The sequence below is a fragment of the Chenopodium quinoa genome, unplaced genomic scaffold (genome assembly GCF_001683475.1).
Source record: "Chenopodium quinoa cultivar QQ74 unplaced genomic scaffold, ASM168347v1, whole genome shotgun sequence".
Classification (NCBI taxonomy): Eukaryota; Viridiplantae; Streptophyta; class Magnoliopsida; order Caryophyllales; family Amaranthaceae; genus Chenopodium; species Chenopodium quinoa.
In genome coordinates this window covers 92,880-164,968 of record NW_018744996.1, presented here as the reverse complement: position 1 = coordinate 164,968, position 72,089 = coordinate 92,880, and the positions used below count along the sequence as shown (strand labels likewise).

General features: G+C 33.9%; 6 protein-coding genes across 6 annotated transcripts; 3 read left to right on the top strand and 3 right to left on the bottom strand.

Moving 5' to 3' along the window:
- The first annotated feature begins 6,959 nt into the window (after window positions 1-6,959).
- Window positions 6,960-8,191, top strand: LOC110707200 (polygalacturonase inhibitor 1-like). Its single transcript, XM_021885205.1, has one exon. The coding sequence runs from the start codon at window positions 6,973-6,975 to the stop codon at window positions 7,990-7,992; it is 1,020 nt and encodes a 339-aa protein (XP_021740897.1). The 5' UTR covers window positions 6,960-6,972; the 3' UTR covers window positions 7,993-8,191.
- A 5,069-nt stretch (window positions 8,192-13,260) lies between these two features.
- Window positions 13,261-14,825, top strand: LOC110707199 (polygalacturonase inhibitor-like). The gene has a single exon (XM_021885204.1). It carries the CDS (start codon window positions 13,336-13,338, stop codon window positions 14,497-14,499), a length of 1,164 nt encoding a protein of 387 aa, XP_021740896.1. The 5' UTR covers window positions 13,261-13,335; the 3' UTR covers window positions 14,500-14,825.
- Window positions 14,826-44,542: 29,717 nt separating this feature from the next.
- LOC110707197 (polygalacturonase inhibitor 1-like) lies at window positions 44,543-45,528 on the top strand. The gene has a single exon (XM_021885202.1). The coding sequence runs from the start codon at window positions 44,611-44,613 to the stop codon at window positions 45,334-45,336; it is 726 nt and encodes a 241-aa protein (XP_021740894.1). The 5' UTR covers window positions 44,543-44,610; the 3' UTR covers window positions 45,337-45,528.
- Window positions 45,529-55,509: 9,981 nt separating this feature from the next.
- On the bottom strand, window positions 55,510-56,799 carry LOC110707196 (polygalacturonase inhibitor-like). The gene has a single exon (XM_021885201.1). The coding sequence runs from the start codon at window positions 56,741-56,743 to the stop codon at window positions 55,742-55,744; it is 1,002 nt and encodes a 333-aa protein (XP_021740893.1). The 5' UTR covers window positions 56,744-56,799; the 3' UTR covers window positions 55,510-55,741.
- Window positions 56,800-56,902: 103 nt separating this feature from the next.
- LOC110707195 (polygalacturonase inhibitor-like) lies at window positions 56,903-64,811 on the bottom strand. Its single transcript, XM_021885199.1, has 2 exons — window positions 64,063-64,811; window positions 56,903-57,512 (listed from the first exon to the last, which is right to left on the bottom strand). The coding sequence occupies exons 1-2, from the start codon at window positions 64,668-64,670 to the stop codon at window positions 57,011-57,013; spliced, it is 1,110 nt and encodes a 369-aa protein (XP_021740891.1). The 5' UTR covers window positions 64,671-64,811; the 3' UTR covers window positions 56,903-57,010.
- A 3,213-nt stretch (window positions 64,812-68,024) lies between these two features.
- On the bottom strand, window positions 68,025-68,949 carry LOC110707198. The gene is made up of 2 exons (XM_021885203.1): window positions 68,366-68,949; window positions 68,025-68,203 (listed from the first exon to the last, which is right to left on the bottom strand). The coding sequence occupies exons 1-2, from the start codon at window positions 68,624-68,626 to the stop codon at window positions 68,039-68,041; spliced, it is 426 nt and encodes a 141-aa protein (XP_021740895.1). The 5' UTR covers window positions 68,627-68,949; the 3' UTR covers window positions 68,025-68,038.
- Between the last annotated feature and the right edge of the window lie 3,140 nt (window positions 68,950-72,089).

Genomic DNA, 72,089 nt, shown 5'->3' with positions numbered 1-72,089 from the left:
TATTTCAGATCCCATATTCACTAGTCCACTCTATTATGCATATGCATATTATTCATCGGTTCCATTGTGTACCTGTATCATAAAATTCCTTTAACGTACATTTTGCATGCTATTTTACTATAATATCTTAATACATTTCTTATTGGTACCATCATAACTTTCTTACATCATAGACCATCTATTGTAATAATTCAGATATCTATACCACTTTTAGGGTATTTCATACACTATGGTATTTATATACTATTATGCTATTAGTGTTAACTGCACTATCTTGCCACATATCATATCTATTAGACATATCTTTAATTTGGAACCGATCATACAACCTACACTTCAGATGTAGTGATTCAAGTATAATTGGCAAGATTTTATCTCAATGTATACACATAATATGACCAAAATGAATCTTCAACGCTATGCAACATGAGTCATAGCTAAATACAAATCAAATCATAAATGTGCAACATATCTTGATAATATATAGACAAAAGTTGGCATATAACTTTTCAAACTACCTTTATAGGGATCATCAATTATATATTTTTTGATATTTTCCAACTTTTGCTAATTCTTCTCCCCCTAAATTGGTAAAATATCTCATTTATAAGGGCGTCTAATTCTATACCAACTTAGTATACAAATTTGCATTAAAATTATTTTCATCGGGAGGATCACAATCAAAATAATTATCTCAGATTATTTGTGTTAAACAAGTTTTATCTCTTCTAGAGAACAATTTCAAATGAAAAATCATTTCTTCATTAACTTTACATTGCATGTGTATTTATTGTTACACTTTCCATAATATGTTCTTTTCTGGAAATCAATGTCAATGGGGAAATATGTGTTGTGCAGCTGTACGTTTTTCCTTCTTTTCCAATTTCTTATGTGGTGACATATAATAGCCCCAATCAAAATAATTATTATACAAGCATAAATCACTTACTTGGAATTCTACTAGGTATTGATCTTCGAGATCTTTAAAGATTTAAATAGTGTATTTGGTGAGATTCTGGTCACCTAATAGTTGACAATAACATATTTGTTATTCTGGTGAACTTCTAGTCACCCATTACTCTTTCGTGAAAAAAATCAAAACCTATATTAACTCTTGACATTTTCATCAATACAAATTATTATAAATCACTATTCAATAATAGCTTAATCTCAATGTTATGTCTTGCCATTTAATTCATTTCATATATGTAACATTGAGAGAGCGTCAACACATTATCAAATGAAACTTTAAATTTTTATGACGGGTAATTATTAAACCCGGATGGCCTAATTTAATTATCACATCCAGTCACTACTTTAAATTTGAACTATAGTTAGTATTCTAACACTAGTGATCACTTTATTAAAAGTACTTTATGCATGGCCATGAATATGATGTGATATTAGAACACCAACATGTGTTTCTTTATATAATTGGCAAGACAATCAACTAATACTTGATCCAAAATTTTATACTCCACCGGAGCTTTGACTATAATCTTGACACATGCTAAGCTTGTTGGATATTCTATACTCTTCTAGAGTACTCTATATAATCATGGTACATATCCATTTTACTAAATATAATCTCTTATAAAGATCTATCAAAATGTATCACTTCCTCAAATTTGCTATTGTCAACAATTGCTCTTTTCCTGTTTGAAGATTCTTATCTTTGGAATCTATTGGGCTCGGCTACGGCTACGGCTATCACGCTTCAGGCATGCTTTAGGTTCATTAGCAACTAATGTTATCCTTTTGGGACATCAATTTTAATTAGAGCATTTACAATTGGTATATAGCTAATGACATCTGTTTATATCCATCTTCAGGATGGTATCATTTTGAAATATATTAATTAACATGTGGCCACTTTTATTAAATAAGGCGTTAATATTTAAGTTAATGTATGTACCAAACCAACCTTCAATATATTTTATTATTTATGTGCAAGGATTACAAAAAATAATGAAATAAATACAATCTCCCCCTAATCCTTGCATGTGGGGCATGAAATGAATTCAACAACCTTTAAATCTCTTTCACCTTTAAGGCATAAATTCTTTTAGCAATGCATGTATCAAGCATAATAAAATTATTCTCATAAACTCTTAAACGTAGCTCTTGCCCAATTATATAATCTCTATAAGTATGGGAACAATAAATATATTTTTACAAGTAAGTTTCCCACAATGTCATCTATCTCTTGCTCAAATAAATATTGTGCAATCATGTTTAATTTGCAAATCGTATACTTTTGCATGAATTATATTCATCACGAAAACATGGATATGCATGTATCATCTTATTCAAGAATCTAGTAATCTATGAATCATTAATACTCACCCAAAGTGTGGTATCTAAAATAACCACCAAATTAAAAGACATTATGTCAACTTTTCTAAACTTTTGTATTATTCTTAAGGGTTTTGGGCTTTATAAGTTCAAGAAACTTTAAGTCTATGTGTGTGATTACTCTTTATAAATTTAGGGAACTTCAGGTCCACACATCATGTTCTTGCAATTCTTATTTAATGAATCATAATTAAGAAAACATCATGCAAACATGTTGTTATCCTTTCAATCCCAATTTCTCATTTACTTCAGGAAGTGAGTAAATCTAGTAATTTATGATTTACCAACTCACATCCACCCAGGGTTCGGTGTCGTCTAGAATACTATTCAAAGTCTAGCCTTTTATATGTTCTTTCTAATGGCGTTAAGGAGATAATAAACTTATAATAGTAGTCTTGCTCATATGTAACAAATATTAGTTGTGCTCATATGTATATACTCTCATCTCATTTATAAAATCAAATCAAATGAATGTATGAGCATCAAACAAGTAATGGCGATAGCATTTAAATAACAAGTATTAGTCACTCCAAATATATCGGTCCAAACGAGAAGGTTAAACAGGTTTCATTCATGTCCTATATTTTGCAAAATTGCAACAAATATCTTTATCTATACTTGGATATAATTTGAATATTAAAAGGTGAAGAAAATATAGAAATGTTCCAATCCAAGACTATTATCACATGTCAGCTTGTATATGCTAGTATATAAAAGCATATATACATAGATCACAGGAATATATGAGAAGTAGTAAACGAAACTTTAACTACAATAACTATGGATCCCAACTCACAAAGAAGCATCATGTTGTATGGTGAAGGTTATAGTAGAGTACATACTATATATACTACCACACATAATACAAGAAGTAGATGTAGAATATCCTAGCTCTTCATATTACAATCATAATAATTATAATTCTGGCGGCTAATTAGAAACAAAACCTAATGCAAAAACAGTTCCAATATCTAAAATGTAATCAATGTTGGGATAACGATAATCTTCAAATAAACATTTATATTATTAATGTGATAAAATATTGTAATCCAAATAAGCATCAATAACCAAACAATTACCTTAATGGCGGATTGGGGAAACATAAGGTATAAGAGGGACTGAGGGAGACATAAGGTATACTTGTATCCTATATTAATTAGATATCATATTATTGTAGTTCACGTTCTAGGATTTATAAAAAGCTACATAGTAGATAAATCACAAAATGAATACAACTACCACTACTCAAACAAAACTAGAATATAAAGTTTCAACATTAAAATATAATTAGACCAAAGCATATAAAGTCCCCCTTGGTAGAGAGTACTCTGTATATTATATATATATATATATATATATATATATATATATATATATATATATATATATATATATATATACATATATATATATATATATATATATATATATATATATATATATATATATATATATATATATATATATATATTTTGCTCATCACAAGAAACACAATCACATAAAATTGAAGTAATAGATGCAGCAGTATATAATATCAAGTTAATAGCAAACTGTTGATGAATTATCGTGGAAACATAATAAACAAACAAAATAAACATCTTCATGCCTGGATGGAATATTAAAGGAGCTAGATAAAATTACCACAACATGAACATTGGCAGTACTAATACTAAAAGGGTGGACTAATTATTCTCTTTTCCAATTCAGAGCATGGAAATTTTAATGGCTTCAAAAGCAGAATCATGAACTCAATGCAACGAACAAAACTTGCCAAACGAGTTATAAAAGTACTCTATAATATGTTAGAAATTAAATCACATATCCATGAACGAGTTTACATAATTTAGCCGAAATAAGCATAAAATAATTTAGAGTATTCGAAGTCTAAACAACAAATCCTCTATCACAATCCCCTTGTATAACAAATCATACAATGCATCAAATTAAAGAAATCAAAATACATGTGCTCTTAAATGACCCAAAGAAATAAAGGCCTGTGAAAAGAAAAATCACCAACAATATCAATTAGAATTGGTGAGTATCGAAAGAGTACGAAAAAAAAAATATTGATTTCAAATATTTGATTCATGATATGTTGATTTAGTCTTTTTTTTTATTTGGAGCAAATTTATTTTGTTTACATGATCGATGTTGTTAAAATTGATGATGTAATTTATTTGTGTTGTCACGTAACTATAATGAGTTTTGAAAAGTTAGGTTCGTCTTAGATTGTTACTGAATAAGCAAATAAAATGATAAATACTTATCTCAATGTTGCGTAGACCAAACTTGTCGCGTCATGGTGAATCTGACCTAAAAGACGGTTCCTAGCTAGAGGTAGAGTTTGGTGCTGATAACGTGTTAAATATGGAAGAGAAATAAAGAGAAATAGAAGAGAAATTGGGGAGAGAATAAATTAGTCTATCTTGATCCATAGAGTGGGGGATATATATACATACAATATAACAAGAGTTTGCTTAAATCACAATAAACCCTATATCTAGAATATTCCGGAATGATAAAAGGAGGATAATGGATATCCATACAATATTCCATGACATATATAAATAAAAGATTTGATGTATCTTTCTTTTAACATATTGACAACTATATAAACATAAGTAAAAAATAAAAATAAATCAAATTTTTACTAGAATTTATGTCAAATATTACAACAAAGATTCCATATTTTTTTATATTTTATTTAATTATATATTAGAAAGTGGAAGAAAGTAATTCGAATATAAAATATTAAAAAAATTACTTAAAATAAAAGATTGCAATAAAAGATTTGATGTCCATAAAATATATAAACGACTATAAATTTAAGCAAAAAAAAAACAATAAATAGTGTAATATACTATGTTTTAGAAATTCATTTGATTAACTAAAAGAAATGATACCAATTTATTATTGAAATCAAATATATAAAAAAATATGCATATTGTCAAATGCGTATTTTAAAATATCTATCTGGACAAATAACACCTTTTATATATACTTAAGTGCACATAGAGATAGGTGTACAAAAAAGTACTCTTTTTTTTTTCTTTTTCTTTTTTCTTATTTGATATTTTTTTCTTTCTCATTTCAAGATTTTAAAATGAGCAAAAAAAATATTAAATGAGCAGAAAATACCCTGAGTGCGTGCACCCTAAACCCGGGTGTACATCAAATGAGCATAAGATTTTAGAAAAATTTATATTTGATAATTAAATTAAATGTAGTGTTAATACGAGAATACTTATTACAAATTAATGTGCATGGTACGAGTCCTAACCTAGTTAGCACAATAATGCAATAGTAGCAGCATCGTCCCACTTTATAGAAAACTAGGTTCAATTTGAATAATATAATTTTTTTAAATAGTAGTTATTACTCTTTATTTGAAAACTCTGTTCTTATAACTGCTTCGAGGTATTTTAAACCCCTATCATAGACAAAAAAAAAGGCCAACAAATGGCCCAATTATAAGCCGACATGTGGCATCCAACTCAGCTATAAACGGCCAATACGAGCATGACACGTGGCCTAAAGAGAGACATCAGATAATGAATGGCTCAAAGGCCATTAAAGGAAAAAAAACCTATCATAAAGCATAGCCTAAGACACGTGTCTACCACGTACAGGGCATGCGATCTTCCTAGGTTATGAAACCCTAAGAGCATGATCTCCCACTTCCCTATAAATATCCCATAAGCTTATGATGGGACACAAGACATCACAATTACCAAAGGCACTCTGCCCAAAATATGCTCTCACTTCTCTCTACTTTCTCTCTCTAAACTTCCGTTGCCGATCACTAACTTGATCGTCAGAGGCGGATTTTCGGTAAACCGGAGATTCGTTGTTTTTCAGGGTGTTCAGGCCGTATGAGTGCTGCATTCTGGATCTGTCTCTCGAGGAAATCCATACCCCCCTTCAGGTCATTCCAAAAATCCCTGAAACAACATCTTCAATCAATTTGGTAGTAACTGAGTGGGAAAAAACTTAAAAAGGATGACTTCATAACTAGTTTAGGTGGAAAGATCTTCATAATAAGTTGATAGGTGTAGTGCTAGTTACTGATGTCAGCAATAACTTGTTTTAGTAATAGTTAATACTTAATATATACGTACAATGTTTGGTGCAGAAATGCATTGCTTGATATCTCCTCCATAAACCTCCAATAAATAACAATAATTACGTAATGCAAAATTGCTGATTGCAAACATACTATATTACTATAATGGTTACGTGTTACATCTTATTGAATAGTTCAAATAATGACGAGCTTGTAAACTATTTTTGGCAGATTGATCATGACTGGATTCGAAACTAAGAATTGCCACCGAGAATGCATATATCTGACTATCTTTATTGTCTTTATTCTCTATGCACAATATCACATAATTGAGACATTGAGCCCACTTTGAATGACACATTATGACTCACTCGATCGGCCGCCTCTAGTCCACTTGATCATGCTTCAATTATCCCCTTGCAAATTATTAGTGTGCCTTAATTATAGTAAACACTATTTGCTACCTAATTCTACATCATTATATAGATTAAAATTTGATTTAATATTGCTTCAAATCTTTATGTTGTCTATCTATATATAGCAACTCTTTTTCCATGTATACATCTCATTATAAACACAAACTTTCCTTTTCAATCCCATATAGCCAATTAAGTAGCCAACAAAACACCATGCAAGCTCCTGCACTAAAATGTTCTCTCCTCTTCTTTAGCTACACTTTCTTGCTCTTCCTCTCATCCTTAAACCTAGCTTCCTCGGCCATTGTTTGTAACCCAAGTGACAAAAAAGCCCTCCTTGATATCAAATACCATTTCCACAATGTCTCTGCTTTCAAAACTTGGGATTCTAAAACTGATTGTTGTAACGACTGGTCTGGTGTCTTAGGCTGTGATAAACATGGCCATGTTACAACACTCGATTTCACTTCTTACAACCTTGCCGGCCCAATCCCCTCATCCCTTGGTAAATTACGTAAGCTTAAGACCGCTATTCTCCATACAAACAACCTCTCCGGTCACATTCCATCCTTTTTGGGACTTATGAGAAACTTAGAGTTCCTTTACCTCTACGACAATAAGCTTACTGGCCCAATCCCATCTTCACTCTCCCAACTCCCAAAAATATCCGCGATCAACCTAGGCTCAAACCAACTCACAGGCTCAATCCCAGAGTCCTTTGGCTCATTCATAAGCCCTTTAATAACCTCCCTATCCCTCTATTCCAACAAACTATCCGGTCCGGTCCCAAAGTCACTTGGAAAGGCTAACATTCAATTATTAGATCTCAACGACAACAAGTTCACGGGTGATGCATCATTTCTATTTTCAAAAGACAACACATCCTTATTCAGTATAGACATAAGTAACAATCTCTTTCACTTTGATTTTTCAAATGTTGATCTTCCTCAAAGTTTAGAGTATCTAAACATAAGCCATAACAAAATCTATGGTTCATTGCCTAAACGACTAGGGCAGTTGCCTTTGAAAAAGATTGACGTGAGCTTCAACCAGCTTTGTGGGAAGATACCAACTGGTAGGAGATTAAAGCAGTTTAGCCCCGTATTCTTTTCCCATAACAAGTGCTTGTGCGGTCCACCATTAGCACCTTGCCATTAGTAAACTTTATATAGTATAATGCATTAGCTTATTTACATTCAGTAATTTAAATAAGGAGATCGAGGAGGTGTACGTGAATTGAGAGTTGTACACTTCTACGTACCATTCCGTTGTTGCATCTACTTCTTCGGTCACAAATGTTTAAGTATTTTTTTTTTAAATGATTGTGTTTTATACTAATATACTTTTCATCTGTTTATTTTTAATTGTAACATTGGTATTTTAAGTTTTGTTATCCCTAAAATTTCAACCATTAATTCATTTACTTGCCAATAAGTAAAATTGTAAAATGTTAATAGTTTAATTAAAATTAAAATTAAAATGAATGACATTTTCCTACATTACTATGTATTGTTAAAATAAAGCACAAAGATGTTTGTTTGTGTGTGGCAGATCTAGAGGGATACATAAAGTTACAATTGAACTTCCATTCCACCCAAAAAAAAAATATAACAAAGAGATAATCTATATCATACAACCGGTCTCTGAGATATTGTAATATAGACAAATCGAGCCACTAGACGTGTAGACAAGTTGACTTATTATCCTTTGTTAAAATTTAAAAACCTAGTCTCTTCGATATATATATATATATATTTTTTTTTTATATTTTTTCCCCCTCTAAATCAATTACTTTTTCCACCAAAATAGGTCTCTTAAATAATTATTTCTTAACACGCAAATATATTTGGCTTCTTATTTATAGACCTCATTGTTAGAGGTGAATATATCGTACACATAAAGACTAATACAATATTGAAATGATCATAACTTAAATTTTAGTTAGCAAAACATGATAATGTTCCAAGGTGTTATGTATATGTGTTGGAATTTTTAGATTTCTTTGAAATTGTTTTATATGTCATTTGATTATTTTTTTTATTAATGAGATCATATTTTCTTAGCTTCCTGTCAAAAAAAAAAAAAAAAAAAAGTTACTATAGCAAGAAAAAGGAGTTGATGGAAGTGTGGTTGTTTTTTACCGAGTTAGTTTTTGACACCTCTACATTTATGTAGTTATAGGAAGGGAATCATAGAAATCTAATTATCTAGCCAAAAGAAAAAAAAAAAAAACAAAGATGATTAGTCAATTTTAAGTGAGAAATTAATCTTATTAGATCCTTCTTCCAAAAAATCTTATTTGATCCTTCATTAATAATCTTATTAGATTTTTGCTGATGTGTAGCAAGAGAATTGGATAAAAAAAATAATAATAAAAAAAAAAAACCTCTGGAGTATCATATAAATAGGTCAAAAGATTGACAATAGATCACATAACATCTTTAAATAAAACAAAGTAATTGATATTATATATTCAAATTCCTTTTTCACAATCACTAAGTTTAATCAGATGGCTGGAAAGATATCATTTGTGTCTCTCATACTAGTGGTACTAGTAATCTTAATTTGTGGTAAGAGTTAAAATTAATACGAAATATTATTATCTTTTACATTATTATTTTGGTTTGAAATCCTCATTTTGTAAGTATTGATAAATCAATTGAAATATTTATATATGTTTGAGAATAAACAATTTGTTTTCAAATTAAAAAATATAAAATGATAATAGACTATTCTTGAAATTGAGATTATAAAAACTGTACGTGTTGCTTTTCAATCTTATAAGGTACAAGAAATTCCGATTATATATTCGTAACATTTAGATGATATGGATTAGTTAGTTAAATGTATAATCTAAATCAATTTTATGGTGTACTATTTTTTTTTTCTTATAATTTTTATAGATGAATATAGTTTAATTAATATATATAATTTATAAACGCAGGTACTAGTGCTATGAGCTCAAGGTTAGAAAAAGTGATGGTTCCAAAGGACATTATTGGAGTAGAAGGAGTAGGTCCCCGTTGCAATATTCACATAGTTGGTTGTACAACCGAATTATGTAAGGCACAATGTCCACCACTGGCCGAGAATTCTTATTGCATTTACAACATTTGTTGTTGTGCTGCATAAATTAATTTATGTTAAAATAATGTATAAAAATATTTGAATGATCTAAAGCTTAATAATGAATGTAATAAACTTTTGTTATATGGTATAAGCATATCCATTCAAAAAAAATTATGTTATAAACATATGAATAAATGATTATACTCCTCCAAATGTATATATATTATTTTCATAGTGAACAATTTTGCAATCTTTGGCACAACAATATCGCAATTTCTTCACAACTTTCACCATAGTAATACAAGTTTCTAGTGATCTAGGGGCCACCATATATACCATCAAAGGTTAATGTATTCGTTTCGTTTAAACCGGTTTGATTAAATAATGAAATTTTAGAAAGCATTGAAATCATGAAAGTTCTTTGTAAAAAAAAAAAAAAATAAAAAAAAAAAAAATAAAATCATGAAAGTTGTTACTTTTCAAATCGGTTTTCTTTAATTCTCGTATGTTCTCTTAGACGTCAAATCCCTTTGACTACTTTTCTTTTGATATTATATTTTTTCATACTAGTATTTGAGTTATTCTAAATGCTAACCGCTATCTAAAACGCTACTGTCAAATACGGCTTATATTTAAAAATCGGGATTTTCTAGTATACCAAAATGATCAATGTAAATATTCAAACTCAACTATAACTCCTTATCTGTGGAATTTGTTATATACACCCGGGTGTACCGTAAATCCAAGGTTAGTTTTTGCTCTCATTTTGATGATTAAATGAAAAACAATCATTAAAATGATAACAAAATACTCATTATTATACGGTGCACCCGGGTGTATATAACAATCTCTCCCTTATTTGTTTCTTAAAGTATATTTATTTCGGACTTTTGTTCTCTTCGCTTATTTAAGGTGTTTTGATCTAAATTTGGTAATCTTTCATCTTCTCTTTAACATGGTCTTGGTTTGATCTACATATTTATAATTTGGGAGAGTCTAAGATGAATCTATATAATTTGATCTGATGTGGTCAGATTTAATTTGTTCTACTAAGATCTATTTGATATGTTATGCTCTAATTTTTCTGATTTAAATTTTCTAATATAATCTAATTTGATCTGAATTTTTCTAATCTATTCTACTCTAGCTTGATTTAATATGATTTTAACAATAATTTAATATTTAATAAGAATAAGGTGAATAGAATAAAGCCTAATTTTATAGACTATATGATGGCCTAAGAAGGGTTTAACAATTACTTAAGTATGATTAAGATCACACTAATCTATTTTCATTCATTTGAAATTCTATATCTTAATAATTAGTGTAGAAATGATGTCAATTTTTTGTTAAATATAATAACAAAATCTGATCAAAATTAATTGGATTAAAAAAACAAAACAAATCTCTTTTACTATTTTACCCTTCCTACCCACACTCTTTTCCCCACTTTCTTTTACTTTTTATCAATAAATATGCGACTCTCTCTGTTTCATAATATTAGTTCCATTTCGAATCTTAATACTATTAAAAATTAGAGGAAATCTTCTAAATTTCTCTCTCTATATAAGAACAAACGTAGTTATATAAAATCTAGTTTTATTCGTCTCGATACATACATTATTAATATCTAAATTTTATAATTTTTGTTAGTATGAAATTAAATAAAAATATTTGCGATCACAAATTTACATCGATGTATATAATTGTCACTAACATTATGAAACAAAGAGAGTAGTATATTGGGTTGGTGAGCATGTGTTACTTAGTTATGTAATAATGTAAACTCAATTAATTGCAAGTCAAATAAGAAAAACCATGACATGTGCAAGTCAAATAATAAATGCATTGATATTCACCTTGTTGGGCCACTTGTCGGTATTTGATCAATACGATCCGCGTCGCTAGGATATTTTTAATTTTTTACCTTAATAGTTTTGTATTGAATTTCTTTGGGTTTTTTTTTCCTTACAATACTTTTCATTTCATGTTTATCAATGTATTATTTTAATCACTAATATCTTTAATTATTAAGTATATAAAAATTATAAAAATTAATATTATGAAATGATAAATTATGACGAATTTAAAAAATCCCACATGACTAATGCATAACTTATCAAGTTATTCAAAGTGAAGTGTATGAATAATGCATAAGTGAATTAAAAGTGTTGTAAGTTGAAAAAAAAAGAAAAAAAATAAAAGGGAGAAAATACATAAAAAAAAAAAATTAAAGAAATTTATTACGTCGATATTTTGATCTCTATCAGCTTCATTTAGGGTGGGAGAAAGTGTGACCATAATGCTTTAATAGTGTGAACTAACGAGTGTCCCGAGTAATGTCTGAGTAACATTTTGTAATCTTTGCATAGAGAGAAATTTTTGATGCAACGACGTTATAAGTAATTGATTGTTTGATATTTTCAATAAACACCCTAAAAATGGAAAGGAATTTAAAAATTGCTTATATTAATATAAGTTTTACAATAAATTTGGATATGAGAAAAGGGTTTTAATATTCGTTTGTCATTACTATAAATGTGTTGATGAAAGTCTAACTAGTTATCTAAATCTTGTAAAGAAATGTTTAAATTAAGAATTTATTATCTTTTATTTTGAAACATTAGACATTGATGTTATATTTATTCAAACAGTAGTTAACTTCTCACATTTTATTTTAAAGGTCGCGTGTTCGATACCTTCAAACACCTTCAAACAATAATAACTAATTTTTTAATTTTGGAGGTTGACATAAAATAAAACATTTGCTCATGAGGAGGGTGCGACGTGGCGCATAAACATTTTTAGGAACCCTCGTTAAATTTAGTTTTAATTTGTTTTGTTTCCTTGTTAATATATTTCATTAAATGCTTCTTCCACTGCCTCTAGCTAGTTTTAGTTTATATTTTGGTAATAATGTGAGATAAAATTTATATATATATAAAAAAAAAAACCCCTTAATATAGTTATATTAGGATGGAAGTGAGGCCTCTCCAACAATATAATTGTTTCTTCTAGAATTTATATTACAAGAGATGTTGATATAGAGATATTATTGAGTGGGATGAAATTCTTTAATTTTGGTACATGCATCAATAATAATGCTCTTAAAGTTGTTATAGGGCCTATAGGCAGGATGTTCTTGACCAAAACACCAATATTATTATCATTATTATGCCTCGGGCCGCCGCCTGAAATCCCATTTATCTACATTCATCAACTTGCAAATTAGTGCATGTATTATTGTTATGCAACTATATGCTACATACCTCTCCATTATTGGATTAAATTTGATGCAATGCTTCATATTGACATATATAGTATCCGCTTATATATAGCGACTCTTTTTGCATTTATTCTTTACCTAACTTATATATTGCACCAATCACATTTTATTTTTTTTATCACATAAGAAAAGTAGCCAATTTAAACATGCATGCTCCTACACTAAGATGCTCTATTCTCTTCTTTACTTGCACTTTCTTGCTCTTCCTTTCATCCTTGAACCTAGCTTCCTCGGCCAAAGTGTGTAATTCACATGATAAAAATACCCTCCTTGAGATCAAGTACCATTTTAACAATGCCTCCGTGTTTGCAACCTGGGATCCTGACACAGATTGTTGTAGCAATTGGACTGAGATCCAATGCGATGCACACGGTCGTGTTACAATGCTTGAAGCTAGCATTGCTGATGATGTTATAGGTGAGATCCCACCTGCCATAGGAGAGCTCCCATACCTCCAATTCCTTTCTTTTGGGAGCTTTCCCCACCTCTCTGGTCCCATACCCCCAAGCATAGGGAAGTTAAAGACCCTTCAACACCTTGACCTTAACGGGAACAACCTCAGTGGCCCAATCCCGGATTTCCTTAGCCAACTTAAAGACCTAGAGTACCTTGACCTAGGATCCAACAATCTTATTGGCCAAATTCCTTCTTCGCTTAGCAAACTAAGCAAGCTTAAGCTAGTTTCCCTTGCCACGAACCACCTATCCGGTCACATCCCAGCCTTCTTTGGCTATATGAAAAACTTAAGTGAGCTTTACCTCCTCGACAATAAGCTCACTGGCCCAATCCCATCTTCCCTTTCTCAACTCCCCAACCTCTTCGCGATCAACCTTGGCCTAAACCAGCTCACCGGTTCCATCCCAGCCTCCTTCGGCTCCTTCAAAACCCCTGTAATAAATTTCTTTTCCATCTACTACAACAACTTATCCGGACCAATCCCAAGGTCATTTGGGAAGGCCAACATCACCGAGCTAAATCTCTATCACAACAAGTTTACAGGAGACGCCTCATTTTTGTTTTCTAGGGACAAGACATCGTTAACCACCCTAGACATTGATCATAATCTCTTTAGCTTCAACTTTTCTAAGGTTGATCTTCCACAAAATTTGGCCAATCTTGATATAAGCCATAATAATATTTATGGTTCTCTTCCTAATAGACTAGGCCAATTGCCGTTAAAGAGTATAGACGTGAGCTTCAACCAACTTTGTGGGCACATACCAACTGGTAGGCGGTTAAAACAATTCAAACCGGCCATGTTTTCAAATAACAAGTGCTTGTGCGGTCCTCCATTAGCGCCATGCAATTAGTACGCTTTTGATGGTTCATGCCCATCATGGCCTATGTATTTTCAATGACATCCACTATAGAGTATGAGCATAACTATAGTAAATGAATTGAAGTGTTGCATTTGTTTTTTTTTTTTTTTTTTTTAAATTTTTTTGAAAGAAAAGTGTTGCATATTTATGTTAAATTTTTGTACTCTTAGCATATTAATGATAAATTTGTCAATTATTACTCCTTTTTTTTTCCCTGTTCACTTACACCCTTTGTCCCAGAATAATTGATAGAGTCAAATTTGATACAAATGCAAATACATTAGTATTACTACATAATGCAACTAAGTAAAGCAAAAAAGAATGAAGAGAATACTAATTGCTCCATTTGTCTCTAAATAATTGTCATAGTCAAATATGACACACACATGCCAATGCACTATTAGTTTGACCTTCATTACGTGTATATAGAATTAATTATTTGTAAATAATATTAAAAGTTGATGTTATAAAACTTTATATTAATAACTATTTAAAAATATATTTCATGATAAAATTTATTTTTAATAAGTTCATTATTAAAAAAAAAAAAAAAATTATGTCAAAGTCACTATGTAAATAGTAAAAAAAAATTCCAAAGTTTCATTTATTATGTAGAAGAGGGAGTAGCAAGCTTTTCTCTTTCTAAATTATCACCTTTTACTTGTGCTTCTGCGAATTACTATCTAATGAACTAAATCTTGTTATTAATATTACTACCTAAAGCGTGTGCGGGTATGAAAATGCGTATGGACACAAATTGAAATCAATGAAAAATGAGTTAATTAGATCTGGTATATGTACTAATTTGAGATATAAAACAAAGCATATTTTCTTGCTTAGACTAAAATTATATTATTTTATTTGAAAAGATACACAATGGTTAATGTTAAACAAGTCTCCTTTGTAGTACAAGAAACTTCGATTTTACAAACCCTAGTTAGTACGTTATCTGGGGGTAAATTTTATTTTATTTAATTAATTTTTTTTTTGACGGGAATCTGGGGGTAAATTAACCACAGTATAGCTTAAAGATTACATAGGGGTAGAACTTCTAGAGAAAAGGCTATCCTTTAATTAAATTAAGTACGTTATCTTAGATACATGGAGTTAATCAGTTATGTATGTGCATGCAAGTGGACGTTTGAGGATAAGTGGACTGGGCGGCGGCTTCTAGAGGATTATTATTCAAGGCGGGTTTACTGTCTCATTAATGTGTTATAGCATAAGTATAGTCATATTGCTGTTCTCGTATATCCTGCCTAAAACAATTTTTATTTAATATTATATCCGTTTCATATTATTTGCAACGATTAGACGTATTCTAGTTACACTTTATATCAAATCGTTGTAAATAATAATATGAATGGAGGTAATAGCATTGTTCGTTATTGATGAATTCACTTCTTATAGTACGTGGTCTTTCAATGGTTAATGTAGGATGAACTCCAAATATATGGTAATTAAATTGCATAATCAAATTTATGTAAATTTCCTAAACTTATTATAATTATATTTTAGTTTGTTTCAAAATTAAGCTCGCTACATCATTTAATTCAGTTTTTTATGACAAATTATTCAAATTCAATATATGAGTAGGTCGTAGCCGCACACTGTGTAAATCTCACATAGTACAATTTTGGTACCAAAATCACATTATATATTGAATTTGTCATAAAATGAAGTTGATGTGTGTTTGTATGGGGAGATACCGATAATAGATAGATACACGTCGATATCAACTACCATCACAAATTGAGCGGGTACCTACAAGAGGTCATAATGAGTATAACGGCATTCTACTATAATGACATAGATAACAGTCGTCAGATGAATAACGCGTGGCATCAGGCGACCAACACTTGGCAAGAACATTATTTGCATGGCATGCAGCCACGTAGCAGTTGAGTCTTCAATAAATAGCCAACTTAATTCTTCATAAAGAGGTAACATTTATTACTCTCTCTCTCTCTCTCTCATTCTCTTAATTTCTTTCTCTCTCTCTCTCTCATTCTCTTAATCTCTCTCTCTCTCTTGATATCATCTCTTCTCCTTCTTCTTAAACACTTTTTGACTTTGTCATCGGATTGGCTATTCCCGGATTCACCCGGGGTTAGCTAATCCTTATTTCTTGTGTAGGTGCTTGGCTGGACAATAGGGTCATCACGGATCTCGGATACGGGTTGTCGGGTCTTATTAATAACAATTTGGCGCTAGAAGGAGGGGATAGTGATTACTTCTATCGCCTAAGAACCTAACACAGTAAAATTATGACCGGAAACAAAGAAACACCTGAAAATGATAACGGAATCAGAAAAACAACGAACTTGAATGTAACAGCTGGAAATGGTACGAGTGTCCCGAAAGTTGTGATAGAGGATGAGACTCTATCATACCTTGGAAGGAAATTAGTTCAATATGCCGATAACACCAGAACGACATAACAATATAGTGCGGACCCATTGGTCGAGTTTACTCCAGAAGAGCTGGAGATAACAACCAGAGTAATGGGCGCAATGAGTAGAAAAAGAAAAGAGGCAGGGGCCAGTAATGAGCAGATTGGAGGAGAGGTACCTATAATAAATCTTGACAGCCAGTTTCGTCGCGCGGCTGGTTCGCCCAGGCGTCCATCTCGAGAGGTGTCACCAGCAAGGACGCATGCAACCGGCCGGGAGACAGAGGCACAATCCTCCAGCCACATTGCTAGTACCGGAGTTCAAAGGCAGAGAACTTCACAAAGTGCAAGATAAGGTGTAGCACGAGCAGTTGTGAAGCCAAGGGCTTCATCGTTTACGCAGGATATCTTGGATCAGCTGATGGAAAAAATTAAGATGTCGGCATGCAAATATGATGGAAGGGGTGATCCATATAGATACATAACATCCTATGAGGGGCACATGACCTTATACAAAAATTCAGATGCAATCTGGTGCAAGGTCTTCCCGACCACCTTGACTGGAGCAACTTCAGATTGGTTTTCCAACTTGAGGAGCGGGACAGTTGACAGCTTTGAGAAGCTGAAAGAGATGTTTGTAGGGCAGTATAGCAGTAACAATGTCCGCCAACGAACGTCTGGAGAGCTGATGGCGGTTGAGCAGAGGTCAGATGAGTTTTTAAGGGACTACATTAGGAGGTTCAACAATGAAGCAAACACAATTCCAAAGTTACAGTAGGAGGTTGCGGTTATGGCGTTGATGAACGGCCTTAACAATTATGAGTTTAGCGGTACTTGACACGAAAGAATCTCCCGACATTAGCAGCGGCCTCTAACAAGGCTCATGATTACATAAAAAGTGAAGAGTTGCTGAAGACAAGTATTAGAGCTGTGCCGACAGACAAAAATCAACACCCATGTGACGGAACAACGTCTGGAAGTAATAAGCCGAGAGCCCCAGGTCCGGTGAGAGGGGGTGGAAGCCGGCAGGAATTGAAAAGCGCAAGGGCACCGGCACGATACTGTACTTTTACCCCTTTGAACACGCCAAGGGCCGCTATCTATTCGGTGAATCAGAATAGAGAAGATTGGGTAAGACCGGCACCGATGAAAGCGAAGGGTAGAGACATGAAAAAATAAACAATAATAATTATACGTTTCAGCCTCTCCAAAAACAATAGCAGCGGTATTGTTGGTGGAAAGAAATAAACAGCAGATGTCGATATACTTTGTCAGTCATGTTCTGAATGTCGCAGAACACAGGTATCTGGTAATAGTGAAGATGACATACGTCGTTGTAATTGCGGTGAGGAAGTTACGCCCTTATTTTGATGCCTATGTAATATATATGTTAACCAATCAACCGTTAGAAAAGTCATTGCAAAAGATGGATACTTTAGGCCGATTGTTAAAATGGGCGATTGAGCTATCGGAATACAAGTTGGTCTATAAGCTCCGAGTGTCAATTAAGGCACAAGCATTATCGGAATTCATTGTGGAAGCCTCATACAATAATGAGGAAGAGCCACTGGGAACGTGCCAGGTATCGGTGGATGTATTTGCAACTGCGGCTGGATTAGGAGCCGGTATAGTGATAACATTGCCACAGGGGGATGTGTTTGAGTATGCTTTGAAGTTCAAGTTTAAGGCTTCAAATAATGAAGCAGAATATGAAGCAACAATAGCAGGGGTTCAACTGTCTATAGCGGAAGAGGCAAAGCGGTTAATTCTGATAACTAATTCACAACTGGTATCAAGTCAGTTCAGTAGAGAGTATGAGGCAAGAGAGCCTGCAATGGTGAAGTATCTTGAAAAGCTTAACCAGTTGTCGGCACAATTGGAGAACTTTGAGATAACCTTGGTTCTGAGAGCACAAAATACGCAGTCCGATGCCCTAGAAAGATTGGCTAGTTCTAGTTTCAATGATTTAGAGAGAACAATAATGGTCGAGGTGTTGAAGTAGAGAAGCATTGATGAAACCTCAGAGCAGGTTCTTTGTGTTGACAACGGCAGCCAGTGGTACGACAAAATTCTAGGATACTTATTGTATGGAGCGTTGTCGACAGATAAGACCGAGTCACGGAAGCTAAGGCGAGACAGTGTATGGTTCGTTATGCATCAAGGGCAGTTATATAAAAAGGGATTCTTATTGCCTCTTTAGAGGTGCACAACGACTTTTGAGTCAGCAAGACTTATTGAAGAAATACACGAGCGTACCTGCGGCAATGATATTAGAGGTCGAGCTCTGTCGTTGGAAGCAATGAAACGGGGGTACTACTGGCCGACAATGAATGAAGATTCTTAGGAATATGTCAAACACTGTGACAAGTGTCAGAAATATGGACTAGTTATCAATCTTCTACCTAACGACTTAACGCCGATACTGAATCCAATCCCATTTGCACAGTAGGGAATGGATATAGTGGGGCCTTTTTCATCAGCCACTGGGGGAAGAAAGTTTTTGAAAGTGGGAATTGACTACTTTTCAAAATGGATAGAGACGGAGCCGGTAACAAAGATATCTGCGTATGAGGTAAAAAAGTTCATCTTGAAGAGTATCTTCATTAGATTTAGGCTGCCGATAGAAATGGTATTTGATCATGGATCGCAGTTCGACTGTAAGCCGGTAAAGGACCTTTAAGGAATGTACATGGTAAAGTTCGCTTATTCGGCAGTGTGCCATCCATAGTCTAACGGCCAGGCAGAGGCTGCCAATAAGCAGATCTTAACGGCGTTGAAAAAGAAAATAGAAGATGCGAAAGGGTTGTGGGCTGAACTCATACCGGAAATACTATGGGCAAATCGAACCACAGTTAGAGAAGCGACTAGTGAATCTCCCTTCAACCTAGTGTTTGGCATAGAGGCGGTAATACCAGCCGAGGTAGGATTGCCGACATTCAGAATTCAGCATTACTGTGAAGAACAAAATGATCTTTTACTACCGCAGCAGTTAGATTTTTTGTCGGAACTTCTAAAAAACGCTGTAGTAAAGTCGGAAGCATATAAGGAAAGAATGTCCAGGGCTTACAACAAAAGGGTCAATCATCGTCCCTTAATTATTGGAGATTTGGTATTACGAAGAACTACATCAACAGGAAAGAGTAGTATGGACGGCAAGTTGTCGGCAAACTGGGAAGGGCCATACAAGATCAGTGACACGGTTCGACAAGGATCATATCATCTGGAAACAATAGAGGGAAAGCCGTTGAAGAATGTGTGGAACGCTGCAGTACTTAAAAAGTTTAATGTTTAATTTACTCGGTGTAACATGTATGTTTTTTGAACTATCTTAATCAGATAGTACCGATAATAATAAAAAGGGTACCAGATCTGATATTAATATGTTGTTAGGAATCCTCCATTTGAAGTAACATTATCAAATGGGATGGAAAGCTAAAAATCACTCCCTCGAAGGTGATGAGCTCATGGTCTGATCAACTGTGAACATCTAATCTTCGTGAGGTTGTAGGTTCAAAGTATAATACCGGCCAAATCACGTCATGGTATACGCCGACATGAGGTGTAGCCATGACAAGGATCGCCAAGAAAGGCATTTCAGTAGGTGTAACCTGACACCACTTAAATGGTCGGTGTAATAATTTGAACCGCTAAGGTGATAAGTCGGTTGTCTCCGATCATGGTATATGTCGATATGACGTGCAACCATGACAAAGATCGCCGAAAACAGCTTATATGGCTGATGTAAATATTAAAACCAGCAAATAGTAAAAATAGTTATCAGGAAACACCTAGCTAGAAGCTAGTTAAAAAGGTTAAAAACGGAAATGGAAATGCATAGTAAAGAAAACGGAAGCTGTGCAAATACATTCCCTAAGGGGGGGGAGCAAATAGTATAGATAGCCTAATATAAAACATTAGTATATTGTACAAACGACTTTTTTGAGACGTAGGTCGTTTGCAAGATTCCGTGGTCACTTCAGTAATTAAGCTTAGAATAATTAAGCGTTGTTTTTTGACGATAATATCTTGTGTAGACGCAAGCAAACATAATCAAAGTAGAAAAACAATTTAAAAATAGTAGTTTATAATCGACAGGCATCACCACAAAAAAGGGGTACATGCCGATAAACAGCACAGTCAAAACAAAGAGTTTACACAACAAAAGAAGTTCAAAAGCATTAATTCTGATAAGGCCCATATACACAAGAGCCACATGATGATATCGGTGGTGACTGCCCGCCCCTTCAAGCTTGAGGTGCTTCCGGCCCTTCAGGTATTGGAGAATTCAGGATGTTGGGGTCCACAGGAGCGTCATCTTCACTGGGTTCGGCGTTAAAGATATCCTTCGACAAATTTTTGCTTCTCAAACCCGGTAGCATGCTCATGAGCTCTCTCAATGAAGGCTGCCTCCCAATCAGGTTTTGTCCAGCCAGTAACCTGAACCACACATCTTTGAGCTGCAGTCCACCCACCATCATAACGGTCCTGCAGTCTCTCTAAGAAGTCGGTGGAACTCAGGTACCGACTAACAGCTCTTTGTCGAATGCCAGGATTGCCAGCCTTCATTTTTTGTACCTTCTCCTCCAAGAGGCCGATAGTACCCTTGGCATCATCAAGCTCTTTTTGCACCAGTGGCAGCCGGTTAGCAGCTTTGGACTTCTCGTCCAATTGAAAGCGAAGAGGATTAATCTCATCCATGGCGGCTTTAAGCTTGCCGATTTTTCCCCTAAGATCGTTTAACTCCTCTTCATCCTTCTTCTTCGCTGCCATGATGCCGTCAAGAGCCTTTTGTGCAGTTTTTAGAGTTGTCTCCGAAGTTTGCTAATTTAGTGTAGTCTGATGGTGTTGCTCCTGATAGTACCGGTACATCTCAACAAGTTCAGTACCAAAAGCAACAACCTGCATACCAAAAATAAGTGAGCAAGTTGATTAGAATAATGATAATAATAGCAATGGCGTCAATACGGGCCGATAAGGTACCTTCATTAAGTCATGCATGTACTGCGCAACAACTGGGCCGACAAGACCAGCGAGCCTATCAACAGGGGTAGCCAAGTTACGGAGTAGTCGGTATCCTAAATTGCCACCGTGCAGTGAGTCATCGATAAAGATGGACTCATTTCGGCTTATGTCCAGCTGTGGCTGCCACCGGTCTTGGGACCGACCATTTGGGACGACAAACCTCTTAGAAACCTCATCAGGAATCTTGCCGGATGGCTGCTCTATCCATTGATTGGCCCGATATACAATGCCAAGAATACTCACATCAGAGCCGGTTGGACCCTTGGCCTGTGCTTTAGGCTGGATTACGGCTATAGGTCGTTCTTGAAGTGGAGAATCCTCAATATCCTCCACGGTGGCCCCATCCGGCACCGTCTTCTTCGTAGGCTGGATAGTGGGGTTAGCCGGCTTTTTTTTAAGGCTCATCATGCTGTTTAGGAGATGGCGTCTTTTGATGACCATCATCTTGCTTGGACCTCTTAGCAGGCTGCTCATCTTCCTTCCTTGACTCAGCAGCCCCACTTCTTCCGCCACTCCGGTTGGCAAGAGACACTATCCGCCTTCCGCTTCTTTTGGCATTTTCATCAGCCATCTCTTCGGCTCTTCTTTTTGGATTGCGTACTACGGAGCGACTGCAGTAAGTGACAAGAGTGTCGTTGCTCGGCCTGGGCAATTTTGGACAACGTTTTATCACTCTCTTACCATCGGCTAATAAACCCAGAATTATCTTGTCTAACTTATCAACCCTCCGCATCCTCTTCTTGTAGGGGTAAACCATCTGTCGTATCGGATGACTGCTCGGCAAGGTTGGTGCTCCTAAGGGTTCACATTTTTAACAAAACCATTCTAGGTTAAAGCAAACGCCATGAGCAGTATCCATTACCTCGGTAAAGCGGTAGATCTCCATAGAGAACTAGGGGTGGAGTCTGATGCGCAGAGGCAGATTCTCATGACTAGGAGGAAGATTGAGACCATGGAGTTAGAATAAAGGAGCGCCTGAATGTTTTGCAGGAGTAGCTTCCCTGTCTTTGTACTGTAAGCCTACGACCAATAAAGGGGCATACCATACTAGTTAGATGAGGCATATGTATACATGTGCATAAAAAAGAGGGCAACAACAAAACAATAAAGCAAATCCTGCAGATACGAAAGTTGAAAATTATAAAAGCAAGAATGACACCAAAACACCAGATAAGTACCATAATTGTCGATCTAGCATAAACCGAAATGAGACAAAGGGGGATTGGCGAGAATATACTTCACATTCGGCACCCACACCATTGGAGAAATTCGAACACAGTCATCACCGACATTAATTTCCTTGACATCAAAATAGTCAAAGGCCTTACGCTCTTGCTTACCGAGGCCCCTATCGGCAATTGTGTCAAATCAAGGATGAGGACTGTAAAACATCCTCCTAATAGGAAAGTTATCAGGAACACGCATAAAGTAAAACTTGTCTTGCCAATCTTTACAGCTGGATAGTTTAGGATGCAATGTATATTTGTGGGGAGTTGTATATAGTGACCACCATCCCTCAGATTGGCCATCCCTCTTAAGCCATAACAGCCTTCGAAATAGATAAGGGATAAAGGAAAATTTTTATATAACATGACCCATACCAAGGCAACCATGGCTCTAATAGTGGGGGGGGGGGGTGTTAGGTGTACATGACACACATTCCAAGCCCTTAAAATTTTAACAATAAATGGGTGAAGGGGAAAGCGGAGGCCGAAGTCGAGTGCTTCACATAAATAGCAACATGCCCAGTAGAGCAGTCTAGCACGGAAGACTCAAGAAAAAGGAAAGTCATCTCATACCCTTCAGGTAGCTTGTAAAAACGTTTGGCATGCCGGAAATAGTCTTTTTTCCAAACCTAGCTTATGCTAGGCTTTGTTAATCTTTGCCTTAGCAACTTTGCTGTTGGTCGGTAGCGCAAGAGGTTGTCGGTGCTCGGCATCGTCGATTTCAGAGTTGTAACCTTCATCTAGACCCTCCTCCTGAGTAAATTCTGCCATTAAGTCGACAATATCCTCCTTTTCACTAGCATTCAGGTTTACTTCTTTGTTTACCTCTTCACCCTCATCATCAACGTCGCCGAGAACAGAATTTACAGCAGACTCATGTACGGGAGATTGGGACTGCCTCTCGTCATGTTAACTAATCTCACGATCATCAGATTCAGATCTAGACTCATCAGAACTTACCACCTGGGCTTTACCCGGCCTTTTGCTGGGTTTGGCCCTATCGGGAGAATGATCAGGTGCAACATGAGGTTGATAGCTGGTTTGTTTAACCTTTGGCATTGTACTAGTACTGATCTCGATATGACCAACGTTGGTACCGTACTGATCAAGATCTGGCTTATCTGCGAAACTGCGCAGATGACAGCGGACGCTAACCGGCTCTACGTCAAGAACTTCAATATTGTCAGGTAAAATCAGGGTTGTCAGGACGAAAAGCCTTCTCACAATCGGCTTTAATCTTATGCCGAATATAGGCTCGTTTTTGTTCTTCAGCATTGAGCGGCTGAAAGGGATCCTCAATGTTGTCAGAAAGAGACGACGTTGTTCCTTGAGATTTACCGATATCTTTACCCAAAGATTGCCTAATAAGGCGACGCCTAACAGTGCTAAGGGTAGGTTGTTCCTCCTCAAAACTATTATCAGACATCTGCAACAACAACCTATGCTAAAATCGTAAAAATCAAAAATATGCAAAATCAAAATTTAGAGTTCGTGAGTACCTTCGAAAATCCAAACAATAGACGCACTTAAAATCAACAAGGTGCTGAACTTCAAGTCTTGGTTATGCTTTAAAAAGTTGAGTAGCCACTACCAATCACACAAAAAAATGCTCCAAATTCGCTTCAGTTCAATTTCGACAAGATTTCTGGGAAGATAAAAAGGAAAAAAAAAGGGTGGGGGGGAGAAAAAACTGAATATATAGGGCTTAGGAGGTGAAGGTTGATATGACGAGCTTGTTAGAGATCCTTCGGCTAGAGTGTTTTAGCGAATTCAAAATTGTTCAGCTGGATTTAACACACATGTCCCAACAATAGTCAAATTCCCGCCTAAAAAAAAGAGAAAAGAAAAGTTTAATTTTGATTCGAATGGCGATTGGAATCCTGCTCGGACAAGTAAAGTTTATCTGCTATCAGCAGACAAGCTCACTTGGGGGGCAAATAAGAGATTTTTTTGCTCCAAGCCTGAAAATTAAGTAGATCTTATCTGCTATCAGTAGACAAGCTCACTTGCGGGGCAAATACGAGATTTTTTGCTCCCAGCCTGAAAATTAAGTAGAGCTTATCTGCTATCAGCAGATAAGTTCACTTGCGGGGCAAATCAAAGATTTTTTGCTCTCATCCTGAAAATTAAGTAGAGCTTATTTGCTATCGGCAAATAGGCTCTGATAAGTGTTTTATTTGTCCACTTATCATGATATTTTTGACACAATTTTGTAGTAATTTTTCCCTCTTTTATCCCTTTTTGTCTCCTTTTGTGCATGATTATAGCTTTTGGCTTCCCCAATCTTTTTTATGTGTGTGTTCGTGTTTGTAGATGCAATGATAAATTGGTTATATAGCATAAGCATGAAGAACTATATTGGAAGAAAAGCACAAGAGGAGAAGGCGTGCAGCCCCTGATGAGAGGGCGCTCCTACCCTATGCGCCACAATCTGCCTCCCTCTATTCCCAGCCAGGAGCGGGCGTGCACTAGTCAAGGAGCGGGCGCTCCCAATCGAGCTCCAACATTCTGCCTTCTCTGATGCAGTGAGGAGCAGGCACTCCTCCCTGAGTTGCAACAATCTGCCTTCCACTACTAGAAAACAGCTGATTTACGAGGGAAATATTCCGTCGGTATGCCTTAAAAATCCGTCGGAAAGGCCAGTTTCCGACGGATTTCCGTCGAAACACGTTGTCGGAGACCCCTTTGTCGGAAAGGCTAGTTTCCGAGGGATTTTCCGTCAGAAAAGTCCTTACCGACGGAATTTCCGACGGATTCTAATTTCTCGGAACCTTAGTTTGATCAGAATTGGAGGTCCGTCGCAACGTTCCGACAGACATAAATCCCTTGGAATATTCCAACCTTCCGACGGAATTTTCCGTCGGAATGTTCCCCTCTTCCGACGAATTTTTCCGTCGGAAAATCCCCCTTTCCAAGGGAATATTCCGTCGGAAGGTTGGAATATTCCGAGGGATTTATGTCCGTCGGAAGATCCCCCTTTTCCGAGGGATTATAATTCCGTCGCAACCTACCGGCGGAAATGTCCGTCGGAACATTTCTTCTTTGCAATGGAATTTGTTTCTGTTGGAACCTTGCGACGGAATTAACGACGGCAATTTTCTATTTTGGCTATATATTTTCCTCCGGGACAAACCTGTAATTCCTGCTTCTTATATTACTCACTGAATAATTTGTGCAGAAATATATATATATATATACACACACACACACACACATATATAGACTAATTCCAATGTTTACAATAAACACTAAGTTAATCTAAAATTAGAACTAACAAACACTAAGTTCATCAATGCTATACAACAGCGCGAGAGCCCTGGCCAGCTCCACCAAAACCCGGGTCGTCGTCCCTGGGATCTCAAAATGGAGGTCGCACGTTGGAACATGGGTTATTGGCGTAACGACCCATCATCCTTTCTTCCAGCCTCTTCTCCATTTCTTCCATTTGGGCTCGTACTTGGGCTTGAACTTGGGCTTGAACTCGGGCTTCCATGTCGACTTCCATTTGTTCCCGAAGAGCCTGGACCCGGGATTCCACCTGATCATGCATCTGAGAAACAAAGGAGGGCGTGTACTGCATGGAATAGGTGGAAATTCGGCAACCGATTTGGCTTCCATAGTACAGGTCAGCACTTTCGCCTAGTCTCTTCACAAGTCCTTTTTTGTTCCGACCACCCACTGTCTCCCAGTACAGCCCATTCGGACTCTTCTGAATCCTTTGAGTGCTAGCCACCTCAACCCTCTTTTGGTAGAACTCCTACAAGATAAACATATAAAAGGGAACAAACGAGGTAGTAAGTTATACAAATAAGCTAAACCAAATTGAGCCAACTATGACCTATATGACCTATTCTTAGCCCATTTTCTATGTTTTTGACCAAATGAACTATTTCTTTCTCTAAACATTCATATTTTAGGTATTTTAAGGGGTTCATGACTTGAAATCACAAAAAACTACAAGTCCCTAAGGTTTGGGACGCATTTTGAGCATTGATGGACCAACTATGGCCTGTATGACCTATTCATTGCCCATTTTCTATGTTTTCGACCAAAGGAACTATTTTTTTTCTAAAAATCTCTATTAAAGGTATTCTAAGGGGTACATGCCGTGAAATTCCAAAAAAATACAACTCCCTAAGGTTTGGGACGCATTTTGGAGCCAAAATGAGCCAACTATGGCCTAAATGACCTATTTTTTGCCCATTTTCTATGTTTTTGACAAAATGAACTATTTTTTTCTCTAAACATGCATATTTTAGGTATTTTAAGGGGTTCATGACTAGAAATGACAAAAAAAACTACAAGTCCCTAAGGTTTGGGACGCATTTTGAGCATTAATGGACCAACTATGGCCTGTATAACCTACTCTTTGCCCATTTTCTATGTTTTTGACCAAATGAAGTATTTTTTTCTCTTAAATTCTCTATTACAGGTAGTCTAAGGGGTACATGCCTTGAAATGCCAAAAAAAACAACTCCCTAAGGTTTGGGACGCATTTTGGAGCCAAATTGAGCCAACTATGACCTATATGACCTAGTCTTTGCCCATTTTCTATGTTTTTTACAAAATGAACTATGTCTTTCTCTAAACATTCATATTTTAGGTATTTTAAGGGGTTCATGACTTGAAATCGCAAAAAAAACTACAAGTCCCTAAGGTTTGGGACGCATTTTGAGCATTAATGGACCAACTATGGCCTGTATGACCTATTCATTGCCCATTTTCTATGTTTTCGACCAAAGGAACTATTTTTTTTTCTAAAAATCTCTATTAAAGGTATTCTAAGGGGTACATGCCGTGAAATTCCAAAAAAAATACAACTCCCTAAGGTTTAGGACGCATTTTGGAGCCAAAATGAGCCAACTATGGCCTAAATGACCTATTCTTTGCCTATTTTCTATGTTTTTGACAAAATTAACTATTTTTTTCTCTAATAATGCATATTTTAGGTATTTTAAGGGGTTCATGACTTGAAATCACAAAAAAACTACAAGTCCCTAAGGTTTGGGTCGCATTTTGAGCATCAATGGACCAACTATGGCCTGTATAACCTACTCTTTGCCCATTTTCTATGTTTTTCACCAAATGAACTATTTTTTTCTCTAAACATCTCTATTACAGGTAGTATAATGGGTACATGCCTTGAAATTCCAAAAAATACAACTCCCTAAGGTTTGGGACGCATTTTGGAGCCTAAATGAGCCAACTATGGCCTAAATGACCTATTCTTTGCCCATTTTCTATGTTTTTGACAAAATGAACTATTTTTTTCTCTAAACATGCATATTTTAGGTATTTTAAGGGGTTCAGGACTTGAAATCACAAAAAAACTACAAGTCCCTAAGGTTTGGGTCGCATTTTGAGCATCAATGGACCAACTATGGCCTGTATAACCTACTCTTTGCCCATTTTCTATGTTTTTGACCAAATGACCTATTTTTTTCCCTAAACATCTCTATTACAGGTATTCTAAGGGGTTCATGCCTTGAAATGCCAAAAAATTACAACTCCCTAAGGTTTGGGACGCATTTGGAGCCAAATTGAACCAACTATGGCCTATATGACCTATTCCTTGCCTATGTACTACTTTTTCGACCAAATGAACTATTTCCTTATCTACACCTATTCATGAATAATGAACCAAGGAACAAATTTTAGGGAATTTGTTACCGTAATTTCCTGAGCTGTGGGGTTTACTGGCACTGTGCATTTCCCAGGCAGCTCCTTGAAGTATGTCTTCAGAAACAGCTCAGGAGCTGTTGGTAGCTGGCCCTTGTTCTTTGCCGCCTTTGATACAAAAAATTAGGAATATTCGGTAACCATGTCAAACCCTTGTTACATTGAAATACACAAATATGTCTTGTAATATAAGATATTTTTAAATAAACTTACCATCCTTTTTGCATGCTGGGTAGCTGCCAACGAACCTTGAAAGTGGGTCCCTCGGACGGGATTTTCCATAGAACCGCCCCTTCTGTTCTTCTGGTTCTGCGCCGACCTCTCCTTGTAAGTTGGATCGTTAGCAACAATGTCCATCATCTCCTTGTGGAGCTCCGCACTCAACCAACTTGGCCTGGCGCTTTTCATCTTGTGCGTGATGGTGTGGAACATGTCACGCAGGCGTGTAGCTACCCTCCTCCGAAATGTGATCTTCACTAGCTCGTCCATCTGAGATGCCCATCTGAATTGTGCCTACAAACGATAAAATACAAAAGTTATACACAAAACTAAATTAATACAATAGCTAAAACATGTATTAACCAAGACCCAAAAATATCATACGCTGAACAAGTTCCACCAGTGTTCCTTCATAGCTGGAAGAACTTCGGAGAAGTTCCTCCAAGGGGCTCGGTAGTATCCAGTAATCGTACCGGATACCGCACTCCAAAACTTAGGATCATCAAACCTATAACAAACGGGAAACAACAATGTTAAACAAGTTCAAAAATAGTAATATAAGCCTTGTATCTCATCATCCATATCATGATATGTACTTACCACAGCATAGTAGGGTCCAAACACGGGAGCTGTGACTCATCCTGTGGCTCGTCATCTGACTCATCCCATGGCCCATCTTCTACAGGAGTGGATGGACCTGTTTGATCCTCACCCAAATCGGTGGCCTCCACTTCGATCATCTCCTCATCCTGGTCGTCGGTGAACAGGGCGCGGGCGGTCATTTTCTCTTTCCCCTTTACTTTCTTCGACGATTGCCCACTTTTTCCACCCGCCATGACTACCTGAATCAGATGTTAGTAAAATGACAAGATATTATAAATAAGGAGTGTAGTGCAACGTAATATGGCTTTTATACAAACACTAAAAAGTTTTACATAAGCCTCATTAATATTTTGATTTTACAATAAGAAGCATACTTTTAAAGGAGATTAACATATTCTCCTATTCAGTACTCTCATCACTACTTTCACTACTAGAGTCATCACTACTATCATCTAATACTACATCCATGTCATCATCATCGTCACTATCAATAAAGCCGATACTAGATTCATCGTCTTCATCGCTTGAGATCACAAAGCCATCGTCATCGTCTTCATCATCATCATCCATGGCGTAGTCTGGAATGTCACTCGGCGGGCAAAGTGTTGCATGTAATGTTGTGGATGGTGATTGCAGAAACTCTAAGTCCACCGGAGCATTAACCACTGACCTTGCATGTTTTTTAAACACAGACCACCATTGAACTCGGTCCCGTTTCAGGCTAGGGTATGATGCGTAGTACACTTGAGCCACTTGGTAAGATAAAACAAATGGATCATATTTGGGGTATTTCTTAGTATGATTTACTTTGATTAGCTTGTATTGTTCGTGTATGTTCATTCCCCTACCACAATCCATCCAATTGCACTTAAAAAAATTGTCTTGTACTGTCTCTTGGGTCCCGTGTAGACAAGTTCAATTATGTCGTCTAAGATGCCGAAGTACTCTCCGCCATCCTCACTTGATACACACACACCATAATTCATGGTGGATTTGTGCTTGCCATGGGCATGTGTATGGAAATTAAATCCACCTACAAAAATTTGGCCCCAAGTACGAACTCGCCTGAAGGGACGCATGCACAACGCTTGCAGGACATCCGAATTTGACTTCTCTTCGACCACCTATAAAGTGGTTGAATATCAACATCAAGGTTCCCGAATTCAATGAATTGAAATGTAACATGTAAAATTCATTATTATTTCACGGTTACACCGCGTATATCACCTTGTGATGAAACCAATCAGAGAATTCAGTTTCGAAATTCTCCATGACATCTTCTCTACGCAGGAAAGGTCGAGTACTAAGACTGTAGTCCTCAAACTTCCTACGAGGCCAAACACACATTGTAAATCTACAAAGTCATCATTGTAAATGATCGTAAATACGAATACACTGAATACCTGGGCCTAATATACCTTTCGTATTCGCCAAGAATGCCGGTGTTTCTTAACACGAACAAATGTGCACACTCGAGTTCTTTGTCATCTAAGAACTGAGTTCTGCCCTCATTTGACACACGACCACTGTCCTCTTTGAACAATTCTGGTATTTCGGCGTCGTCCGATTTGGACTCAACGTCGGCATTCACATTTCGACCAAGATCTCGAGTTTTAGTGTCAACTGTCGACTTAAAGTAATTGGAGCAGAAGTTTGCTATCTCTTCAGTGAGATAAGCATTGCATATGGACCCTTCAACTGGAGCCTTGTTCCCAATTTTCTGTTTCAAATGATTGAGGAACCTGCAATTACAGTTGTTATGTAACTGTATGAACAATTTATTAGGATGTAAAATAAAGGATGTGAAATAAGGGTATTTGATTTACCTTTCGAAGGGATACATCCACCTGTATTGTACAAGACCACATAACTTCCCCTCGTACGGCAAATGTGTAGGAAAATGCTGCATGGAGTTAAAGAATGCAGGAGGGAAGATCTTCTCAAGCTTGTAGAGGATCTCAGGTATGTTTTTCTCCAATCTCTCCATGTCACTAACTGATGTTGTATAGCAACACAAGTCGCGGAAAAATTGGCTGATCTCTGTAATTGCATTCCAAATATGGCCAGGGAGCAATTCCCTCAAAGCTGTGGGCAACAACCTCTCCATGAACACGTGACAGTCATGGCTTTTCATTCCATAGAGCTTACACGCTTGCAAATCTACGCATCTGCTCAAATTGGAGGCGTAACCATCAGGGAACCGCAGCTGTTTAACCCACTCACACAAAACTTTTCTCTGAGCCTTGTCAAGAGCGAATGGAGCCTTTGGCATTACCTCTTTTCCTCTATCATCCTCTTAAAGATAAAGCTGGGGACGTTTACAATATTTAGCAATGTCATTCCGAACTGAAGGCGTGTCACACGTAAGCTTTTTCACATCCATTATAGTGTGAATTAACTGATCAAAGAAGTTCTTCTCAATGTGCATGACATCTAAGTTGTGACGAATGAGAAGATGCTTCCAATATGGGAGCTCCCACAAGGTGCTTTGCTTGAACCACCCCTTCTTTTCATTTTTCAGCCTTTTAATTGAATCGGGTCCATCTGTAGCCTTCGGAAGGTCCTTAACACATTCCCACAGCTCCTCTCCTGACATGATGTGTGGAGGGGCTCCTTTCTCTACTTTGTTTTTACAGAATGTTGTTTTACTGTTCCGAAAAGGGTGGTCTGTCGGCAGGAATTGCCGGTGGCAATCAAACCAAGAAACTTTACCACCATGTTCAAGCCAAAATGCTTTGGTCTTCTCCATGCAATGTGGACAAGCTTCTTACCAGCCATGGCCCAACCAGACAACATGTCATAAGCCGGGAAGTCACTAACGGTCCATAGGATGGCTGCTCGAAGATTGAAATTATGTTTCTTCGAAATATCATAAGTAGCCGCGCCAACTTCCCACAACAGTTTCAACTCCTCTATAAACGGTTGCATGTAAACATCCAAGTTGCCCTTAGGGTTTTTAGGACCGGGAACGAGCAACGAAAGGAACATGAATTGTCTTTTCATGCACATTGAGGGAGGCAAGTTATAAAGGGTCAAAATTACAGGCCAACAAGAATATTGACCCCCAAACTTACCATGAGGAGCAAAACCATCTGTACACAAGCCAAGTCTCACATTACGAGGCTCAAAAGAAAACTCTGGAAACCGACAATCGAGGTGCTTCCAAGCTGCGCTGTCACTAGGGTGTGCCACTGTGCCTTGAACTCTGGGATTTTTCGAATATCATGTCATTTCCTCCGAAATGTTCTTTGTTGCAAACAGTCTTTGCAACCTGGGTGTGATCGGGAAATAAAATAGAACATTCAAAGGCACTAGGCTACCTTTGGAAGTCTGCTTGTATCAGTCGCTGCCACACACCCTGCATTCAGACAACTGAGCATCATCCTTCCAAAACAACATACACCCTTTCGGGCACGCATGAATCTTTTGATGGGACAGTTCCAACCCCTTCACAATCTTCTTCACCTCGTAGAAAGTGTCGGCCATATGATTGTTGTTCGGAATCGCCTCACTTAGCAAAGAAGCAAACCCATCAACACATCTGTGAGGCAAACTATACTCACATTTGAGACTAGTGATTCTAGCGGCCATCTCTAACACAGACAAAGAACTCCCTTCGTATAATGGCCTTTCAAAAGCCTTCAATAAATCCAGAAAATGCTTAGCAGTTGCATTAGGATCCTCCTCTGATGAAACACTAGCCTCCTCAGAATGCCCCTGATCTTGACTATGACTAAAAGCATCCAAAACCATGTCATGATATCCATTGGACCGTCGTTCGGGAACTCCCGGATACCCCTCCCCTTGACACATCCACACATAGTAGTTAGGTACGAAACCCTTGTCATACAGATGAATTTTAACCGTATCCGCATTCCAAAGGCGTTTGTTCTTACATTTAACACATGGACACCTAACCTCATCCGGATTACTACTCTCGGGATGATCTCTGACGTACTGAATGAATTCATCAACTCCTTTCATGAAATCTGGATTAATACTTTGCCCAATCATCCTTGTATACATCCAGCTACGTTTTCTTTGTTTCATGATTACAATTTCTACACAGCTCACGCATATGTAAAATCACATTAGTCATGAACGGTATTTCGCAATCATTATCCACCACAGCGTCATGGAAATGCAAATGAGATTTGAAATGCTTCCAAAGGGTCCTTATCACTCCAACCTAACCCATCCTTGTACTTGTATTCTCACTAGTGAATGTAACCCAGGTTTTCAATTCTATGGAAAATCCGCCAGCATTTCCCTACAGTTCTCCAAGTACACGATGTAGGCAATTATACACACCTACATATGTACCCAGAGAACACGGTAGAGAAGTGCATGAAAAGGCAGGATTTTCCCTAGAATCAAAAACAAGGCTTACATTCACCACCTAAGTGAGAATAAGCGTACAAGGACAGTCCCAACCGGGGACTATTCAAGACATACTCCTAATGTGTATGCCTTGAACGGGTATCTAGGCATATGATTTTTCAAATGATTCATTTATTATAATATATATATATATATATATATATATATATATATATATATATATATATATATATATATATATATATATATAAACCAACTTGCATTACCTTAAACTAACAAATATATCATAATTTATCTAAAGAAAACTAACATATCATAATATCATAATATTCAAATAAACCAATCAAACAAAACCAAACTAAACTAAAATATCATTATATTAAACCAAAATAAGATACATTATATAAATTAAACTAAACTAAGCTACAATATATTAAACTAAAGTAATGTAACATACATCATATTAAACTAAACCAAACCAACCTACATTATAATAAATTAAACAAAACAAAACAACATTACATTATGATAAAGTAAGCTAACATACATTATATTAATCTAAACTAAACTAAACCAACATACATTATTATATTAAACTAAACTAAACTAAACTAACCTATTATAATACAACTAAAATAAACTAACATATTACCCTAAACTATACCAAACTAAAGCAACGTGTTATAATAAAGTAATTAAAAACTATACTTATATTAACTAAACTAATCTAACATATTATACCAAAAACACATTCATTTCAAATATTTCAACAAATTGAAATATAAATATAACAAATTGTAAATACAATAACTAAAAACAATAATAAACTACCATATATCTACACACCATTAGGATTTAACATGCCAAATATGTACTAAATTTATAAATTTAGCTTTAAAATAATGTTTAACCTGTAGATCTGAGTTTGTAATTGCCAAATAAACAATGCAATACAAAAAACCTACAAATATTCAAATTTAACACAAAAAATTAACACCAAACAAAATCATAAACTATATTTATGATTTAAGCTTCAATACTTAACTAAAACAAAAAAAAAACAAAAAAAAACAAAAAAGCAAACAAACTACCTGCTGGTGGCGGCGGCGGTGGCTGGTCGTGGTTGTTGCAGACTCGTCGGCGACTTAAGCCCTAGGTGAAAACTCCCGTACACCCTAGGTGAAAGGTGGTGGTTAGGGTTTGAAGGAAAAAAAAATTAAAAAAAATTACCAAAACCCTTACCGGCGGTGGGGCGGCAGCAGAGGGGGCCGTTGTGGCGGCGGCGTGCCTTTCTCTCTCTTCCTCTTTCTCCTTCTCCCTTTCTCTCTCTTCCTCTTTCCCCTCCTCCCTTTCTCTCTCTTCCGCTTCCTCTCTCTTCCTCTTTCTCCCTCTTCCTCTTTCTCCCTCCTCCTCTTTCTCCCTCTTCCTCTTTCTCTCTCTTCTTCTTCCTCTTCCTGGTTTGCCTTCTCCTTCTCTCTCTTCCTTTCGTTTTATTTTTTCTATTTTCGCTTCTGTACAGAAGTCCGAATGGTTTCTTTTTTTATTTCTCACAGCTTCCGACGGAATTAATTCCCTCGAAAATCACAGGTTCCGAGGGAATTAATTCCGTCGGAAAACACTCCGAGGGAATATTCCGTCAAAACGTTAATATTCCGAGGGAAATATATTCCGTCGGAAGGTTTCCGAGGGATTATTCCGTCGGTAGGGTACCTTTCCGACGAATTTTTCCTACAAAGTCAATTTCCCTCGAAAATTTTGAATTTTCCGAGGGAATTAAATTCCGTCGGAAGATATCCCTCGGAAATAAGCCTATTTCTAGTTGTGTTCCTCTGCTGTAGCTAGGAGCGGGCACGCAAGAGTAGCTGGAGAGGGTGCTCCAGGCTTAGGAGTGGGCGCTCCTATTTGTAGGAGCGGGCGCTCCTGCATGCAAACCCGGTTTTCTTTACGGATTTTTCTATGAGACTTTGGGGAGTATAAAAGCGACCCTTGGTTTTTATTTTTGGGTTCTTCTTCTTCCTTTTAGTCTTCTTAGGGACTTAGTTAGCTCTCAAAAACTCTCATTAATTAGCTTAGTTTCTTTCAATTTCAATAATTGAAGTAGTTAATTGAAGTTTGTACTCTCAATTTCAACACTTACTCAACCTTGAAGCTTCATTAGTAAATTTCTTCCTCTATCTCTTGCTCCTTATTTTCATTTTTTAATTGCTTTGAATTGTTAATTTCCTTCTTAATCTTGTTTGATTGTTGTTGCATGTTCAATCTACCTTGTTCTTACTACTTTTCTCAACTTGTTGGATTTATGTTGAACTTAGATATTGTTGTTAGGTTGTTCTTCACCATGGATTGTGAGTAGTCTATTTTCTAGGGGTTGGGTAAACCCTCAATGTAGTCACTAATTTCTTGTTGCATGTAATAGTTTGGTAATTATTGGGTGTTAATTAGTTGAGCTTAAGTGGTTTAATTGCTTAGTTCTTGTATATGGCCATTGCTAGAACTATTTATCCAAGCTTTCTCAACGAAGGATCGAGAGATGAACTTGAGTTAGCTCCCTTATGCTTAATTGACTTGAAATGCCATGAGAATAGGAATTTTCGGTCAAGGGAATGTTTATGTCATCGTGATTATATTTCAACACTTGTTTTATGCCTTGTAACCACGAGAGTAGGTTGTATTCATGATTCAAGTAATCCCTCTAGCTTGAGAGAGTAGTTGGGTGCCTTAGATGACTTCCCCTAATTTATCCCTTTAATTTACCTTTATTGTTGCATGCCAATCGTGATTTGTGATGAAGTTGAGTGGTATAACCCGAGCCCTAGATTCCTCTAAATACTGTTAATCTCCTCTTAGCTTTAGTTGAATTGAATTAGTAGAAGTTACTCAAAACCAACCAAATTTAGACTTCATTTAGCTTATTTAAATAGTAGTACTCAGTGGTTGATTCAACGCCTCTCTTGGGTTCGACCCTTTCTTACCCTTGCTATTAGTTAGTGGGCCAGGATAGGATTTATTATTTTGGTAGGCTCGATGACGGCCTATCAAGCTCACAGAGGTTTTTTGCTATCGGCCTGCATATGGAATAGAGCTTAGCTGCTATAAGCAGACAAGGTCACTTGATCCAGCCTGAATTTACAAAAAAAAAAGGAACGAAGAAAAGTGCACGACAAAGTGCAAGAAATGAGAACTCAGTCTCCCAAAGTCGAAATGATTAAGTTTAAGAAAGCACTCAGTCTACTAAAAAAGTTGAAGCAGCAGCCTTGACACACTAAACAAACTACCAAAAACTCAATTCGGTATTTACAAGAGTTAAAAGTGAGAACATCAGTTACACCGACGTCCTCACTTGGGGAGCTAGTTGTATGGGGAGATACCGATAATAGATAGATACACGCCGATATCAACTAGGATCACAGATTGAGCGGGTACCTATTAAAGGTCATAATGAGTATAACGACATAGATAACCGTCGTCACATGAATAACGTGTGGCATCAGGCGACCAAGACTTGGGAAGAACATTATTTGCATGGCATGTAGCCACGTGGCAGTTGAGTCTTCTATAAATAGCCAACTTAATTCTTCATAAAGAGGTAACATTTATTACTTTCTCTCTCTCTCTCATTCTCTTAATTTTGTCTCTCTCTCTCTCTCTTAATCTCTCTCTCTCTTGATGTCTTCTCTTCTCCTTCTTCTTAGACATTTTCTGACTTTGCCATATCGGAGTGGCTATTCCCGGATTCACCCCGGGGTTAGCTAATCCTTATTTCCTTTGTAGGTGCTTGGCTGGACGATAGGGTCATCACGAATCTCAGATACGGGTTATCGGGTCTTATCCGGAATAGTGTTGTACTTCAATTAATACCGCCCCTGAACGGCTTAAACTAGGGGTGTCGATCATGTTGTACTCACACCTTAATAATTTTTTGATGATTAAAGAAAATGTAGAGGGACATTCAATTCATGGGAGTTTTAACCCAAAAAAGAGAAAAAAAAAAAAACCAATTCATTGGCCAGCCAGCCCAGCCAGCCATGCTAATTTTGAGCTCCGGCCAAACTTTGACAATCATATCCATGCATGACACATAGCAATATAACCATTGTGCTACACGAGTCATTCCCCATAGCGTTGATGGCAATTCATAGGTCACTTAATTGGCAACGGGGTAACTTTGTGACTTAGGGGGTGCCCATGTGTGGTTGGTAGTAGGGTTTTTCACATTAGGTTAATCGTACCATTAGGCCTTAACGGTAAGGATAACCCTAGACCGGTTACTCAAAAACACGAACCTTAAGGAAGGTTATCCGTAGCGGTTAATCGTTTCCTTAACGGTTCACTTACTTGTTAACTGCTAATTATTAAATAAATTTTAAATCAATACTTTGATGTTCTTCCAAGAGTTTCAGCTCTAGTACAAAATTAAATTTAAACAATAATAAGCTACAATTTGTTGATTACAATCCGATAAAGATTCTTTTATGGTTGATTTACTTAACTGTATTTATTTTTATTTTATTTATAAGCGTTTACTCAAAAGTATAACCGCTATATTTAACGGTTTGGTTAACTATAACCGTGTATTTTTAACAGTTTAGTTAATTAACCTATAAAACGAGTCGATTATACCGATTAACAATTATGGTTTTTTGCACACCCCTAGTTGGTAACACCTCCCTCCAACCCATCACCACCACCACCAAAGGGAATTATAATGCAAATGAGAATTATTTTTGCAATGAACATTTATGTGGTAATAACATAATAGTGGACCATTTAGACTTTTAGAGAGTTAAATGGGCTAAAACTAGTACTGTCAAAACGGTTTGACAGTTCGATTTCGGTTCGGTTTGAAATCGGGTCGGTTTGAAATCAGTTTAAATGTCTTACGGGTCGGTTTCAGTTCGGTTTAAATAATTATCGGTTCGATTCGGTTTCGGTTTATTCTTGAACAGTTTAAATTCGGTTCGGGTTGTAAACGGTCCGGGTAGTAAATGGTTCGGTGCAGACGGGTTGCGGTTTGTTAACGGTTTGGTGTAAACGGTTTTTATCCCGGTTTAAATTCGGTTTGGGTTGTAAACGGTTCGGTGCAGACGGGTTGCGGTTTGTTAACGGTTCAGTGTAAACGGTTTTTATCCCGGTTCAAACAGTTTCGGGTTAGAAACGGTTCGGTTATTTTTTGGTTCAGTTTTATTTTAGTTCAATTTATAACTGGTTCGGTTCATTAACGGGTTCGGTTCTTCTACGATTTAATATTATTTGGATCGGTTTTATTTCAGGTTTACTAAATTACGGTTCGGGTTTTTTTTCATTTCAAAAAATCGGTTTTTTATCGAGTCGTTTAAATTCGGACAATTAAACAGTTTTGGTTTGAAATTTTATACTACTTTCTAACTTTTTGCCGGTTAACAAGTTTTATATCAAGCCGAAACTTCATCACTTCATATTGAGGCATCATATTATATGCAAATTCTCATTAATTTTATAAATACATATCATGTTATGTTTCAAGTTTAGCCATACTGATCTTACTAGTTTATTACGAAATATATTATAAAAGTTTAGTGCATTAATGTATTATTGTTTTACTATCAGATTATTATCTGCTTCTTATTTGATCATTTAGTTAATAGTGTCATAATCATGATTTGATGAGTTGTTGTAAGTGGTTTGTAAACGGTTCAATTTATAAGCGATTCGATTCATAAACAATTCGGTTTATAAGCGGTTCGATTTATAAACGGTTCGGTGCAAACGGTTTGTAGTTTGCTAACGGTTCGGTGTAAACGGTATTTATGCCAGTTCAAACGGTTTCGGGTTAGAAACGATTCGGTTCATTTTCGGTTCGGTTTCCTTTCAGTTCGGTTTAGATTTGGTTCGATTCTTAAACGGTTTAACGTTACTCGGATCGGTTCGATTTCGGGCTTACTAAAATGCGGTTCAGGTCGGTTTTCGGTTTCAAAAAATCGGTTTTTAATCGGTTCGGTTCTCATTCGGATCGGTTTCACCAATTCGGTTCGGTTTTTGACAGTACTAGCTAAAACTAAAGGGTACACCGTATTGTATTCAAATCTTGGATACTAATATACTCTGTAATCAATTTTGTAAGGTCCACCCATAGAATAAATCCAATTTTCGTCAATATATTAGGGAAAATCCCAGCTAATCTTATTGATTGCTGTAAGACGTCAATCTAGAGGGTATATCTGTCTTTTCCGTCATTTAGTTGGGGACATGGGGGTAAATTCAACATGCTGATATGTCAAGATTGCCACATGATCGTACAAGCTGCCGTTCCCGTTAATATCATCGTTAACTAAACGTTTGTAGCTGACTTTAACGTTGACAAACGAAAGTTAACTCAAACTTTGGGTTTATAATGTGTTTTGAGTTCATTCCGCCATCCCACATGATGTTTTCACTTTAATGCCCCTTAATATTTCAGATAATTAATTTTCCGCTTCCTTTCACTTTTTCTCCATTAATTGATGAAAATTTATCATTTTAGAATTTATTCATTATAGTCTATCACACAATTACACGACTTAGGGCCTGTTCTATTTAGCTTAATTTCAGCTCAGTTCAGTGCCTAATTTCATTCTCTCATAAACAATTTATTTCAGTTCTATTCAGTTCAAATCAGTTCAGTTCAGACTCAATTAGTTCGGTTTAGTAAATCGGAATAGGCCCTTATACTCACAAACTAGTGTGTGCCCCATAATTATGTTCGACTATTTGTATAGCTAATTTCTTTCTCTCATAAACAATTCATTTCATCTCTATTCAGTTTAGTTCAGTTCAGTTCAGACACAATTAGTTCAGTTCAGTAAATCGGAATATGCCTTTATACTCACAAACTAGCGTGTGACCCATAATTATGTTCGACTATTTGTATAGCTAGTATGTGGTTCGAACGTTGCCTCACGTGTCACTTTTTTTTTACCTCATATGTATTTATTTTCTAATCTTGTAAAAAATAAATAAATTAGTTAATCTCTAATTTACTTAAAATGAAAGGATTACATAATGTTATGTGAAATTTAAAACAATAATAAAAGTTGAGATGTTAAATGTATCATCTTCATGTATTGGAGGTTACGCGTTCGAATCTAACTCAAAGCATATTTTATTTTGTTAAATGAAGTGGCAAGTTTACGTGACACATAAATTTTGGATAGGCGTATATACTTTGAATAGCGACGTAACATTGTGACATGGCGCATGTCCTTTGAATAATGTCACATGGCACCGTTCTTTTAATATATAATATAGATTGCAATATGCTTTTGTTTTATTTTGTTTGTTTTTCCCTAATAATGTGAATAAATTTCAATTCTAGTATTTCATTACTTATATTATTCAAACATCTTGTCTACATTGATATGTGACTTAAATCTCTTTGTTACGTTTCACTTAAATTCACATAAAAAATGGATAACTTGCATACAAAACATAATTTGCTACATTTTTTATAACCTTATTTAGGGTGTCTTTTTTTCACCTTATTGGACCTGAATTTATCCGCATTATTTGAACTGAACTTATTTGACCTTATTATATCTGATTGAACATATTAGACCTGATAGATTGAACAAAATAGAACTTATTGGACCTTATTATTTTTATTTTTATTATTATTATTATTATTATTATTATTATTATTATTATTAGTGGTAGCAGTAGTAGTAATAATAATAAAATAATTGTAAAGAATAATATTGTAAATAAGTACGAAATAAAATGGTACTATTAGGGTGTGTTCGATCTGATCTTCACCTTATTAGACTTGAATTTATCGTAACTAAACTTATTAGACCTTATTAAACTTATTAGAACCTATTAAATTTGTTAGACCTTAGAGCCTGTTCTGTTCGTTCACCTTATTTTCACTTAATTCGGGACTAATAAGTTAATATCAGTTCAATTAATTTAAGATAAGTTCAATTCAAAAAAAAAAAAAAGTTCTGATAAGGGTTACCCAAGTTCAAATTACAACTAAAATAAGTTTTAATCAATTCTAATAAGTTCAGATAATTGAAAAATCAGGTGAATAGAACACACCCTATTATTACTAATTCAAGACTTATTAGACCTGAAACTTATTTTTATAAGGTTTAGATAACATGCCCTTAATATGATGTATAATTTATAAAAATTTATTATTAAGAAAATTAGTATTTAATATAATTATATTAGACATGGTTAGTACGTACTAGACCTTATAAATAGACCCTATTAAACTTATCAGAACTTATTGAAATTATTGCACCTTGTAACTTATTTAAACTTATCTAAATTTATTAGACATAAAACTTAATTTTATAAAGTAAAAAGAACATGCCCTTAGTCATATACAAGTATTCATACTTCCATTAAAAAATAAATAAATAAATAAATAAATAAAAAATTAGTATCTGCCCACTATCAAATTTATCCACATATTTTGACGTATAAGATTGATTTTAATTTTGACTTATTTTATCCATACCTTTTAAAAAGTATGAGAAAACATTTAAGAATTAGCTCGTCTTATGTGCGGTTGGGCACACCGTGTGGTCGCTTGTAAAAGAACAAAGTATCTCCTATAACACTGACTGAGTAGCCTCTGTAATACTGACCGGGTAACCCCTTTAACACTGACCGAGCAACCCCTATAATACTGATGAAGTAACCCTGTAACATCGACTAAGTAACCCCTATAACACTACCAAGTAACCCCAATGATGGCTGGCCACACGATGTGGCCAACCGCATATAAGAAGTTGTGTTTAAGAATAGCGTGAAGACAAATATATCCTTATATGTTTGTTTACATATACGCCCCTATTGATCTAATGTTAATTATATTGCATCTAAGCTTTCCCTTGTGTCGTTTAATGATTTAACTCTTATGAATAGTGTTTGGACAATTATACTCTTTTTTTTTTTTTAAAATGGACAATTAATTATACTCTCTAAAATGTTTATTTATTTATTTTTTCTTATTAATATTATTTTTTTTATAAATATTGAGAATAGTGCGTTGACATTTATACCCCTAAAATTATTTGTTTATATATTTTCCCTCATTAGTATCGCAAATAACTGAAAAAGCTCTCTAAACTTAGCTAGCTATGACATATATACGCATCATGTGCGTTAGTCACCCTAGTTATTTTAAAATTAAAGTTGTATTTTTCTAAATAATTTTAATTGCAGATTTGTATAAATGGCGCCCAAATTATAATAGCAATTTGGAATTAAGACAACATTTGATTTTACTACCTTCGTTGTAGATTTTGTGCAATTTTTAGGTATTATTTGTGAGGTATAAAAATTAAAAATTGCACATAATATATAATGGAGATAGTATTATGTTTATCAAAATCATTTCGCTATTTGTTTGTGCTTAACAATTTCGAACCCATATGCAAAAAATTTTGGAACCGCCACTGATTATTATACCTATAAAACTGTCTATAAATTAAAAGCAATTGCATTTCACTTGTTGCAGTAAAATACTACGTACATAAATAACAAAGTCAATGACTAACAAATAGCTAACGAAATACAAAGACCAATGAAAATTCTAATGTAGTCATATGAGTTTTGACTACCACAATTTTAAAAAATAGACGGCTGAGATTATTTGTTTTTAGATTTATTTTAATTAGTAATTTTGATCAAAAATTATTATTTTTAATTATTTTATATATACTTTTAATTTCCAAAAATTATTTTTTAATATTTCCAAAAATCTTTTTTTTTTTCCTAATTTTATTACTATTTATTGATAATCAAAATAAACATTAAATCAAAAAATCAAAATAAATACAGTTATAATTATAGATATCCATGAGACCATGACAATCAACTACATGATTATCCTTTATCTAATATTAATACAGTTATAATAATTCACATGTTGTAATTTTCTTTCAAAATACAGCAGTCACCAAAAACTACAACACAACATACAGGCGATGCCGCTACTTGTACTCCGCAATTCTACAACATAGACGCCACCAACAAGATCCATACAGCGAACGACGATGTCTGAGAAAGGTTTGAGCTGTAGCGTGACGTCAAGATCTAGTTATATGAGCGGTGGGATACATTATTTTTTCGTAACCGTCAACCAGCTCGTAATTAATTTGTCGTCCAATGATATGACGTTATATTTAGATATATTTAGGGTTATTTGGATAATATTAGGATTTATTGTTTCCTAGTTTATCTAGTTTTCCTAGAGTTTGAGATAAGGTAGGAAACCACATTCATTGTATTATAAATTGATTGATTATGAGTTAATAGAGATTAAGCCAAAGTTTATTGATAATTCATAATTGTACACGTTACTAACTTCGCAAACGGCTTGATGAGCGTTGGCAAACGGATTTATTTACGGTTGACACAGTGTGTATATGTCATTTGAATGAACAAGCAGCTGACTGTGCGGATTGCTGAGTTGGCAAAGGACTGTTCACTTTATTTTCTATAATACCACTAGATTAACAACTCTTGTTGATCAATACGATCAACTGGGGCCTCCCCAAGATATTATGCTTCTATAAATAACCCCTTTAAAAATCTTCATTCTACACCCAAATTTACACAACTCATTACTGTTTTAAGTCGATTATTATCACAATGCCGACGTTTCTAAAATTCTCTCCCATATATTTCACTTTCCTCTTCACTTACTTCACCTTCACTACCGCCACCGACTTTCCACCATGCAACGCCCAGGACAAGACCGTCCTACTAAAAGTCCGCGATCATTTCGGCGGCCCAAACGGCCGCCTCTCGGACTGGGAAAACGACACAGACTGTTGTTCAGAATGGAGTTTCGTGGGGTGTGGCACGAGCGGCAGTGCATACGGCCGCATCAATACTGTCACATTCAGCCGCTCATGGGGCCTTTCAGGTACCATACCTCCAGACTTCGGTGATTTGCCTTACCTCGGTTTTTTCATTCTAGCAGATAACATCAACGTCACAGGGACTATCCCCAAGTCCTTTGGCAAGCTCAAGAATCTCTACCACGTCGAACTCGACACGAATAGCTTAACCGGGCCTATCCTCAATGAGCTGTTCAAGTTGAAAAAGCTCAAGGAAGTCGATCTCTCCGCTAACCAACTATCGGGCCCGATCCCACCGTCTGTTACTTCATTGTCGTCTCTCTCGCAGTTTAACATTTCCCACAATAAGCTCTCCGGTTCCATACCCCCGATGCCGAAGAGCTTGAAGAGTATTGATGTGAGTTACAACCAGCTTTGCGGCCCCATTCCTAGTGGTTTGAAGGGGTTCAAGCGAGCTAGCTTTGAGCATAATAAGTGCCTTTGTGGTCCACCTTTGGCTGCTGGATGCAAATAAATAAATTATGTATTGTAATTAATTTATTATAGTTGGAGTGAATTTTAATTTTTGTGATAAATAAGCTTCCGTCTACACTGTATTTGCTAAAAATGGACCGTTTTAACAAGGATATAACAAGTACTCGGTTGTGCGCTTTTATTTTTTAAAATAAACTGAGTCTATGGAAGTAAGATGAATTGGAATTTTGTATCTCAATTTATGCCATTTTAATTCCTTTCTTTGATCCACATGATCCCTCTTAAGAATCCTAGCTTTCGTAGTATTATTTTCTAAATTACGTAGTATATTAAATTATTCAAGCCTCGGATCGATATATTTATCATTTCCTATTGTTTGGATCAGAAGTTTCAAAACCACCACCGATCCGACCCAATCTCCTGAAAAATATCCAAGTACATGAACACAATAATTTAATATGACTCAAGTTTAAAAATAAATCCAACCCAATTCGGCCTTCACTGAACTCTACCCGAATATCTCAATTGACACCTCTAGTTTAAATCATTATTTTGTCTTATAAACCTATGTCTAATTATTTTTTAGGCCATAATAACAATCATAGAGAGGTTTCACATAAGGACAAGTTCGACAATTAAACATGCACACATATACTTAATATTTACTCCCTCCGTGTTTAAATAAATGAAACGTTTTTTACTTTTACGGAGTTTTAAAAATATTAATTAAATTTATTAAAATAATAAATTGTGGAGTATAAGTTTGAGGAGAGAGAATATTATTTAAAAAAAAATAGAGAGAATATTATTAAAAAGTAGAGAAAAGTTACTAAAAAATAAAACATTTTATTTATTTAAACACCGCCGAAAAAGGAAAACGTTTTATTTAACAAGTAGGCTTCGTGACATAGGTTGCATTGCAGCTATGACTTACATCAACATGGTCCCAAAACCGAAGAAAAAAAATTTGCTCAAGTTGAAAATTAATGAAGTTGTTCCATATTTGTAATGATTTTATTTGATTTTGATTGTTCGTATATTTATATAAAAAAAGTGATTTTATTTGATTTTTCAAAATTATAAAAAGTGATTTTATTTGATTTATAGTTTTGATTCATGCATGCAATTGTTAGTAAAGATATTGTTGATTAAGACTCAAGAAGTAGATGTAACATCATATAGATCAGTTCAGAAATGTGGCGAAACTGGATTAGGATAAGGTAGCAACTACGAGGCTACGAATAACAAAGTGGCAAATGAGTCAAGATTGTTGGCTTGCTGCCCTCGTTAACATAATTATATGGGGCCAACTAAAGTGAAAGGCCAAACCATCCGCTTTTGACGACCAGTCTTGCCTTTTCTTTTCCCATTTATTGACACTCCTTGCTAAGAGTGGCAAAATCCAATATTTAGGTTTGTTTTTCCAAGTAAAACAAATTTGTTTAAGTGATACTCTTTCCCTCTAAAAATTGCTAAATTGCTCCTATTGTAATTTTTATGAGGAAATTTTAAAAGTTTTGACAATAAATTTTCATCAAATTATAAAAACTACTTCTAATAAATTGATTTTTATGTTTATTTTCTTAATGAAAACTTTTTATCATTTTTATGTACTCTTTCAATTTTTTAATTGTTACACTTATCAAATGCAACCGTTTTACTCATGCAAGCACGTATTACACTTTTATATATGACAAACGACTTTTTCCTCTTTTTTTTTCTTTTAATAGAAAAATTTAACAAAATTACAACGTTTGATATTTTGCACTATTCACACAGGGATTTCTCAGCCTCGAGCTACTAAAGCCCTTAATGCCTCTAGTAATTGGGAGTTTATGTTGGTATTTTATAACGCTTTTAATACCTTTTTAACACCAACAATACCTTTTAACACCAACAATACCTTTTTTAATACCTACTAACTCAATATTAATACTTAAGATGGAATTTTGATGACGTTTAAAATAAGATTATTTTTACCTTTTTTTTTAATTAATGATTTTTTAACAGTACTAGTTATCACAACTCTATTACTTATATATCGAACTAAATTAACTCAACAGTTTAATAGTCCACCATGCTTCGCAATAACAATTTTTTAACTAGATAGTTTTGACCAATACTTGAACTTAGTCGACAATGGAACCTCCGGCGTTCTGAGCTTCCGCCTTTACCAAGGTAGCTAACCCCAACCCTGCCTTCCTTAGATCAAGCACAACACAGATTTAATTCGTTTCCTACCTTAGACCGTAATTAATCTCTAACCAAACAATTCTTTTTGTTTTTATGATGGACTTCTTAATAGAAAGATAATTTATTTGATATAAAGTTCAAGGGGATAACGTTCCCTTCTTAAAAGAAACTTTTATTCATAATTTGAAAAGATTACAACACTCATATTTTACAACACACTGACTGAAAGTTTAAACAGACATGAGTTGAACTAGAGTTTCTTTACTTTGAGAGAGATGGAGAAGCAATCTGTCTCTTAAGGTGAGGATTTTTTTAGAGGACTCTCTAATGTTTTCAGAGGAATGCTCTACCTTAGTCCTCCAACTCTACCGTCACTTCGTTGCCTGATGCCCTTTATATATAGGGGAAGGCTTACATAGATTACCGACACCTTTTATGGCTTATAGCAAGCCATGACTCAACAAGTGAATGTCCACTGCTTTTCTAAAGACACTTTAAATTAAATAAAACGTGGCTACAGTCAAAGAATTGAAGACTGAATTATTGCTGGTGTGGGCTCGGGAATCCGTTATCTCATTCATCATCATATCTTGTAGACCATCCTCGCTCTCTTTACGGTCTCCATAATGGACGTATATGAGGTTATCTTCTTCTATTCCGAGATCTATCACACACTTGACAACATATGACTCGTTCCATGTGACAAAGATCTCAATAAGTGCTCTTTTCCCTCTAAGGATAAATATCTTCTAGCTTCAACTTTTCAAGATAATCATACACTGATTCACCATGTGATACTCCTTCTTTTAAGTAATTTCTTAACCATTCTGGCGCTACTATAGTAGTATTTTCCACATGTATTATGACTGGTGGTTCTTCCTTTATTGCTATGAATTGGTTAAGATACTAAGAAATATAGAAAAATCCATAAACTCTTACTTCCGTAGGGTCTCTTACTCTTCTTTGATGGATACAGACTGGATCTTTTACTTTGCAATGAACATCTTCAAAATGATTAAAAATGTGGAGAGCTAACTTTTCCTTCAACTATTTTGATATTTGCACTTTGCACTTGGACTAGTTAACTCTTACTTTAATTTGTATCTCGTTGCCTCATAGATTCTTCTAAATACATACCTTTGGAACTTTGTGAGTTTCCAAAAAAAAATGTAGTATTATTATCATAAAATGGTACAATGCTATGAACCATTCCATAATCTCAAGGTCTATAGTGCTCTGCCACATATGGTGCTCTCGATTCTAGAGTATAGGGATGAATTGACAAAGTTCCCACTCTAGAATTTGTGTTGAAGACTATTCTACTTCCCCATAGATAATAAACATCGATCTATCATAAAACTTGTACGATCTTGGTACAACTAAATTGTACCAAGATTTAAACTCGTTATATCTTATTTTATTTATTTATTTAACTAAAGCATAATTAGAAATACTAATGAAACAAAAGGTGCATTGGTAAGTATGAAAAACTCTGACATTATTATTAAAAAAGAACAGAGGAGGTATATTTTATTATTATATATCTCTCCTCTCATGGGTAAGTCGGTTCATACTTAAACTCACTATTACTTTTTTTATTTAGGAAAAATTGAAAATAATAATACAACTTTTGGCCCGTTCTTTTTTTAATAATACAACATTTGAATTATACATTAGTACTACAACCTTTGAAGGTATTGAATTTAAACAGGCAAAAACTGGTTGGTAACTTGCTTTTACAAGTTACCATGACACGTATCATCGTTTTATTGGTTTTTGTCAATTTAATTTGAGTTTTATAAATTTATTCAATGTTTTTTAATTTTTAAAAGGTATAAATAATAAAATTACTTTTATCATTATTCTTATTATTTTGTAACAAGGGAATACTCATAAAAAATATTATTTTGTTAGTATTTTAATACACCAACTATTTCACTTTCATCATATTATATCAAAGTCAACTAAATAACATACGAAGTATTAGAATAAGTCTTGTGTACAACATGTGTACATTAATTTTATTGTAAAATGGTCAGTTTAAACGTAACTTTAACTATTTTTATGGTAAATTTAACCACTTAAAGGGTAACTTTTAATTGTCATTGGTTTAAATTTTATTTTAATGTGTAATTTCTTATAGATACGTGATTACATACAGTGGCGGAACCAGAATTTTTTAATAAGGGGGGCCAAGAGTAATATATGTAATAATATGTCTCGTATAAAAATAGTATGGAGTATATTGAAATATAACAAAAGAATGAGACCAAAAAAAAAAGTGTTAGGGAGAAGGTTCGAACTTGAGCTTGGAAAAAATCTCTGTGTCCTCACCCAAGACCAACTCATCTATATTACAACTAGCATAAATTAATGCAACATTTATTAGATAACTAAAACCAAGGGGGAGGCCAAGACCCACCCCAGCCCACTTTGGTTCCGCCCCTGATTATATACTATAAACACTAATATGATTAATCTAATATATTATAAGTTTTGTAAGATAAAATTTATCAATAGAAAATAATAACTTTTGTAGTATAAAGGGTAACTTTAACTACTTTTAACATAACTTTAACCCGTTTTACAATAAATTAACGTATACCCGCTTTTTTTGAAAATTTGTGAATTTTGTGTATGTCAAAGTGTATTCCGTAACACACTTTAAAAAGTGATGTACATGAAACGAAGATATTAAAGGTTTAAAGTGCACATTAATGACTATAAAAGCCAAAATGGAACAATAATTTCTAAGTAACTGAGGGAGTAATAATAAACAATCCGATCCAAAGTTAAAAGAAGCTTTGTAAAAATAAAAATAAAAATCCGGATAAATACATACAATATATATATATATATATATATATATATATATATATATATATATATATATATATATATATATATATATATAAAAGAACCTTCCTTTATATAAGAACTCATTATATGTAAGAACTAATTTGGACCGTGGGATTAGATTTGATCTGACGCTCAAAATGAATTGGTTAGTAATGACATTTTAGTAATTTTTGCTGCATTTTCCCCTTTCTTTTACTTTATTCACGTTTTCCCCTCTCTTTCTCTCTCTAGACTTAATACATTATACCTCTCTCTCTCCTTTCATACTTTTGGATGCAAATTTCTCCAGAAATTAGGGTTGGTAAGAAATTAAGGTTTGTTGTTCAATTTTAATGATTAAATTCTTTCCATTCATTCTATTCTATTGTATTCAAATTATTTTTGCTGCAATTTTTTAGCATTTTTTAATGCGAAATTCATCAAATTTTTTACCCGATTTTGCTGCGATTTTTCGTGCGATGTTGCTGCGATTTTAGATGCGATTTCTTGCTTCAATTTTGATGCTATTTTGCTGCGACTTTTATGGCGATTTTTCTCAAAATTTTCCTAGATTTTTTCTCAAAATTTTCCTAGATTTTTTCTCAAAATTTTGATGCTATTTTACCGTTTTTGTTCATTTTTTGTGATTTAATATTTTCATTTTTTTATTTTCTTTAAGTTTTGCAATTTATTTGTTTGATTTTAATTTTTTATTTATTTCATCAGTTTTTTTTTCTTTTATTTCTGATTGATCAGTTGTACTTTTTGTGAGTTTGTCTGCCATCAGTTCAGCAAAAAACAATGATTCCCCAAAAAAATTATTTAGAACATAATTAAGAATAAATATGGTGGTTTTAAAAGTGACAAATAGAACATAAGGAGAAATAGTTCCCATTAGTGGAGATGGTGGGGAAGGATTATATGATACTAACAACTATAGATTAAAAAATGTTTATCATTCTGATTAACCCCACTCTTAAAAACACCCACTATTTTCCTCTTTAGTTGTGGGTTCAAATCCCACGTAGGTTAATTTGTTTAATGTGGAGACCAAAATTTTCTATAGCTTTTGGTCTTTTGTCTGTTGATGGATTTAGAATTTGGATGATGAAGGTCCAACAGAGATCTTTATCTTATGTTACTCATTAAGGTTATTTTAGATATTTTTTTTTTTTTTTTTTTGCTTCTATTTTAGTTTACCCTATTCCAAAGTTTCTTTATATGTTTTAAAGTCTTTCATTTTATGTTCTAAAGTTTTCTAACTACGTTATGAAGTTTACCTTATATGTTCGAAGGTTTACTCTATATTTTGTAATAATCCCAACACTATGTCCATTAAATTTCTTCATCTTCTATTACTCATTCAGGTTTATAGTTGCCTTTTTGCTTTAATTTTAGTTCTGAAATTATGATTTATAGAACATAAGAAGAAATAAATAGAACATAAACTCAAATATCTAGAACATAAGCAAAAATAATTACAATATAAGAGCAAAATATTAGAACATAGCTAGCTATAATTATAATATAAAGTGTATGGTTTAGTACATAAAGCAAGCTTAAAATATAAATTAATTTACTATATTCTAAATTTTTCTCTCTATGTTCTAAAGTTTACCCTATATGTTCTAAAGTTTTTCTCTACGTTCTAAAGTTTCTCTCTATATTATGTTCTAAAATTTACAGTTTAATCTATATTTTAAAGTTTATTCTTTATGTTCTAAAGTTTATCTTTTAATTTCTAGAGTAATTCACTATGTTCTAAAGTAATTCACTATGCTCTCAGCAAGTTTAGAACATAAAGTAATTATTCAATATGTTCTAAAGTTTTTCCTCTAAGTTTAAGAGTTTATCTTACATGTTCTAAAGTTTTCCCTGTATGTTTCAAAGTTTACCCTATATGCTCTAAAGTTTATTCTTTAATTCTAAAGTAATTTGTCATGTTCTAAACTATTATTTAACAATTTTAGCATGTTCTAAAGTTTATTTTTTATGTTTTAAAGTTTATCCTGTAGGTTTTAAAGTTATTATTATGTTCTAAGAAAGTTTAGAACATAAAGTATTTCATTATGTTCTAAAGTTTATTCTCTATATTTTAATGTTTACCTTTTAAATTCTAAAGTTTATCCTTTATAAACTAAAGTAATTCACTATGCTTTTTTTTCCAGATTTTTTTTAATTTTTTTTTTAATTTTCTTAAGTTTTTCTATTTGCTTGAATTTTATTTGATTTTAATTTAGGTTGCTTTTTTTGCTACATTTTGTGTTTTTTTATTTTGAAATTAGGTTTTTGCATATACATGGATTTAGATGATGTTGAACCTAATTCTCCTTCTTCTTCTGTTACTCATTCAGGTAATTTTAATTGTTTTTAATGCTTTAATTTCAGTTTACTTACATGTTCTAAAGTTTACTTACATGTTCTAAAGTTTACTTACATGCTCTAAAGTTTTTATTCTATGTTCTAAATTTTTCTAGCTATATTCTAAAGTTTACCTATGGTGTATTTATATGTTCTAAAGTTTTTTCACTTTATTCTAAAGTTAATTGCTTATGTTATAAAGTAATTCACTATGTTCTAAATTTTTTTCACTTTATTCTTGTAGACACCTGATTGTGTTTCCCCAACAAACCAAACACAGTGATGAGTACCTTTCATGTCTTTGCTTATCGAGTTAGGTGAAGCAGGACTTTTTCTTTGTCCTTCCTTTTAGTTCCTTCAATTTTTTGTATCTTTTTGAGGTCCTTCAATGTTTATTTCCAGACGAGGAGGAAATTGAGGCTCATAAAACGAATATCAAAAATGCTAAAGGATCTTATAGGAGCCTTCTACTTGTTTTACTTCATATTTTTTTTCTTCGGCTATTTTTTCTTCATCTATTTTTTCTTCAACTATTTTCCCTTCATCATCGCCACTTGTGCCTACTTCTAGCTTATGCTTAGTGCGTGAGCTATCAATTAACTCTCCATCATTGTTAATAAATGGTGAACAAAAACGATTTAAGACAGTTGGGGTTTTCCCACCATCTCTCTCTACAAAACATCTTCTACATTTGGATGATTCCCCAACGTTTGACATAGTAACAACATCGATCTTGGATATGATTTGCGCCAATGAAGACTCAATGATTGACATTGAAGAACGCATTTCTTTGACATCATTCTCCAAGTTTGACATTAACAACAAGCTGAATTAAAAAACAAAACTACATTTTTAGGTAATGACCAATTTGAATACAGGTAAATGTAAAAATCACAAACAGAGTACAAAATTCACACATCATTACTCCGAATCAAACAGGGTTTGCGAAATAAAAAATACATTTATGTTTAAAAATCACAAGCCTTTAAGAAATAAATAATTTATATACACAAACCCTACTAAAAAATAGAGTTTGTGTATTACGTAACCCTTAGAAATCAATTACTTTTTTATGTTTAAATATCATGTTCTAAATGAAATTGCAAGTATGAATTAGTAATTCTTATTTTTATTTTTTAAAAAAATAAAAAAACAGTTAGGTGATCACACTTACATATGCGTTCTTCACCATGATTGTAGTTCAACAGTACCAACTTCGATCGAAAGACTTATGATTCTACAATTGAACGTGAAAAAAGAAAAATAAGTAAAATTCTATAGATGAACGTGGCAGGATTTGATAAAGAAGAACAATATATAGCTAATAACCAAAAAAAAGGGTGAATAAAAGTTAATTAGGAATATACCAAAATTATCAAAACTAATTTATATGCCCAGGATTTCAAAAATAATTTTTCCAAAATATAATAAGATAATGATCCCATAGATTTTTTTTGCTAAAATGATATGATAAGAATTCCAAAAATCTTTTTTTGTTATATGATTAGCGTAAAATTGTGATTTTAACTAAAAATGAAAACACAATTGTTAGGTAACCATATGAATGCCTTGAGAACGAGCAGATTCCATTAAAAACATAAAACTTAATTTTTTAAGTAATGACCAAAACTAATATTGATGAATGCCTTACACACAAGCAGATTCCAACTACAAATTAAAACTAAATTTTTGAGGTAATGACCTAACTAAATATAGGTAATTACCTAACCACAAACAGATTACAAAAATCACAAATCTCGATTCTGGATCAAACAAGTTTGCAAAAAAAAATAAAAAATTTGAACTCTAAATCACATAGCATACCCTCGTTATCCATTGATTGTTAAAATATTGAAAGATCTGCGTTTTACATCATCATATTACACGCTCCTAAGGCTACTTTCATCCTCAAAACTATCAAACAACATGATTTTTACATTAATCAAAATTATCAATCGAACCCTAAAACGAAATTCGTAATCGAATCATGGAAGCAGATTCTAAACAAAATAAATCCAATCTTTAGATGGAATTTTTGTCGGAATTTTGGTCTGAGTTCCAAATAGTTTATACAAATTAATATCATGAATGAAGAACAATGATGAATTTTTTATTTTCTAAATTTTAATTATAATTTAATTTTTCGAAAATAATTTTAAAAAGATAAAAATAGATTTTAAAAACCTATAATTATACATATATGTATAGTACATTTAGGCTTTCAAAAATAAATCAAAAATATATGTATAGTACACTTATACATATATATATATATATATATATATATATATATATATATATATATATATATATATAAGTGTAATACGAAGTACATTGTAGTATTCTAATTCTGGTAGTTGTTAAAGTGGAGAAGCTAATCTATTAATGATGATTGTAGAAATAAAAAAAAAACAACTTAGACACTAGTAATCAAATAATAGGTCAACATCGAAAAATTAGGTCAATGGTGGAAATTTAGTCATAGATAGTACTTTACAACATTTAACCTTTTATTAGATAGTTTTTTTTTATAACATTTTTAGATTCTCCCAAAATCTGGGTTTTATAAGGTAGTTTCTGACAAAAAAAATTTATTTTATAACATATGTAATTTAGTGATATGTCAAAAATTATGATGCAGATATTAATATTCGATCATATTTCATGCGAATTGAAGGAGACATAACAAGATTTATAAAAAAATTATTCTGAGTGTCATCCACATTTTTTGAAAAGATATTGGCATGCAATATATATTTAATCCTAAAAACATTTTGTACTTTGTTTAGGTAGCCAATAAGCAAACAAGAATGACATCTTATAGGAGAAACACAAACCAAATCAAACCATTTATCAATCCAATCCGTAGATGCTATAAATTGGAAAATACATATTATTAAGAAAAGCTTTCTAGGTTTGTTTGATAGGCCATCAACCTTCAACAACTAAACCATTACAAAGTTACACTAATCTTACAATACATTTGTAAAATCCTTGCAAGACCGTGCCATAATTAACTCGCGGCAGCATCATTAAAATGAACAAGCTAAGAATTACTTGCAAGGAGCTAAGGGAACTCCACAAAGACAATGGTTGTGAATAAAAGAGGACTGATCAAACTTATCGAACGCCCCTCCGGTAGGAATCCGACCGCACAAATGGTTGTAACTCACGTTCAAGAATGATAAATGTGGCAATTCTGCCAACTTGGGTGGAATGCTACCATATATCTTGTTATGATTTAGATTAATACTAGTAAAACCCGAACCAAACTCCAACTTACTCATATTGAAATCCAATAAGTTCCTTGCTAAATTAATTCGAGATATATTGTTAGATTTAAACATAAATGAAAGATCACCAGTAAGTTGGTTACGCGAAAAATCTAACATATATGCTTGCCCGAACGAGTATGGGATAGGACCGGATAAATTATTGTGTGATAAATATATAGAAATGTTACTATTTTCAAAAGAGATGAAACTGTCCGGGATTGGACCGGAGAGTTGGTTCCGGTCCAAGTGTAGGGCGTATAGGTTGGGTAGTAGGGCAAGCCTTGCGGGGATAGAACCCGAAAATTTGTTAAAAGATAGGTCTAAGAATTTCAGCTTCTTAAGTTGGCTCAAATACGAGGGAATCGGACCAGATAAATTATTCCAATCTAAACGGAGATATTTGATGTTTAAGAGATTTGTAATTTCCATCGGAATATTGCCTATAATGTTAGGTTGTTTTCTGATGTGAAGTGTTTTAAGGTATGGTAGGTTACCAATGGCAGATGATATATGGCCCGTAAGCTCACCTTTTGAAAGGGAAAGCTCAATAACTCGATGAGTGGATGGATTACACTTGACACCTTCCCAATCTTTGCAACAATCGGTGTCACCTGACCCCCAATAATGAGAAGCATTGCCAAAGTAATATCGGCTGAATTCCAAGAGCGCCGCCTTATCATTCGCGTTGCATAGGGGTTTAGAGGCGTGAGAAGAGGTAGTTAGGATGGTGTAAAGGAAGAATGTTAGGTAAAGTTGTAGGGTGATCTTGGAGGTCTGCATTTTGGTGTAGAAAGGAATTAATGTTGTAAACTAAGGTATATATTTGAAGTAATTTATAATATATAGGGTAAGTGATAATGTATGAACCAACAAAAAAGAAGGGAATTAAAGGGCAAGAGTGTGATTACTTGTTTTGTAATAGGACTATCTTTCAATGAATGAGAAAAGAAATAGGCTAAATTCAGGATTATTTTAGCCTCTTGCATAAAACATTCATTCTAGAGTCATAGCAACCGTTGTAGTCAGCCAACATATAGCTAGACTAAGTTAAAATTCTAGAATTTGTTTCTCATCACACATTAACATCTTGCAAGGGGGTAACAAAATATCACCAAGACATTCATTATTGCGGACCAAATCAGAAGTGTCAAACCGTATCAACCGTCGGCTAGTAGGGATGCGGCCGCACAGGTTGTTGTTACTCACATCGTTAAACTTCGGCTGCAACAGCCCGAGTCGTTTCGGAAATGATCCATAGATCTCATTGTCAGCTATGTCAAGAGACCTTAATCCCTTGGGCAAGTTTATATTGGTGAAATCAAACTTGAACTTGTTTTGTCTTAGTGAGATTCTTTGAAGAGGTTTATCTCTAGCAAACAAAAATGATGCATCTCCACTAAATTGGTTGTAGGACAAATCTATGATTGTGAAATTCGCTTGGCCCAACGATCTAGGGATAGGACCAGATAATTTGTTGTTCAACAATGTTAGAGAAAGATTAGTCTTGAATGATCCAAAACTCTCTGGGATTGAACCAGTTAGCAAGTTGCTGCAAAATTGCAAATATGTTATGAAGCAAAGGTTAGCAAATAGCAACACTAGTACACCAGTGATATATTGTTAAAATCGTACATTTAAGCAAACTTTGCCAAGTATTCCCTATAAATCTTTGATAACAAATTCAATATTTCCTATGAACATAGGACAAATTAACTACGGAGTGTTTCTTATTTTTGGTGTTTAGAGAGCCACAAGGGCTGATGATGAGAATCGATCCCAAGATCTCTGAAATCGGGAGGAAACTCTAATCACTTGAGCTATCCCTCACTCTATTATATACGAACCGGAGGTATTATATGAACATAAACAATATATACTACCTCTGGTTTGTATTATATGCAACTTTGGAATTTTTTTTTATATTTCACAAATAATACACCAAAGTTGCATATAATACAAACCAGAGGTAGTATTCTTATATGATGGTTTTGCTGTTCTAGTCCTTCATAGTATATACAGATATTTGGTACTTTGTAAGAAGATAATTGCATGTGATAAAGTCTACATTAACGTGCAAGTTTCAATTTTAAGTATGCCTAAGTGTATAATATTCTTCAAAGTATAGGTTTTATATGGAAAAGGTAAAATGTAAATAATGACATTCAATAAAACTTAAAATATAATACGAGTAGAATTTTATAGTATGTGAGGATTATGTATGTATTCTCTCTTCTCAAACTATTGGTTACACTTCTATAGTTCTATTCATGAAAACTAACATTTTTATGTGGGTCATGTGTCTTAATAGAAAAAATCTATAGTGTAACAAACCAAAGAATTAGAACGCCCAAACCCAGAAGAGCCAAAACTAGGCCCAATTTATATGAATTATTGTCTAGGTTTGGGAAACCTATTGATTGATTGACACTTCGTATTTACCATTAATCAATAATAACATAATATTAAAACAGACACCGGGAATGATACGTGTCACTTCTTGGTACTGTTTTTTTCCCTCCAAAACTCCCCTCTTTCATTTTAGGAAAAATCTTTTATTTTTAAAATATTTTTATAATACAACTATAATAGTATATTATTCCTAACCTTATATATTATCTTTATAATAACTGTATTCATTTTTATTTCGTGTTCTATTAACTTAAAATAGTTACACAAGATTTTGAGACCTTTTAATTTAGGGAGAATAAGCTATAATTTAGAAGGTTGAAATATAGCGGAGAGTATAAAATTCCGGAGCCAAAAATACAATATTAACATTTAAATTACCATTATATAGTTGTACAATAGTGGGGTTCAATGAAAAAAAAATTAATAAATATTCTATTCATGGTGTTGATTTGAAATCTTATGAAATAATAATAATTTTTTTTTTGGTGTTCCACCCGGTTCACCCTTTGGCTAATCCGGATTCGGGGCTCAGTTATAAGTAGTTAGGTTCCACTCCCCTCCCAATTGTTGTTGTGGGGGATCGAACATGCGGTCTTCCCTACCAAGTGCAGCCTCAATCACCACTACACCAACAACCAATTGGTAGATTTCTGTAATAATTTTACCTACTTATAACTTTTTTTCCCTCAAAAACTTTATTAACTATTATTAAAAGAGGTCATGCTTATATCGATCATTTTGGACCGATGTCAAGCTATCATTAAAAAAATTTCCCGCCAATATAATATATGATGTCATCTTTAAGTTTTTTAAGAAAAATAATTATTCTACTTAGCTTATTTTTTGGAAGTACATTGTATAGGTTTTTTTTTTTCTTTAACTAAACTAATTCATTAATAAAAAGTCATACGACATCAACATTGATAGTTTTGTTGGATATAGCATGCATCATTAATGTAATATGATGTATATTATATTTAAATACTTTCAACACAACTAATCAAAAATAAATTATTTTTTTCTCAATTGTAGTTTTAAAAAAATTTTGCCTTATTATTTCATCTTTCTTATATGCATTGCATTTGTTTATTCTACATGAGTTGCCTTTTTTTATATTATTTCACAAATTAATTATGGAAAAAAAAATTATTACTATCATGCATCGCACGGGCACTAATCTAGTTTGGTTTACTATTTTATTGTTCCTTGCCTCCTTCTATCCGTTAAAGCTACTTTCATTTAAATGGTAGAAAAGATCGGAAAGATAGGGTTGTTTTAATTAACTTGCTTCTTTTAAAAAAATTACAAAAAAAATGTATAGAGCCATATTTATTCACATACTAGTGTGTCACCCCGATATTGCCCCAAGATGTTAATTTGAGTATTTTTTACAAAAAAAAAAAAAAGTTTAAATTGAATGAATTTTTTAATATTGATAATGTTGAACAGCGAAGAGAATATAAAAAGTTTTATGCGTCTCTTTTGCTTTTAGTTTAAATGTTATTTTTTATTCTAAATTTAAAAATATTTATGTATGGGAATAGAGTCTAAATTATTGCTATTTAAAATACAACACGTGTGATATTCATTTCATGAGCTTAGAAGCATATATAAATTATTTGCTAGTTGATTAATATAAAAAAAAAGTAGATTCTTACAGAGTATATTTTAAAAAGAAATACGGAAACACAATGCCAATAACATGGACCACTACTCCATTACAGGATTTACTGGAAACTAGCATCCACTTGTCCTAGTGAGTAGTGACTCATAAGTCGACTTCAACATTAGTCACGTACTCACGCACCAGCAAAATAATACGAGAAGATTAATAGTACAAGTACTCAAGTAGCTTATTTTTTAAATCATTTCTCAACAGTTTCTTAACACACTTTTTACTTGGATTTTTTTTTAATTTTTTTTTTTTATACTTATTTATGTCAGTGCGTTGAATTCAACTTTAAACATACTCCTTCCGTCCCATAATACTTGACACAGTTATCATTTCCGTCCATCCCAATATACTTGACACGTTACTAAATATGTATAAGGAATATGCCTTGAATCGGTGACCGAGTAGGTACACGATCATGTAGTCCATTGTATACGATCGTGCAATTAGTGTTATTAAGTACTCTTCAATATACATGGCCATGTGGTTCTTGGTACATGGTCGTGTAGTTCCGCTACTACAAGACATGTCACACGGTCGTATGGGTCAAGATACACGGTCGTGTGGTTTTGGTCCGTGTGGTTACTAATTGGGTTTTGGCCCAAATCAGTTTCTTTTTGGAGAGTTCTATATATACCCCTTAGGGTTACTCCTAGCCGAATAAGTTGAGTAGTTATTCAAAATTCTGAAAGTTTTTTGTGTATTTCTCATCTGTGAAATCTGTGAGAGATAATATTAGAAATCTGAGAGACGATCAATCTATTTTCTGTGATTGACTGGTCTCAAATCTGTTCTTAATTTATAATCTGTTTTCCCCAAGATCAATAAAACTATTATTCTCGCCTGTCCGTGGACGTAGCAAACGGATTGTTGGTGAACCACGTAAATCTATGTCTGTTTTATTGTCAATTTTACATTCAATATTTGTTCTTTCTTGCATCTGTTACAGCAAACTGGTATCAGAGCTTAGGTTCGGGGCCTAGGGTTTAATTCTGGTGAGAAAGATGGTTGTTTTGAATGTGAAAATCGACAAATTCACAGGGAGGAATAGTTTTAGTCTATGGCAGATCAAGATGCAGGCTTTGTTGAGGCAACAAGGGTTATGGGCGCCGTTGAAAAAGAAGTCATCGGATCCGGTAACCGCTAAGATGGCACTCTTGAAGGAGAAGGCACACTCAACAATCATGTTGTGTCTGGCAGACAATGTTATCACCGAGGTCGCGGAGGAGGAAACCGCATCAGATCTGTGGTTGAAGTTGGAGAGTCTATACATGACAAAGTCTTTAACCAACAAGTTGCTATTGAAGCAACGTCCGTTCGGTCTGTGAATGTTGGAAGGTACATCCCTTAGAGAACACTTAAATCAATTGAATACTATTCTGTTAGAATTGTGTAATATTGATGTTAAGGTTGAGGATGAGGATGCTGCCTTAATTCTGTTAATGTCTTTGCCAGTGTCATATGAAAACATTATTGTGCAGTCTTGTATTATTGGTAAACAGACAGTGTCTCTAGAGGAGGTTAGATCTGCTCTCCGTACTAGAGAGTTATGTCATAAGGCGTCTGGTACAGGTACAAATGATCAAGTTGTCGGATTAGTAGCCAGTGAAGGTAATGCACAGGGGACTTTGGGGAGAAAATCTAGAAAACCATCTTTTAGGGGTCCTAAACCTAGTGATGTCTGTAATTAATGTAAGGAAAAGAGCCATTGGAAATCCGAATGTCCCAAGAAGATAAGACAACCGGAAAATTATGAGTCTGCAGATATTGCAGATGGAGATCGACACTCGTTCAGAAGAGGATTATGTCCTGATTGCTGATGAACATGCGTACACTCTGATATGTGGGTTCTAGATTCGGGGGCGTCTTATCGTATGTGTTCACGCAGGGAGTGGTTTACGAACTACAAGCAGGTTGATGGCAGTGTTAATATGGCTAACAACGAAGTCTGCAAAACAATTGGTATAGGGTTCATCAGAATTCGAACACATGATGGTAAACTATGTATATTGAACAATGTCAGGCATGTTACATAAGTCACAAGGAATCTAATTTCGCTCAGTCTTCCTCACATAAAAGGTTTCAATTTCAAAGGTGAAGGTGGAGGGTTGTATGTCTACAAGGGTTCAAAAGTAGTTTTGAAAGGTGTTAAACGGGAGACATTATATGTGTTGCAAGGGTCTATGTTATCTTGTTCTGGTATTGTCACATCGTCTGCTTGTGGTAGTGTTGAAAAATAGGTGGAGCATAGAGTCACTCTGGGTGGGGGTGGTGGTCCACGTCCGGGAAAGATCAGTTAACTCTCACAGTCTGAGTCTAAATCTGAAGCACCACAGTCTTTTCCATCGAAATCGGGTTAGCCTAGTTTGGCTCTTAGTCGGCATGTAAACTTTGGGAACTCTCCTTAAAGGAACGGTCGGGAAGACAAGGTGGCTTTTGCACTATCTGTTAGAGAGGTGGATATATCTGAGTCGTCCAAGGGAGGTGTTGCTCCTGCTAGGAAGAAGCATCGGCAAGCCGTCTGTTCGAATCTAGTTCCGCAGTGTAAGTCCGAAGGTTGCTTGGACTTACAAATTATTCGAATCTGTTAGTTGCCCTTTGGGGCAAATCTGGTGCCCGATGGGGAAAATCTGGTTTGGTGCTCAACGGAGCAAATCTGACGCCTAGCGGAGGCAAATTTGAGCAAGGAGAGTTTGTTTCTAGTTATCTGTTTTTCTCTTATATCCGTTTGTTTTCTAGTAGATTTGACGTTGCGTTCAATGCATCTGGTACATGTGTCTATTCTGATACATCTTGAATTGTGATCAATGCGTCTGGTACATATATTTTATTGTGAGGGGATTCAAGTCAAGGTGGAGATTTTGTAAGGAATATACCTTGAATCGGTGACCGAGTAGGTGTACGATCATGCAGTCCATTGTACAAGATCGTGCAGTTAGTGTTATTATGTAGTCTTCAATATAAATGGCCATGTGGTTCTTGGTACATGGTCGTGTAGTTCCGCTACTATAAGACATGTCACACAGTCGTATGAGTCAAGGTACACGGTCGTGTAGTTTTGGTCAGTGTGGTTATTAATTGGGCTTTGGACCAAATCAGTTTCTGTTTTGGAGAGTTCTATATATACCCCATAGGGTTACTCCTAGCCGAATAATAAAAGTTTAGTGGTTATTCAGAATTTTGAAAGTTTTTTGTGTATTTTTCATATGTGAAATCTGTGAGAGATAACATTAGAAATCTGAAAGACAATCAATCTGTTTTCTGTGATCGGTCTCAAATCTGTTATGAATCTGCAATCTCTTTTTCCCAAGATCAATAAAACTATTACTCTCACTTGTCCGTGGATGTAGCCAACACATTGTTGGTGAACCACGTAAATCTATTTTTGTTTTATTGTCAAATTTACATTTAATATTTGTTCTTTCCTGCATCTGTTATAACAATATGAAATGGGACCACTTATAAAAAATATTATCCTATACTTTCTTTGGGACCACACATCCTAAAACCCAATTAAATCTTACATTTTCTCTATCCTCACTACCCCCACTTGCCCCATTTTTTGTTTTCTTACAATATAAAAATACAAAAGAGTATCCTTTATATAATAACCAATTATTTTAAATGGATCCACTTATAGTTTTCTTAAACTACGTGTCCACCTTAACGTCCCAAGTTTTATGGGATGGAGAAAGTATGTTTTATTAAAGAAATCCTTTTACTACTCGTAAAAAAAAAGAACATTATTTTCTCCACCCTTTAAAGATTACACTATATAACTTTTTACGATATTAAAGACACGTTTTAAATATTAATATTTTAAAAGAAATATTATTGAAACGATTCTAACAAAAAACTTCTTACCTTTGTATTTTTTAGTTGACACGTATTCCCTTTTAGAAAATTTTTTGTGCAAAGGAAGTAGCAAAAGAACAAATTTGTAATTGATAATGCTCCAATTTAAAATTTTCATAAAACTTATGAGAATTTAATTTAAGTTGTTAACTAACATACTAACCTGAACAGTGCAAGGCTAGTGATATTTGGGAGGAGCGACAAGGATGATGGTATAGTCCCAGTAAAGTAATTTAGATGGAGACCAAGTAGATGCAAACTCTCGAACTCCGGCCCCCAGAAACTGGGGATCGGCCCGGTGAGATTGTTGCAGCAAAGATGAAGGCACTCAAGCCTAGTGAGCTTGCTCAAACGTAATGGAATCGAGCCAGTCAAGTTATCTTGAAAGTTTAGAGTCAGTTTCCTAAGAAAGGGCAGATCACCTAACATCGGCGGGATTTGGCCTGATATGCAGTTGACAGCGTTTGCTCCGATTCTGAAGACAGTAACACGGCCTGGGTTAGAATCATTGTCATCACATTTGATACCGGACCAAGAACAGCAGTCGGAATCAGGCATCCATGTTGCGAAACAAGAGGCGTTATGGAAGTGATTCTTGATTTGTAGTAGGACTTTTTGATCATTTGGGTGACATATTGAAGGGGATTGTATGGATTTACCCGAGGAGATAAAAAGATAAATGCAAAAACATAGAAGTGAGGTTTTTTTTGGTAGGGTATAATTCATGGTTTTTGATTGTGAAAGTTGAAGATGTGCTAGTGCAAGTAGCATAGATTAAAACAAGAATATAAGTCAATTACGTTCATAGCTAGTTGCATTAACAAATTAATGGTTTTTTTTTTTAGATGTCATGATTGTCATCACTGTCATGTTTGAAAGCACACGCTGGCGTAATATATATAATTCATGGTTCATAGCTAGTTGACTAACAATATATATAATTAAACATTAGTAAAATTTATAAAAATTAAAACTAAAACTTCACAGTAATACCTATTTAATAAAATTTTACATAATAATGCTACTGAAATGGTAGTTAAAGAGATCACAAAGCATCAACACTAAATTCCACACTGGTGTAATTTTTCACATATTTTCACCTTATTCATCAATTTTTTAAATGTAAAACTAGTGTGTGGCCCAGTTATTTAATTTTAAAAAATAATGTTAATAAGAGCACCCACAATGGTGAGCATTATTTTTGCTCATAGGCATTTTGGTGGGCAAGTATGTGAAAAATTGGGTTACAATGGTGGGCTAAGTATTAGTTGCCCATGGGCATGTGTTAAAATGCCCAAGACTTGGGCAGAAATTGGGTTGAACAGTTAGATGGTGGGCCCCACATATTGCTGATTTAAATAAAAAAATTTCGGTGGAGGCAACATCAAAACGATGCGTTTAATGTTGCACCGAAGAAGAAGCGAGATCAAAACGGTGCGTTTTAACCTGGGCTTTCTGAAAAAAAAAAACAGTGGACTGACGCGCGTCAGTCAATGGACGAATGGCTGGAGCGCCACGTGGCAGGTGCAGGAAGCTGACCAATAGGAATATTCTAGCTGTTGCCAACGGTAATAATGTTTGTAATGTAATTTCTGAAATAAATATTTATTTAAAAAAAAAATTACCAACGGTCATAAAATTTAATTATCTATAAATAAACATGCATTTTGGTATAATTTCAGAAATACCATAAATCCTCCATATTCTTTATTTTTCTAAATATTCCGAAATTAGAAGAAGATTTTTGCTGTATTTCACCGTTTTTCAGGTAAATATTAATTTTTTTTTTTTTTTTTTTTTTTTTTTTTTTTTTTTTTTTGCAAAATTCAGTTATTTATTAAAATTAGTATATATGTGATTTTTTTGCAAATTAAAAAATGTAGTTCATGTAATGTAATTGCAATTATATATATAACTGTATTTAGAAAGTTGTTGCTATTTTATTCATACATTAATAAATTTGAAGTTGATTTAATCTGAATTTATTTGCTAATTTTTTGGAAATTGGTTTGTTGTTTTGTATATGTGAAGTAATTTGTTATGCTAAATTATATTTAGATGTTATTTTTGTATAGGTAGTTTATTTCGTTACATTATATTATGTATTATATGTTTTGTTCATATATTGTTGAACGTGAATGTTGTATATTCAATAAATTAAGTGGTATTAGATAATATTTTTTGATTTGTTGTCATTTTAATTTGTTGTTTAAATGTAGTTAGAATTGTTGCAAGTTGTATATTAGTAAATTAAGTGTTGTGAAAGTTAGGTTATGTACAAATGTTCAAAAAATTGCTAAAATAATGTTGTGAATGTCATGTTAGGTTATGTTCAAATGTAAAACTAGTGTGTGGCCCAGCATCAAGAAAGAGGATTGAAAAAGAATCACTCTCTATTATCTTGGAATTGTTGAGGCTATTTCTCTTTATTATTTATTTTTTCCATGCTACATAATTTTCTATTCTTAGTTATTGTTTACTTAAAGATATATTAATTTTTCCCCGAAAAACTAAAAAAGATCTATTAATTTTTGTTCAAATATAGAACATAAGTTACTATTGGGTAAGATTTTAAGAAGTGTGATTTACATCCATGAGTTTTCGTGTCCGAAACATGTGGGATGTGTTTTTTTTTTTTCTCATTAATAATGATATTGTATAATTGTTGCAGTGCCAATGGTGATGTGGCACTATGCTAGTTAAATGATGATGTGACATAATGATAGCATGATTTAACCATTTATGTGGTACATAAACGTTTTTAGGATTGCTTTTAATATATCAACTACTGTGTGACCTGAACGATGCCCCGGGTTACTAGTTTGTACTTCTTTAATTTGATATTTATGTTTGACTGTTTGTATAGCTAGTGAGTGATCCAGGCGCTGTTTTGGGTGTTTTTTTTTTTTTTTACCTTATATGTATTTATTTTTCTAATCTTGTGAAAAATAAATAGAGAAAATAAATTACTTAATAAATGAAAGGAATATATTATGTTATGTGAATTTAAAGCATTAATAAAAGTTGGTCGAGATGTTAAATGTATGACTTTTATGTGTTGGAGGTTACGGGTTCGAATCTAGTTCAAAGCATAATTTATTTTTTGAAATGAAGTGGCTAGCTTACATGGTTCACATGCTTTGGATAGTGACATGATAATATGATATTGTGACATAGTGCATATAATTTGAAAAGTGCCATGTGGCACCGTTCCTTTAAAAGGAACGCCTTTTAACATATAGTATAGATATATATAGATAATGTATAATTTAATTACTTGTGACCATCTCCCTAATAATGTTATAGTGGTCTATTAACAGTGTTAAATGTTTTATATACAAGAATATGATCATATTACTTCCTCCAGTCCATTTTATTTAATTTGCAACATTAGGATGTTAGCATTATTAAGGGCTGAAGATTTGAGCTGCAGATTGTAGCCGTTGTGGACTTGTGGGTAGCCTATTAGTGAGTTTTGGGCCGATATTTAAGGGCGAACAATGTGGTGAATTGTGGGCTTATTTCAAACGAAACTCTAAATAAGGGCTGATGACTTTTGTTTAGTGATTAGATTTTTTATTTTATTTTATTTTATTTTTTAATTTTTTTGTGTCAAAGTAGTTGTTTTGTACTTTTGTTATTTGGTTAATTGTTTTGTATTTGATCCTTGTGGGTGCTGCATATATAACTCGGGTAGTACAAAATCATGTATACTAATTTATCTTCAACCATGATTATCATGATACATTGTAATTAAAGAATATAATTGAGATTTTAAGTAACAATGCAAACCTTCAAATTACGCACAAATGATTAAATCTTATCTTACCCTCAATCTTCTTAGGCATATATTGCAATATGGCTAACAACACAAATACAATTTAGAACTCATTCGAACTACTTAAGAAAATTAGGCTTTAGCTTACTTCCAAACGATAGCTTGTTACAAATCTTAGCTTGTTTAAGTCTTGTAAATTTATTTTCTAGTACAAATCGCCTCATATTTGTATCTCATAAATTACTTGCAAGGAGGTAACGGAGCACCACAGAGACACTTGTTGTGAGAGAAACGAGAGGGGTCAAACTGCTTCAATCGACGGCCAGTAGGGATCCGGCCACACAGCTTGTTGTAGCTCACATCAATGAACTGTAAGGGCAACTGGCCAAATACTTCTAAGATTGTCAAATTTGCGTGGCCTAACGACCGTGGAATGGTTCCTGATTATTTGTTGCCCCACACTTGGAGAGTTAGAGCACTCTTGAATGATCCAAAGCTCTCCGGAATTGTACCAGTTAGCTTGTTTCTGCAAATATTGTTAGATTAATTTAAGAATCAGTAGTGTATTATACTATTATAAAATGATTCATACAATTCAAAATTTGTAAACAAGTATTTTACATATTGAGAAAGTTATGTAATTCTAGATAGTAAGATAATTAGTAATGTCTTAGCCGTGGTACAAAACCTGAGGCTCAACCACGTTTACATCAGTCTTTGTGACTTTATTTAGACTACTGATTATGTAATTCCTTTTTATGTCGTTCCAGTTACAGCAGTCTGTTTTGGGGTTCCATTCTGAGAAGGTTGGTCCATTGTGGAAGTAGTTCTTCATTTGTAAGAGGACTTTTAGGTCATTTGGATTACAAAGTGTAGCAGATTGTGAAGGTTTTAGAAATAAAAAGAAGATACAACAAACTAGAACTGAAATTTTTGGTAGAGCTTCCATTGTTTTGTTGTTCAATAATGGTAGAGATTTTAAGACTGAAGAGGGTAGAGATAGGCTTGCTTTAATTACCAACCTTATCTTGACTATTTATAGTCCGTGTAGACATTAATTAGGTTATTTTTTTCGTTTTTATTTTATGTGCTAGCTTAAATTTTAGTACTCTTAATCCTCAAGGATATTTAATGGAATTGTAATTGTAACTACTACTCATGTTTATTAAATTAACATTTTTGGGTTTTTAGGAAAAAATTGTCAATTACCGTCATTTAAATTTTGTATTTTGCAAATTGCAGGTATTTAAAAACAAATTGCAAATTGCAGTCCAAAAGTACTAATAAATTGTAAATTACCACCCAATTCAATTTTTTCATCGATTTGCATGCCGAAATATGTTCCGTCGAGGTTTTAGCGGGCCTTTTTGTCCTTAAAGATCCAAATTGAGCTCGAAATTAGAAAAAAATATTAACGCAAATACCTCGTTTTCACAACAAAAAATAGTTGCACACAAATGAATACATTTTTTTGGTACGCAAAACGAGACTCTTAGGTTTAATTTTCCCAATTTCGAGCTCAATTCGGACCCTTAAGAACTAAAATATCCCTTAAACTTTTGCGAAACATTTTTCAGCACACAAATCGATAAAAAAATTAATTTAGATGGCAATTTAAAATTTATTAGTACTTTTAGGCTGCAATTTACAATATTTTATTTAAATGGTTGTAATTTGCAATTTGCAAAATACAAACTTTAAATTACTGCAATTGACAAATTTCCTGATTTTTAACTATCATTTATATCGTGAGATTAAGTAATTTTAAAGTAAAAGTAAAAGGTTATCAAAGATATTTGTTTTTCTTTTAGAATTTATCAAAGAGAGAGCAATTTCATAAGGTTATCAGTAATAATTACAGAGTATCATCTAAATCATCACGTATATCTGGCTTATTTACTGAAGTCAAAAGAAAACTATCACTCCGTATTAAATATTCTTTAAATATACTTTGTATTAAGGAAAGGGCGGTGAGATTGTTGTGTGTGGAGCTTTAGTTAGGGTAAGTGACGGGAGAGCTGTAGACAACTAAAGTCAACCCCACTAACAATCTAATTTTTTTTTTTTTAATGACAATCAATCCCAGAATCTCCTAAAATCGGGAAAGAAGATCTAACCACTTGAACTATATATCCTTCACTCTTATATATTTATAATAAATGAATATTAAAACTTTAAAGAATGTACTGTGGCATTTAAAATAATTCACAATTTCATTATTCAAAAAAAAAAATATTCACAATTTCATATTAAAAATTTATTAAAATCATAAAATTATATTTTCAAAATTTGTATTATTTTTTTAATATACATATTTTATCGAGTCTGTTTAGAAGCTTTTTGAGCCAAACTCGAACTCAACTCGAGCCTCATCGAACCAAGCTTTGACCAAACCGAGCAAAGGGTCATATGATATGATATACAAAATATTATGTAGCAGGTGACAAATAACGGATACAAAATACTCCGTACAAGTACAAACTTTAGATACTCTCTTCGTTCTTAAACAATTGACACACTTCCCTTTTTCGATCGTTCATAAATAGTTGACACATTACTTAAAATTGCAAAGACTCACAATTATTTAATTGTTTTCTATCTTACATAATAACTGACTACAAGGGTTATATAAAACTAGCTTAGTTTTGTGCCTCGACCAATGTTCGGGTATTTTTATATTGAATTTTCAGATCCTTTTTTTTTTTTTTTATCTATATGTCAAATTTTGAAACATATCATTGAATAATAATCACTTGACAATCATACTTGTAAAATATAAAAAAAAAAAAAGTATTGTTGCTCATAAAGTTGTGGGTGGTTTAAGGAAAGAGTTTGTGTTGCGTATCTAGTAACTCTGGAAAGTGACGCAAGTAGCATGGCCAAAACAATTAAAAAAAAATCAGTTTGGAGTTACGCCTATTTTTATGTTATTGAAAGATATTACTAGGATAAGTTGTCTTTAATGTCTTTAATTGTACTCATGTTCGACATGCGGTTAATATAACTGCCCATATGTTAGCTAAGTGGGAGATTGATATGAATTTGAAATACTTAATATATAAATAATTTCCCTCGAAAATCTTCAAACTTTAGAGGATCTTGATTTAATTTAAGAAAAAAAAATATGAAGTACAATATAACAATCGGTTGTGAACTTTATATCATTAGTTGATTCAAATAGTTTTAAATGGATCTCATTTTAAATTACCTTTTAAAACAAAATTTCATTATATAAAAATATTACATAACAGACTTATAAGATATATACTGAATTATAATTTAATTTATATAGAGAAAATATTAGAATTTTATTGAAAATAAAACTTTAAACTAACAAATTTATCCTAAAATTCTATACAAATTTTATTAAAAAAAATAACTAAACTAACTTTTTATCTTACAACCAATAATTTTATCCTACATGTCATATTAATAATTAATTATTGCCTACGTGGCAAGACACTTGGCGAAATGTAAACGCCAAGTAATAAAAACAAAACAAAATAGTATTGTCGCTCATAAAGTTGTGGGTGGTATAAGGAAAAAGTTTGAGCTGCGTATTTGTTAACTTTAGAAAGTGACGCAAGTAGCATGGCTAAAGCAATTAAAAGAAATCAGTTTGGAGTTACACCTATTTTCATGTTATTGATAGATATTTCTAGGATAAGTTGTCTTTAATGTCTTTAATTGTACTGATGTTTGACATGCGATTAATACAACTGCCCATATGTTAGCTTAGTGGGACATTGAGATGAATTTGAAATACTTATATACGATTAATTTTCATCAAAAATTCAAAATTTACCAGATCTTGATTTAATTTAATAATATCCGCAATGTCTTTAAGAAAAAATATGAAGTACAATATCACAATTGGTTGTGAACTTTATATTACACTACAAAAATTTGGTCTTTTAGCGACAGTTGAAATCCGTTACTTATTTCTAAAAATCCATCTCTGGACATAGCTAGCTAGGGATATATCGACAGAATCACTCCATTGGTAAAAACCTTGTTGCTAAATGGATTTAGAGACGGAAAAAAAAAAAAAAAAATCTGTCACTATATTTAGCAATGGAAAAACAAAATCCCATCTCTAAATTTAATAACGGAAAAAAAAATCTTTCGCTGATATCAGCAATGAGGAAAAAATTTGTCGCTAAATTTAGCAACGGAAAAAAAAAAAATCCGTCACTCATATCAGCAACGGAAAAAAATAATTTGGCTCTAAAAGTAGCTGATATTCGGTTCGACTTCACTCGGGTCAACCCGACTCGGCTTTGCATGTAAGGCTCCTTGAATCAGCAATCTCAAGAATTGGGATTGGTAGGAGTTGAACTCGTGACCTCAAAGTCACATAGTGAAACTCTTACCAACTAAACCAAATAATATTTGTTAACTTCTACGCACAT

Coding starts and splice junctions, on each gene's coding strand:
- LOC110707200 (XM_021885205.1), top strand. CDS start 6,973: ATGTATACATCTCATTATAAACACAAACTTTCCTTTTCAATCCCATAT.
- LOC110707199 (XM_021885204.1), top strand. CDS start 13,336: ATGCATGCTCCTACACTAAGATGCTCTATTCTCTTCTTTACTTGCACT.
- LOC110707197 (XM_021885202.1), top strand. CDS start 44,611: ATGCCGACGTTTCTAAAATTCTCTCCCATATATTTCACTTTCCTCTTC.
- LOC110707196 (XM_021885201.1), bottom strand. CDS start 56,743: ATGCAGACCTCCAAGATCACCCTACAACTTTACCTAACATTCTTCCTT.
- LOC110707195 (XM_021885199.1), bottom strand. CDS start 64,670: ATGCTACTTGCACTAGCACATCTTCAACTTTCACAATCAAAAACCATG. Junction 57,513..64,062: donor ACTAGCCTTGCACTGTTCAG/GTTAGTATGTTA, acceptor GCAATTTTGCAG/CAACTTGCTAACTGGTTCAA.
- LOC110707198 (XM_021885203.1), bottom strand. CDS start 68,626: ATGGAAGCTCTACCAAAAATTTCAGTTCTAGTTTGTTGTATCTTCTTT. Junction 68,204..68,365: donor TAAACGTGGTTGAGCCTCAG/GTTTTGTACCAC, acceptor CAATATTTGCAG/AAACAAGCTAACTGGTACAA.